Here is a 72,089-nt window from a genome sequence, read left to right as displayed (position 1 = left end):
ACTGCTTCATGGTTGATTCTTCACTTGGTATCTTTTAATGGACTCATATTTCTGCATAATAGGGTAATCTGGAAAGATGACCTTATGTGGGAAAGCTAATTCTTAAACCTCGATGTTATTTACTTTTTTCTTATACTTGTTTGAGCCCTTCTAAAATTTGATGATGATGACTAGTTAATTGTGAACTTTACAAGTACGATCAATTGCTAGAATGTGAAACAAAATGTTCTCCAAAACTTATAGAGATGTAAATCCACTATTGAGATGTAAACTCTCGGAATTTACAAAACAATTATGTTCCAAACTTCCAGAGGCCACTATTGAGAAAGCATGTAGCTGGGCGGATGTCTGCTGCAAGGAGAAGAGTTTTGATGATAATCAGTCGTCACTTGGAGAGATGTCAAGTTATGTTGAAGGTCCAGCTTCTCTGAATGATGCCCTAAGCAAGGGGCTCAGTCCTAGTTCTGATTGGTCTGCCAAGGTTGCTGCTTTTACTTATCTCCGGTCATTGTTGCAACAAGGCCCAAAAGGTATTCAGGAAGTGATTCAAAACTTCGAGAAGGTAAGGAAACTGTTTTTCCAGCACTTGGATGATCTCCACCCATAAAGTTGCACAGGTTGCCCTCTCAACCCTTGTTGATATTATTCCATCATACCGAAAGCCTATTGAGAGTTACATGGAAAGGATCTTTTCCCATGTTTTCTCACGGTTAATTGATCTAAAGTAGTTGGTTAGGCAGCCTTTAATATTCATATACTAATAAATAAATCCAATTAATAACAGAGAGAGAAAATTCGGTTCTAGATTATGCATTGCTTCAATATTTCTCAACAATAAACACTTTCCTGGGAATCCAATACCTTTACATGTAATTATTTTTTTGTCTCAATCTACAAATTAGTTCACTTAACATTGAAGGTATATCCAAAATTGTTAACCCTTCACTCACTATATAAACTTAAATATGTAACCTCTTGTTTTCACATTGATTCAGTTTTCAAGTTGTTTGCTAACATTAAGTGAGCAACAACATTGCCTCTTTAAGGCATAGGCATAGATACTCTTTGTTTTTTCTCCATTGGTGAACAATTTGAGTAAATCGATTTTTAATTTCTTGTAGTTTAGGTAATTAAGTTTGGTGTTGTCTTACATTGGGTTTGGTGTTATCTTACATTGGGTTTTTGCTCTTGTTACTCAATAACTTGTTTTAATCTCAGGAAATCAGTGGCACCAACTTTAGCTTTAGGCGATCAAGCATCGGACAAGGATAACTGGGACAATGGATGACTAGCACACAAGTTACAACTACTTACTGAAATTGTTCTTAGGAACAGGGACTTCCTCATTCTTATGGGGTTAAAGCTCAAGGTGTTGACAACAACAAGGATGCAATCGGCCTCGTTGCCTCTGGTACCAAATTCAGTCTCATGATATGATTCTTCTTGTCTTAAATAGCTTTGAGGTAACCTTACATATAAAAGACAAGTGTTTCATGTTTTGTGTAGAATCAACATGTGTGATCATTTGGTTTTTATTATTATTGATGAACAGGCAACAAGGCTGATTCATGAAATAGGGGTGCATTGTTAGATGCTGGGGGTCACAGCTTGCTCGGAAGAAAGTGGAAGGTAGGCATTTTTGGCGGCTAGTGTTGATGTGTTCATTGAGATCGAAACCTTTGGATCCTAAGCATATGGTTCCCATCTTGAAAGAACTCGATGAGTGGTGAGTGAAGATCCATTTTGGAACGCAAAAATAAGGACTTTCCTATTGTTGTAGTAGTTGGCTATCAACTTTGATACATCTTCTTCGTTGTTTTTCATGTTATTAGCTTTGGACAATAACAATGTTTTTTAGTAGGCTATAGCCTATTTGTCGGGTATGATCCTATGGTAATGCACCGGTAATGGCATGAATAAGATTGTTCTATTTTATTAAAGTCTTTCATTTTATCCCAAATATCTCTCCATTTAGCCCAAGTAAATGTTTATATATATATATATATATATATATATATTTTAAGATTCAACTCAGATTTTTTCTGTTTTAAGCATGGAATGCCATGAAATGAAAGTCTAGCATTGAATTTTTTATATTAAATTTATCCAACCCGATAAAAATGGTTACAAATTTTTAAAAAAGATATTTTGGAAGATTATTCCAGAACATAAAAGTAAGAGAATATCCATTAATCACATTGTTACGTCTTGCTAGGACCCTGCAAGCAATCACAGCCCAAACAACTCCTCGCGGTAGCTCTCATCAACTAACTATTTGCCTAATAAATGGATTCACTCATTAGTTGTCTTACAAAGTTAGGTTGAACCATTTAAGATGCAAGTGAGACCACTTAAAGTTATCATAACGCCAACCTACCTAGCATGGAAGCATTTAGTTATTGGCTTCTGACCTTTGACCCATTAATATCAAATCACCGTATGACACTTCAAAACAAGAGATGATTTGTATATACGGTTAGTAGCTCAAGAAGAGGTGGAACACAACCTTCTTCCCTCACCAGACTCAGGTTCCCATTTCTCCCTCTTTATATCTCCAATCACCATATACACGACCCTAGGAGTGAATCAACCATCTTCACCACTTTCTCATCTTTATATCAACATATATTAAAGTCATGAAAAATAAAATAGAGTTATTATATTATTTAATATGCTACCTTTTATAATTTATTTATAAAAATAATAATTAAATTATTATAACCATATTAAATGAGCAATATTTAATTAATGTTAGTAGAAGAAGATTAGAGATTAAGAGATATTGTTCTATTCAGAGTTAAGGAAATGAGTTTGTCCGTCAGTATTTGATCTTGTGAGCACTCTGAATATCTAAAATTAGAGACTTCTTTAGTTCTTTTATAGTTCCAACTTTTGTTGCTTCTCTTTTGGTAGTATTTTTAAATCTTTAATTTACATTAGGTTTTGTTTGTCCTAATCTATCTTTATTTTAAAATCAATTATTAAAATAGAAATTATACAAAGAGATATAAAATGTGTAAATTTAAAGTAGTTTTATATCGGTGTAAGTGGATCTCTCCTTAATGAGAAATTTAATTTTTAAAGTCAATTTGACATTTATTATTATTATTAGCTAAATTTAACCATTAACTTTTTAAAGGAATAATTTGATCGTCAATCTTTCCAAAATAGTCAATTTGTATTTTTTTTACAAAAATAAAGATTAAAACATTAAATTTTTAAACACGACAACCCCATAGCAATTTACATGTACTTCATGCTAACTTTTTGAATTTTTATGATTTATTTTAAAAAAAATAGTGCCATGTTAACATGAAGTACATGTAGTTTGACACGCTAATATTGTTAAAATATTATTTTTTAGTCAACATTTTGTTTAAAAAAAGTAATTTGATTGTTTTGAAAGATTAATAGCTAAATTTAGCTCAAAAAGGAATAAAGGCCCAATTAACAAAAATTGTAAACATTAAAGGATTAATGTAGTTTTAAATATGCCAAAGGTCCTGTACAATTTTGAAATGTAAAATTTAATCCCTATACTTTAGTTTTGAGATATTGAGCCCTTGTACTTTTTTTTATTTAGAAATCTTAATTTCTCCGTCTAATTTTGCCGTTAAAGTTAATGGTGTCGAATGTAAAATAACTTTTTAGCCCTTAATATTTACAAATTTTTTCAATTTGGTCATTAAGTAAAAAAAGTAATTTTTTTCATATTTTAAATAAAAACATAAAAAATTATATTTTTTACAAATTAAAACATTATGAAAAAATAAAACTCCTTTGTCGAAACCATCTTTTGAAAAACAACAATGTTTTAGGTTGTCGAGTTTTTAAAAAATTAAAATTGGGAGTCGCCACCAATCTTTATTAGGGTGTGATTGGATCACCTAAAAAAACGGCTTTGGTCTCACGAGTTTTAGAAAACGGATCCGGAGTCGATTACGTATGAGGAAGGATTAGCACCTCGTAACGCCCAAAATTGGTACCTAGTTAATTAATTAGTGTCTTAAGGTCGAGAATTTGAAAAAAGCGTAATCTTTAGCAAAACTTAAAAGGCTACATATTAAGACCCTTATTATTTCAGAGAAAGAAGATACCACACCCAATGCGTTAGAGCACAGCATTCTAATTTTCCCCCAAAAATGAATTGGGCCAAAATACTTGTACAATAAAACTTTAAAGGAACATCCACTTATCCAAGATTTAAGAAATCACACCCAATACGTTAGGGCACGATTCCTTTAGAATCCCAAACTCGAAATATTTCCTTTACTTTAAAGAACATCCGCTTATCCAAGATTTAAGAAATCACACCCAATACGTTAGGGCACGATTCCTTTAGAATCCCAAACTAGGAATATTTCCTTTACAATTTTTAAAAATCTTCATTTCGAGAAATCAATGCGTCACATCCAATACGTTAGGACACAACGTGTTGAATTCCCAATAATGAGCTCTTATTTTGATTAAAAGAATATCCATTTTAAAAAAGTTTGATTTTTAAAAAAAATCGAGTAAAAAATGTAATGTTGTGCTAGATTAGATATATAATGCAATAATAAATACTACGAAAGCATAGAAATAATGCAAATATATGAACAAATAAATAAAATAATGGCTGCAAAATATCAAATAAATGGACATGATAAAAACATGTAAACCTAAATTAATAGACAGATGATTGAAATAAACAAAAATATACATGTACCCATGAAAATATATAAGTTTAAAATAATTAAAATAATATCAAAATTAATAAAACATGTGTCTAAAAGTATACAAAAAATATATTAGTTTTAAGGTATAAATACATACAAAATAAACATATTTGTATATATACATATAATAATAACAATAATTTTATAAAAAAATTATTAGAAATACTTATTTTAAGAAAATATGGAAAAAGGACTAAATTGGGTAGCAAGTAAAAAGCAGGTGAATCCCAAATAAATAAAGTCTGGAGGACCAAATTGAACGTCGAATTACATAGAAGAATTTGGAAGGGCAATTTTCCCTTCTCCTCTAAAACGGTGTCATTCAAGAAGGATTAAATTGAAATTAAAATAAATTAAAGAGTGAATTTAAAAAAATAAAAAAACCTAATTATAAAGACATTTAAAGGCGGAGGGGCTAAATAAAAAAATAAATAAAATTCACAGTGGTATCACCTTCTCCCTTTTTTAAAATCGTAAATAAGTAAAAAAAATAATCGAAAGAAAAAAATAGTAAGCCACCTTTAAAAAACTGCCAATCGTTCTTTTTTATTCCTCCTCCTCTTTTCTCCCCCTCTTTTTTTTTACAATGAAGGGAGAGGCCTCTATTTATAGTTGAGCCTCCCCAAATCCAACGGTACAGATCAATTACATCAACGGCTGAGATTAAATGGTATCTACAAATTAAATCTCTAAGATTACAAAATCATATATTCTAAGATTGCATATCATATCTAAGATTATATATCATATCTAAGATTGCATATCATATCTAAGATTGCATATATATATATAAGATTGCATATCCTCAAAAATTATGTTTCCATATGTGAGCCCGGGCTAAAATTGGGTATTACAACTGCCCCTCTTTGCTCGTTGTCGTGTAACAGGAACGGAACAAAGACTTTAAAAATGTCCAATTTTGGCCGGTCTTGCTGGAACATGAAACTCTTCTTCTTCAAGTAGCCTCATTCCTTCCTACTGCATCTTCAGAAGTATAGGAGCTAGTGCTTCAATCTATTCCATTGCAACTGCAGGGAGATAAGACTTACAATCTTCAACCTATTCCACTGCTGACCGGGAGATAGGATTATCGACTTCAATGTACTCCATTGTGTGACAGGAGGTAAAATCCACCATCTTTGATCTACTCCACTCTCGCTTAGGAGATAAGATCTCAAACCTTCAATCTATTCCACTGTTGCCTAGGGAAGTAGAATTACTAGCTTCAACGTACTCCACTGTAACCACAGGGAGGTAAAATCTGCCATCTTCGATCTGCTCCACTACTTCTTAGGGAGATAAGATCTGAAATCTTCAATCTATTCCATTGTTGCGGAGAAGTAGAATTATCGGCTTCAATGTACTCCACTATAACCACGGGAGGTAAAATCGCCATCTTGATCGCTCCACTCTCGCTTAGGGAGATAAGATCTGAAATCTTCAATCTATTCCACTGTTGTCCAGGGAAGTAGAATTACTGGCTTTAATGTAATCCACTATAACCACAGGGAGGTAAAATCCGCCATCTTCAATCTGCTCCACTACTGCTTAGGGAGCTAAGATCAGTTTTAACCCACTCCACTGCAACTTTAGGGAGATAGGATTATTGGCTTTAATCTGCTCCACTGCAACTTCAGAGAGATAAGATTCGCCATCTTGGGTCTGCCTCACTGCAACTTCAGAAGGATAAGACTTGTTTACTTAGTCTGCTCCACTGCAACTTCAGGGAGATAAGACCAGATGTGATCTGCTTTCTGCAACTTTAGAGAGATAAGATCGGCTTTAATCCGCTCCACTGCAACTTTAGGGAGATAGGATCATTGGCTTTAATCTGCTCCACTGCAACTTCAGGGAGATAAGATTTGCCATCTTCAATTTGTTTAACTGCAATGTCGAGGACGAGATTCGCCGTCGTAGCTTCAATCTGATCCACTGCACTGCCAAAGAAATAAGATTCGCCATTGCGGCTTCAACCTTTTTAATTGCAATGTTAGGGAAACAAGATTTACCGTCGTAGCTTCAATCTGTTCCACTATACTGCCAGAGAAGTAAGATTTACCGTCGTGGTTTCAATCTACTTCACTGTGATTCCAAAGAGATAGGATTTGCTGCCCACAGCTTTAATCTGCTCCGCCTCAGCTAATCCAAGCCTTATCGCCAGAGAGATAAGATTCACCATCGTGGCTTCAATCTGCTCCGCTACAATGCCAGGGAAATAAGATTCGCCGTTGTGGCTTCAATCTTTTTCATTGCAACGTCAAGGCGATAAGAGTGATGTCTTCGATCTGCTTCACTACCAGTACAGGAAGGCAAGATCTATTATTTTCAACTCGCTCCACCGCAACCTGTGGAGGCAAGGCTTTGTGATTTCACCGATCATTTTCTAGGAACATGACCGTATAATGAACCTAATTATGCCTAATGATTAGGATGACATGATCAAAATGAATCAAATGCTCCTAACTAGACATGTGTGAATTTTGCATGAATGTAAAATTTATTTTTTCGAGAACGATCCCTTTTAGGTTGTCATTACTCGAAGTTTATTAAGGCTTTGTGACTGACGTGCTACAACGCCTTCTTGCTTCACTGGCTTTTCTGAAGAAACATTTAGCCAGGCTGCCCCCCACTGTGAACCTTCAAGTTTAATCCATTGGGATGCAAAATTTGTACCCTCTTTCTTCTACTGTGACCCAAGGGTAAAAATATCTGGCCTTTTCTCAATCCTCTGCTATCACAATTCGAAGATACAGAATGCGAAACTCTTTGTTTTCCTACACCATTCCTAGGGTGTCATATCAAATGATCACGCACAAATGAAGGATTCTCTTCTCCAAGGAAACCCCTTCTTATTGTTTGATGATTTAAACTTTGTCACCCACCTGACATCCTGTCATTTTGTTTGATCAATGTTTTTGACCACAAAATCTAAAGAGATAGTCTTCATTTAGACTCTTCCTTCTCAGATTTCCAACATTTAAACTTGGTGCGTTCTAAACAATAGTCATGTTTCAGGCTCCTGTATTATTTAGAAACTTCTAGAGTAATATGCAAAACTTCCTTCGTGAAAGTTTTATTAGTCTATTAATCATTATTCTAATGCAACATGCTTGCAAAAAGGGTATAACAATGGATGAGAATACAATTGGTTCTGAGCATAGCTCGAAAGGAATAAATTATCAAAAATAGTAAACAAGGATAGCAAAGAAATTGATTGGGAATGTGTATCTTGGAAAAGAATGAAGTATTCCAAGAATAACAAATTCAGTATGAATATTGGGTGCCCCAGATATCGCAGCTTGAACTTCTCTGTACAAACTTTTTAAAGATCCTTCTAAGTTTGACATGTGTTTAGGAGATCCACAGTACTCTGCCAATGCCCCAAGATGTTGCCTACCTTTTCCTGATAATTCAGGTATAACAAGATCACCACATGCCCCATCTGGTCAAAATTTGAACTGCTCTGATTACCTCTTGCCCCATTCTAATCAATATTTGAGCCGCCCTTTTCAGGTTTTCAACTCAAATCCCCTTTGGTCTCAAGGCGCCCTTTGCGGGTTTTCACCTTGGCCTCTCCATTTTCTTTCTTCTTTTCTTTTTTCTTTTTGAAATAATTTTGATTGAATCTGAACTCATAGGATTAGGCACGTCCTTGTTATCCCTTCTGATCAAAATCAACACTTTTTCAGATAAGGCCTTCAACATAAAGCCCTTCCCATCTTGGATAAAATTCTTTTTGTATGGGAAAGATCACCTTCAATACCAGGTCCCTCTCAAGGAGTTCTCTAGGGCGAACCTTTTTTTGTAAGCTCGCATCATTTTCTTTTGGCGCATTTGACCATGATGGATAACTTTGAACATTCCTCTTTAATTAGATCTAAAAACTCAGAGTGACAGAATCTTATCTTCAATAGGCAAAACCACGATGGGCCCAAGAAAAAGTCATTGCCCCAGCAGAGTAGTTTTTTTTTTGCCATCTTTTCTTTGGGCAATATGGCATTAATCGTGAACAGACTGTAAACTTTTGATATTGTGCTATTGTTCAAATTTAGTACATTGTCAGATATGATCCTTTTGGCGTTCCATATGATTCTTCAAGAATTGACATACGAAACAGCTTCCACACATTTAGTAAAGTAATTGACGATCACAAAGATGAATTGATGACCATCAGACTCTTTTGGCGAGATCGACCAAATGACCTCCATGCCCCACATAAGGAGAAGTCATGTACCCTGATAATTCTTTGTAGGGTGAGATCCATTTTCCGACTTGTTCTACCATCCTTAATAGGTCCAGAAATAGGCTACCATCTATGACATCTTGAAAGTTATGAGATCCCTCTAAACACATGTCTCGCTCAGAAGGAGATTACGAGTCGATGAGACGTCACTCATGTCATTGATATCTGAGGACCCATAGTAATTGCAAAAGAATATACAAAAGAATGTGTGAATTTACGAATGATTATTTATACAATATAATTATGAACGAAAGAATGATGTGGAAGAAAATCCAAAAGAATGAAAGAATAATTACTCGCAAAGAATGAAAAAATATTGGCTTCGAATGCAAAGATGTATGTTATTAGAATAATGATGTTCAGACATTAGCCTATTTCACAAAGGAATTCCTATCGTTTTTAGGCTAAAAGCAACAAGAATGTTCTGAACATTACTCTGAACAAGCTCTAAAGACTACAGAGATTTCTTCCGCAATCCAATTACTTAGAACACTCCCAAATTTTATAAGGGCAGACATCTAACAAGGTCCCTTTTCAATTGTGTCTCCGTATGTGAACACTTCTCAACACCTCTTCATATATTGCATCCATACCATTATCAATCATGATTGGGTAGCGAATTTCCTGCATTAGATGAGTCATCCAACTTGACAATACCCATGTTGATGAATTTTTCAACTAGCTTTTTGAAGGCAATGCAATTCTCTATTGAGTGCCCCGTAATTCCCGCATGATAATCGCATTGTACACCTGTGTCGTACCATTTGGGATACGGGGGCTGTGGAGGTTTCACATATAAAGGAGCAACAACATGCGCATTGAATAAGCTTTGATACAGCTCCTTGTACGACATTGAAATTGGCGTGAACTGGAGCTTTTCAGTACCTGGCTTCACATATGATTCTTGCTTTAAAGGAACCTGATGGCTGGTGGTTTCTGTCTTTAATCGGCCCACAGCGATTGGTCTTGAGTGACCCTTGTTATATCTGCCTTCATTTTTCCCCTTATTCCCTTTCTTCCTTGAGGCTTTTATAGTATCTGGGTGCTCTACATTCACCTGTTTTATTTCTGATGAATTGTCCAGAGCAACAGGATCGGATTTTGAGCTTGTCAGGCGATATACTCTGTCGATATACCAGTCAGATATTGTCGGGATCTGATAGTAAAGAGTGCCTCTTGTGGATATGCGTCTGGTTGGGCCTGGACACTTATCAAGGTAAAATCTGGAGAATATATAGGGTCATCATTATCATCCCCAAAGTGAGCCATTGGGCTTTTCCCTTTACCCAATAACTGGGTTAGCTGGCTCATATTTATTTGGAATTCTAGCATCTGATTCCTCATTTCTTGTTGCAATTCAGTCAATTGCTCTTGCATCTGTATTTGCATTTGCTTTATTCTCTCCAATCTTTGGTCCATGCCTCCTGACTTTGCTCGGGTACTATAACGGTATTCGGTTGATTGGTTGGTTTCCAGATTAACTGAGGAATGATGTAAATTAATTAGAATATTTTAATGTTTTTAAATGCATATGAAGTAATGCAATGCATGAATGCAAAAAGACGTCAATTTTGATTCAATTCCATATAAGAAAACCTTACTAGAAAGCAAATTTCTTTACATAAAGCGAATTACAAATAAGACTTTGCCCTAGTACCCAGAACTCTGATCTTCCTAAGTAACAAAACTAATTCTTGCCCTCGATCCGATTCTAATTCATACTTCATACTCAGCATGTCAGCATGTACTGCTAAAATCTGTACGTAATCAGCTACTTCTCGAATCTAGACCACAGCTTCCTTCATAAGATGATCTCTGCTCCTAACTTGACTCTGAAAGTGGTGGAGCAGTTCATTATTACTACTTTCGTTTGCGTTCAAGTGCTTGATCTGGATCTCACAATTTTGCAGCACTGTTTCTAGCTCTTCCAAGGAATGCACTTGCTGTCCCTCTTTTGCTTAACTCGTGCAGCGACCCACTACTCACTCATCCCTATTATACCTATCAGCTTCTTTGAAAAGGTTAGCATATTTACCGCTCTCGAGTAAACTCTATCCACTTGAAACTTTGAACATCGGAGTAAAGCCACATATTTTTCTATCATAGGTACCAAATCGATATTCCCAAACGTGAAGCAACTGTAAGCAGGATTCCAAAATTGGGCGAGGGCTCGAAACAAATGTTTGTCTACCTTCACATCAAGCAAATAAGGCAAGTCCCCATAATTGTCGTAAAATAACTGCCTAGCCTCATTATTCCATTGATTCCAAATTTCTTTCAACTCCTGCAAATTGTTTTGAGTTACACTGATGCGAGTAAAATCCCATAATTCCGATACATACCCATCGGCCAGGCTATCACCCTTTTCTTGCTGCGTTGTTTCAGACCAAGTTCGGACAGCCGCATTATCCTCCACTTTATCAAGAAACCCTTTTTCCATGTCAAGCTTTCTATCTAGCAACCAAATCTGAACTAACGCCTTTTATGATGAAATGAAATGCCATGTCATGCAAACAAAATAAAACACAAAAGGTCAGTGTCATATAATAATATAAAATATAATCAAGAAACAGTAAAACACCTAATCGGATGTCTACTAGGGTTCAGTATAGTTCTACCTAGGGTGGATTCCTAAGGTTCATTATATGAAGTTTGGCTTCTAGGGTAAAGGTACCCGAACTAGCAGATTCCTCCATCCTCACCCATTATAGGCTCATATGGATCGAGTTTGGTTCAGGGGAATACATTTCCCTATAGCTGCACGGAGATGAAAATCTCACGAAGACATAGGTACGAATGTATCCCGGAAGCAGTCCACTACCCTATACGGAGGTGAAAACCTCACGAAGGCATAGCTTCTCACTTCCACTTAAAAGGGTAAAAGTGTTGAACTCATGAAATGTATAATGCAAACAATATTTAAGTAATAAGATAATGAATGCGAAAGGATGTTATGATTTTTAAAAAAAAATATTTTTCTCGACCGTAAGACAAAAATTAATCAACTTTGTGGCTCGACTCTCTTCTTTTTTTAAAAAAATTTCCTCAGCGGAGTCGCCAAGCTGTCGAAACCATCTTTTGAAAAACAAAAATGTTTTAGGTTGTCGAGTTTTTAAAAAATTAAAATTGGGAGTCGCCACCAATCTTTATTAGGGTGTGATTGGATCACCTAAAAAAATGGCTTTGGTCTACGAGTTTTAGAAAAACGGATCCGGGAGTCAGTTACGTATGAGGAAGGATTAGCACCCTCGTAACGCCCAAAATTGGTACCTAGTTAATTAATTAGTGTCTTAAGGTCGAGAATTTGGAAAAAGCGTAATCTTTAGCAAAACTTAAAAGGCTACATATTAAGACCCTTATTATTTCAGAGAAAGAAGATACCACACCCAATGCGTTAGAGCACAGCATTCTAATTTTCCCCCAAAAATGAATTGGGCCAAAATACTTGTACAATAAAACTTTAAAGGAACATCCACTTATCCAAGATTTAAGAAATCACACCCAATACTTTAGGGCACGATTCCTTTAGAATCCCAAACTCGAAATATTTCCTTTACTTTAAAAGAACATCCGCTTATCCAAGATTTAAGAAATCACACCCAATACGTTAGAGCACGATTCCTTTAGAATCCCAAACTCGGAATATTTCTTTTACAATTTTTAAAAATCTTCATTTCGAGAAATCAATGCGTCACATCCAATACGTTAGGACATAACGTGTTGAATTCCCAATAATGAGCTCTTATTTTGATTAAAAGAATATCCATTTTAAAAAAGTATGATTTTTTAAAAAAAAATCGAGTAAAAAATGTAATGTTGTGCTAGATTAGATATATAATGCAATAATAAATACTACGATAGCATAGAAATAATGCAAATATATGAACAAATAAATAAAATAATGGCCGCAAAATATCAAATAAATGGACATGATAAAAACATGTAAACCTAAATTAATAGACAGATGATTGAAATAAACAAAAAATATACATGTACCCATGAAAATATATAAGTTTAAAATAATTAAAATAATATCAAAATTAATAAAACATGTGTCTAAAAGTATACAAAAAATATATTAGTTTTAAGGTATAAATACATACAAAAGAAACATATTTGTATATATACATATAATAATAACAATAATTTTATAAAAAATTATTAGAAATACTTATTTTAAGAAAATATGGAAAAAGGACTAAATTGGGTAGCAAGTAAAAACAGGGTGAATCATAAATAAATAAAGTCGGAGGACCAAATTGAACGCTTCGAATTACATAGAGGTTTGGAAGGGCAATTTTCCTTCTCCTCTAAAACGGTGTCGTTCAAGAAGGGTTAAATTGAAATTAAAATAAATTAAAGAGTGAATTTAAAAAATAAAAAACCTAATTATAAAGACATTTAAAGGCGGAGGGCTAAATAAAAAATAAATAAAATTCACAGTGGTATCACCTTCTCCTTTTTAAAATCGTAAATAAGTAAAAAAATAATCGAAAGAAAAAATAGTAAGCCACCTTTAAAAAGCGCCAATCGTTCTTTTTATTCCTCCTCCTCTTTCTCCCCTCTTTTTTTACAATGAAGGAGAGGCCTCTATTTATAGTTGAGCCTCCCAAATCCAATCTGCAGATCAATTACATCAACGGTGAGATTAAAGGGTATCTACAAATTAAATCTCTAAGATTACAAAATCATATATTCTAAGATTGCATATCATATCTAAGATTATATATCATATCTAAGATTGCATATCATATCTAAGATTGCATATAATATCTAAGATTGCATATCCTCAAAAATTATGTTTCCATATGTGAGCCCGGGCTAAAATTGGGTATTACATCCTTAAAATTCAAAAAATAAAAAATAAAATGATTTTAAAAATATAAAAAAATTCAAAGATTCATTGTTATCTAAATTGGACTAGACCAGCCAATCGGATTGGGAACCGATTGGGGTATTGGTCCGACGCGAGGTAAAAAACCGATTGGCCCATTAACCAATACGAACTGATTGAACCAAAATAAAAAATTGGTTGATCCGATAGTTGAATTGATTTCGAACTAGTCTGACCAACTGGTTCCCAGAACGTCTAGTTCAAAACAAATAAATTATTAAAAAATCAAAAATAAAAATTATAAAAATCTACCCAGCCGTTAGTTCAACTGGTTTTATAATTTCGTTCAACCAATTTGTATCAGTTCATGGGTTAAGCAGCTTTTTTTACCTCTCATCAGATCGATATATCAGTTGGTTCTTGATCCAATCAGTCTAGTCTGAATTAGATAACATTGAATTTTAGATTTTTTTATATTTAAAAAGTGTTTTTATTTTTAGTTTTGAATTTTGGTGAGTTTTATTTTATTTTTAAATATGTTTTTCCTAAAATCAGAATTTTAAATTTTTTTGCTTTTTAAAAGATGGATGTACTCTTCAAGGGTATGAACCAAATTGACAAAAAAAATTGTAAATATTGAGAGCTAAAAAAGTTTAAAAATTTTAAAGATGGAGAAGAGAAAATCTAGTTCTAGATTACGCAGTACTTTTACATATTTCAACAATAAACACTTTCCTTTTACATCTAATTGTTTTTTTCTCTCAATCTGCAAATTAGTTCGCTGAACATGGAAGGTAAATCCAAAATTACTAACCCTTCACTCACTATATAAACTTGAATATGCAGCCTCTTGTTTTCACATCAATTCAGTTTTGAAGTTGTTTAAACAACAACATTGCCTCTTTAAGGCATAGGCATAGACACTCTCCTTTTTTCTCCATTGGTGAACAATTTGAGCAAAGCAGTTTTTAGTTTATTGTAGTTTAAGTAATTAAGTTTGGTCTTGTTTTACATTGGTTTTTTGCTCTTGTTATTCAATAACATTTTTTAATATCAGGAAATCAATGGCAACGACTTTACCTTCAAGCGATCAAGCACCGGGCCAGGATAACTGGGACAATGGAGGACTAGAACACAAGCGACAACTACTTACTGAAATTGTTTTGAGGAACATGATGATAACTCTTGTAGTTGATGGCATCATGACGCGTCGGGTTTTGGTGCAGGGGCTTCTTCGTTCTTATGGGGTTCAAACTTTAGGTGTCGACAACGGCAGAGATGCAGTTGACCTCATTGCATTCGGTGTCAAATTCGATCTCATCATCATCGAAAAAATTCTTCCTGTCCTGAATGACCTTGATGTAACCTTACTTATAAAAAAAAAAAAAAAACAAGTGTTTCATATTTTGTGTAGAATCAACATGTGTGATAATCTATTTTATTATTATTATTAATGGGCAAGTAACAAGGCAGATTCGTGAAATAGGGGTGCGTTGTAAGATGCTGGGGGTCACAGCTTGCTCGGGAGAAAATGAAAGGCAGGCATTTCTGGCAGCTGGTGTTGATGTGTTCATTGAGAAACCTTTGGATCCTGAGCATCTGGTTCCCATCCTGAGGGAACTCGACTGGCAGTGAGTGAAGATCCATTTTGGAACACAAAACTGAGGACTTTCCTATTGTAGTTGTTGTTGGCTTCCAGCTTTGATATTTCTTTCTCGTTGTTTTTCATGTTATTAGCTTTGAACAATAATGATGTTTTTAGTTTGGTGATGTTTTTTAATAGGCTTTAGGTTGCTTGTCTAGTTTGGTCCTTTGATAATGTATTGGTAATGCCATGAATAAGATTGTCCTCTTTTATTAAAGCCTTTCATTTTACTCCAAATATCTCTCCATTTACCCCATGTTTTTGTTTACTTATATATTATACATAACTGTAAATAAATCTTCATTCAACTCAGATTTTTTTCTGTTTTAAGCTTGAAATGTCATCAAATGAAAGGTCCAAGTATTGAATTTCCTATATTAGTTGATTCAATCCGATAAAAATTGTTAATAATTTTAAAAAGAATTTTCAAAAGATTATTCTGAAATATAAAAGTGAGAAAAAAAAAGACTTCCTTCTCTTTTTTTGTATGAGATCTTTTAGTATCTCATAATCACATTGTTACGCCTTGCTAGAATCCTCCGAGCAATCACAGACTAGGTAACTCCTCACAATGGCTCTTCTCAACTGACTACTTGCCAAAGAGATAGTCCATTCATTGGTTGTATTATAGAATTAGGTTGGACCATCTAAGATTCAAGCGGGATCACGAGTCATCATAGCACCAACCTACCACGCTTGGAAGTGTTTGGTTACTAATTTTTTATTTTTGACTCACTAATATCAAATTGCCACATGGCACCTTAAAACAAAATATGCTTTGTATATAAGGTTAGCAACTCGAGAAGTGGAGGATACAACCTTCTTCTCTCACCAAACTCAGATTCCCTCTTATCTCTATCTTTATATCTCCAATCACCATACACACGACTCTATCCTAAATAGGGTGAATTTACCATGTTAACCACCTTCTCATTCTTTTGTGAACATAAATTAAATTTTGATATTAAATGGAAGCCAACACTATCCCAAGTGTACTACAAGTAATAACACAATATAATTTCTAAAATTTTACATTATGGTTAAATCCCCAAAAAAAAATTACAGATTTTAAATGAATTTCTACCTTGTGATTTCCTAAACATTTTCTTTTGAATGAATGATTTCATAAACGAAAACAAGTATACTTAAATTCCTTTATCTTGATTTTTTTCTTATTCTTCTCTATTATTTAATTGTGATTATTTTAAAACAAAAACTTACTTATTTCGACAAAAGATTCATAAGATTAAGTAATTCAGTTCAATATAAAATGTCCCAAGTGTACTGTATGTTGCTGTAGCGATTTATTGCTTTTTCTTTTTCATCTAGGATTGTATTATTTGTGATTCAAAATAACTGAGAGCTTATAATAGAGTCTTTAATGGGAAGTGAAGAAGCTAAAGATCCATTGAAAGGGGTTGATTGGAAAGCAATTGGTAGTGAGTTGCAGAAGGACCCCACTGCCAGTAATAAACCTGTTATAAAGAAACGACTTCCTAAGAAGATTAGACAAATTCCGGACTGTTATTTCCTTCCTCGAATGCCCACGCCTTCCACTATTGCCTTCTATGGAGCCTACGTTGCGGGTGGAATCGGTGCTGGGATGCTGCTGGAAGTCTGGATAAACAACAAGATTAAAGGTGTCAGATCAAGGATGAGGCTTGCTAGTCTGACAAGGAATACTGCGCAGCAACAAAGGTATATGACTCACTACAAAAATTCTAAATTTCCTAATATCCTTTTTCATTGTTAATAAGCAAATTGCTTTGTTTAATTGTTTGTGGCAGAATTGGTATTGCCTTTCAAAGACAGAAGCAGAGAGTGAGGCTTTTGAGTTTGCAAAAAAGTCTGGGCTTGATGTTGTTACTGTTTGTCGTACTGTCATATTGGGGCCACTTCTGCAGTGCACCATCAATGCTAGTAGCAAGGTTCTCTTTAAACTTTGAAAAGCTGGTCTCAAGTCCTACTTATCCTTCTGCACTAGTACTCCAACCTGAGAGCTAGGTGCTTGGCTTTGTGCAACGGGTTTGCATGAGCTCAATGTCAATGATACTTCTTGTGGTTTTAGATTCAAGCAATTCATGACCTCGAAATTTCTTCTACTGAAATTATTTGATATTCTAGATTGGTACTCTGCTACTTCTTCAGGCATAGATTCATTAAGCCCTTGTGGCCTTGCAATTTATAAAATAGTATCTTTGAGCTTAATTGACTTGGCTTATCAGATTTTAATCTTAAACTTGTGGTAGTGGATTGGAGTCCATTGTTGCTAGAGCCAGGATATTATTCTACTTTTCTTGTCTTCCAACCATGGTCTTTCAGTAGAAGTTACGAGGAAAATATGGTTTAAAGTGAAAGACATGATAGCTTTTCTTGTGGCATTCTTTTCTATTATGAATCTGTTTGGTTTACACCATTGCAATGCGTTGATGTGCAGAGGGATACTACTCTCTGGAAAACAAAATTCGAAAGATAGTTGATGTGCGCGATGTAGATGGGGCACTGCTTCTGGTGTATGAGAAGCAAGAGGCTGAAGGAAGGTACATATGCACAGCTCACACGATCAAGGCACGTGATCTTGTTGATAAGTTGAGAAGTATGTTTCCTCAATACAATTATCCTAAAAGGTACGTCTCTTGCTGCAGCGGAATATGTAGCATCTTCTAGTCTAACCCTTTAGGAATTTGTATGTTACTTCATCATCATTATTATACATGGCTTGGGATTTTTCATGTATGATTTTCTTCTTTGTGATCCTCAATCACTTGTGCAATGGTAGCTTTAATGAGGGAGGGGAGGAAGATACGATTAGTTCAGAGAAATTACAAAGGCAGGGGTGGAGTTATCGGCCATTGGAAGAAACTCTTGTGGATTAATATATAAAACAGCCTTTTGGTTGTGATTTTAATTTCTGTTCGCTATGTGCTCTAGTTTCCTCCTGGTCGCATGAAAGTCCCTACTTGTTGTGTTCAACAGTTTCAAAACAATAATGTCATACAACTTGCATTTCTTTCATGCTAAACATAGCGACTAAACAGAGAGATGTTTGCATGTTTATGAATAGAACTATTCTTATTTTTGAAAGGTTGGGTAATGTTTTGTGAATGAACAAAAACCATAAAATCCTCACATTCTATCAATTGTGGTTTAGACCAGTGTGCAGCTTTTGGTTTGATATCGTATTCTTGGAATTGAATTGGTGTTTTGCTTACTGAAATGAAGGAACCAGGGATATTGAAACACTTATAATACTAATTTATCAAAATTTCATGCCTCATGTATTGTTTGATATGCAAATAACCTATATATTACGTCGCAAGGACCAAGGATCTTTACACTCAGAAAGTTCAAAACTATTTTCCAGACAATTTTTTTTCATATAATATTCTTGGGTTAAAATGCAAATTCATAACCGTCCTATTGGTGAGTATTGAAATTTGCCACTTTATTTTGTTTTGATTAATATTTATCATTATATTTTAAGAATATGATTAAATTTGCCACATAATTATTATATGATTGAATTTTATCACTAAACTTTGAATTTTATTGAATTCTACTCCTAATCTTGATTTTAATAAAATTTTACCAATTAATATTGATTTTGATGATTTGAAAATAAAATTTAACAAGAAAATATTATTTCAAATATTTTATTTTCATAGTTAACAATAAATTAATAAAATATTAAAAGATAATACATCAACATAGAATTTTTATTTAATAAAAGAAAGACTTGAAAATTAAGAATAAAAAGATTAAGTTTACTTTTTGTAAATATGTTTTTATTAATTGTTGATACTATATTAATTTATTATTTTTAATTATTAAATTATAATATTTTTTTATTAAAGTCGTCTTCAAAATATTTTAAATTAAAATTGAATAGTAAAATTCAATCAAAATCAAATTTTAATGGAAAAATTTTATCACACAAAAGTAAAGTGGAAAATTTCAAGATAAAGTGAAAATATAGTGGTAAATTTATCTTTAGTTCAAAAATATAATAGTAAATATCAATCAAAATATAGTATAGTGAAAATTTTCAAATTTAACCTAAAGCGTAGTGGCAAATTTACACATTACCCAATATTTTTTAATTACAAAATCATAAAAAGTAATTAATTTCAAATTTATTTAATATAATTATAGACAAGAAATTTTCGGACCAATTATAAAGCATCACATGTCAAGCCAAAATTACTGTGGATCAAAGTCAAAATTACCATGGTAAAAATGATGACATCATATAGGTGTCATAATTATTTTTCTAATTAATTTAAATTAATTAAGAGGTAAGTATTAAAATTATATATTAACACTAATTAAAAATAAAATAATTAAGTGATAATATTAAATTATTATTTTATCTCTAATTAATTAAATAATAAATAAAATAGTTTGAATTATTGTAGAACAATCAAATGAAGTAGATAAGTTTTAAAGGAACTCTTGTATTTGTGTAATTGACACCATTTAAAAAAGATCATCCCAAGTCATTGTAAACATACACAAATTCAAGAAGCTCAAAAAATCTCTATAGAATTCTTTGAAGAAGCTAAAGAACTCAAACAAATTTGAAAATATGGTGTCATTGCCTCGAGACATAAGGTCAATAACTCGAGACATGGTCTCATTGTCTCGAAACATGAAACTTCAAACCTAAAATTCGAAAACATAGTGAGGCATGTCTCGAAATTTGTAACCTAACTTCGTCTTTGACCCCAAATTGTTGTATGTGGACCCATTTAAGTTCATTTATGTTCGTTTAACACTTGTATGATGTTTTAAATGTACGTGACACGCTTTCCTTATTTTTAGCTTTAGTGGTCGATTTTAATGTTTCTTTGAGTTGCTTTGGCAACAAATGTCACATCTTGCAATTGATCGACTTCCAAGTTGGGTATAGGATGTTACAATTCAATCTAGATATCACGGACAAATGGGTAAACTACATAGTCACATTACCACAAAAAAGGTTATGTCATACTACGACTTCCTGCAACTTGAATAGCAATGATGCATTGCTAGATCTCATTCACTATTTATAACATTAGAACTATTTAAATATTATTGTCAATGTTACATGATTTTACATGATCACACCCTATGATTGAAACAATTGGAATACGAAAAAAATAAAAATGTTTAACATGTCTCACAAGTTAAATTAATTATAAATATATTCATATTAATTTATCAGGTTTAAAAATTAAACACAATATTGTGCATATTTGACGTGCATATATATATATATATATATATACATGCATGGAGAGTCCACTTAAAATGATGTGAACTTTGTTTCACATATTTTAAATGGCTAACATCTCCTTTACCCTATTTATTAAATAGGGTATTTAATGAATTTCGATTGAGGAAATTATTTTGGAATTAAAATAAAATGATATAAGATCACGTTGGATATGAATTTCTCAAATTCCGCTACGTGACTTATGTTATTCGGAATCAATTTTAAATAAAAGAATCAATTATTCTCTTCTTTTATTATCTTCGCCCTAAAATATTTTGCTGACACACAAAGGTTTTTCAAGATTCCATAAAAGGTTTAAGAGAATATTTTGATCATGTCTCACAGGATGGATATGGTAGAGACTAGAGCAAAAAGTTGCAATTATTGTTCAACTTTTTGCATCAAGAGCTTCCAACCGGACTTGATTTCATCTACTCAGATTGATTGAAGGTATATTTTTTTCACAAATCATTTATCTCGCACATGAATTCATGATACAAGTTTGTTGAAAATTATTGTTTGCTGCGTTGTTGGTGTCTTAGCTGCCAATAATTTCTATTTATACTATATATAAAGTATATAATTGAATTAGTGTCATGAGTCAAGTAAATTAAAAAATTTAACTTTAGAATAACAACCTAAAAAACTAAGTTCAAGTCCTTTAATTTAAGAGAAACTACAAAATTTATATAACTAGTAACATTATAAGAGTTGCTACTTGTTACCTTAGTAGGGCAATTTTCAACTTTATTGGTAAGAGTTTTTTACCTTACAGGTGAAGTTTTTTTTTTCAAAATTTTGAAGTATTAAATATTTTTTATATTATGATATATAATATATTATTTATATAATAAGATATAAAGATATAAAATATACAATAGTCATGTATATAAATATAATTTTATAACATATAATAAATACACACTAAATTACGTTACATACGATATAAATAAATAAAAATATGTAAAAATATATTTGTTTATATATATAAAAAAACTAATGAGACTTGGGTTGAAATGGTAGGTTTTAAAAATTTTGATGTCTTAAGTTTAAATCTTATCATTTAGATTTAAATTGTTTTCCTTTATAGATTTTATATAGAAAGTCTTAAACTGCGAGTTGATAACTATTTTTTTTCTCATCCTCCGACAACTTTTTTTTGTCACAAATGATACTTAAACTATTTTTTCTCAACTTGGTACTCTAATAATTAAATCGTTAAATTTATTTTAAAAACATGCAAAAGATAAAAATACCCTTATAATATTTTTTAAATGAATGATTTTAAGCCTAATATTCATAACTAAATTAACTAAAACGAAAATTTTAAAATTAATAATGATTGACATCAAAATTAAAAATATTTATAACTTATACCATTTCAAAATTATTTGAACCCATTTAAGTTGTCTAAATGAAAACTAATTTGATTCTAAATAGTACGAACTTAAAGAAACTTATATCAAAATGGCTTGAGTTTGAGATAACATCTCTACTATATTTAAGAGGTTTATTGAGATGCTATCAGCTTGCAACCAAGTCCCACCTCTGTTGAACAATTATCCAAACTCCTTCATTTGATAAAATAATAAATATTATTGTAAGGATATTTTTGTCATTTCAAATCATGTGAAATTTAATGTAACACCCCAAAATCTGACCCAAAAGTTCTAACCGAAATCCGAAGGTCACATTGGCGACCGAAGTGGCTCTAAACAAAATAGTGTTCGTAATTTTAAATTTCTTTTTGGACATTATTTTCATCTTATGTTTAACAAAATCTGATTGAAGTTAAATTTTTGTGTCGCAGTCAATAATTTAGTTAAGATTAAAATAAAACTAAATTGATAATTATTATTTGGGTTGCAAATAATTCAAGTTTTTCTAATAGTTAACTGAAATGTCAAAATCAATGTAATAGCGAAAAATCCATCATTTATTTTTTAATAGAAACCATAAAATATCTCTTGAAAATCGAGTGATTTTTTTAAAGAAGATAGCTAATTGATCAGCTAAAATCCAAGCATGGAACCACAAATTTAGTTCAAAAAAAACCCCAAAGTTTTACGAAAATCCCCAAATCAAAATTCATACTACAATCCATAAAATTTACTTACAATCCGAATAAAATCAGTTTATTAAAACTTATGAAAGACTTTATTAATTCAAACCAAAATGTGTCGTTTTCGAGACCTCCAGTTTGCCGAGTCCAACACCTAAGCTCACGGATTACCTGAAAGGGAAAACTAAGGGTATACTGGACCCTTTCCAACCTTGACACACTATTATTTGGGTTATGGTGGATCCATCCAACCGAACACACCTCAATGTGGTCGTATGCCACTTTTATTACTGCGGATAGACCACTAAAATATAGTAATGCAGTGAAACTGCCGATACGAACTTCTCTTCGAAAACAAATCTCAATCCCAAATGCAGATGCAAACCATATCAAAATGCACACGGATTACAGAATCGGCATACTCGGATCTCGTTTCCATATTAAATAACAATATTTGCAAATCAATTTAGTTTAACAGAAATAGAATCAAACTTACTCGTATACAATTTTCAAATTACAGAACAATAATAAACAAATTCCATACATTGCATCCAAACATTTTTGCATATCAGGTTTAGCATATAGCATTACAATCAACTTGAACGAAAATCATGTAAAGATAGTTTAGAGGTTCATGAAGTAAATAATAATGATTTTGCAAATATTTTAAGGATATTAGAGTTTGATTCAAAGTAACATAATTACATAAACATATATCTCCTTTCAAAAATAAAAATGAACTGCTTCTTTTCCACAAAAAAATAGTTAACTAAATTAAAATGGTGAAAATTCAAAAGGCACAAAGAACCCTAAAGTAACACAACATTTACAAATCTAAGCAAATTAAATAATTGATATTTTACCCATATTCCTTTTAATACTTGCAATGTATCCTATAATTATTTTTTTATAACTATTAATTCCAGACCACAGAAGTAATTTATGCGTACCTTTCGCGCTAAAAATTTAAAATACATCTTTATGTTTTGACAAAATTCTAATTACTACAGCTATACATGTTTTCAGATTATTTTCAAGTTTCTACAATAGATCGGGTAGTAAAAAAACAACACATATTTCACGATAGAAAAAGAGAAAACAAAGCCATCATCAAATCGACCCCTAATTACAGTAGTTTCAGAAACACACCTGATTACGCGATTCCTAGCACCTACGAACGATCAAAACACCCTAAAAAACTAAGCCGATTCGAAACTTGTTGAACGAAGAACTAAAGAACACACGAAATCTTTGATGAGCGATAGTGAATGGTAACCGCGTTGAGACAATGCAAAAGTGGCTAAACCTTAACAACATACAAATAAAAAGAATCAAAGAACATTCAAGACCAACGATGAGGAAGTGAAAAGAGAAATAGAATTGCAAGCAGAGAAATAACAATTCAATTTGCTGTTTGCAATTGAATTTCAAAAACCAACCTGAAAAACTAACTTGCGCATGTGGTGCGAAATAAATCGGAAAATAAAATTAAATAATTAAAACCTAATTCTTTATCCTACTTGAACTTTTAAATCTAGTCTGATGTAAAAGAGTTATTTCTAATAAATTAAAAAATATTATCCGAATAAAAAATAACAAAAATATGAAATAGGGAGACGTGAGAGAAACGTGGAGAATTTTTTAGGGATTTCTTTATTTTCAACAAAATAAATAAAATAAAATAATTAGTTAAAATAACTTTTAACAACAACCAATCAAATATATACATACATATATATTAAAATAATTCACACTAATGTTAATAAGGATTTGAACTTGAGACCTAAAGAAAACTAACACTTAATCACTAGGCTCATCATTAACTGTAAAACGTAGAAATTCACTTAAAAGTCCATCTGAATTACTGACCCTAACCAACCAACCTTAATTCTTCTAACCCCAAATTTCGGGGTGTTACAACTAATCTAATATATATGACATATTATCTATACTATTATTTAAACTCCTGACTAAGTTGGTGTCATGAGTCAATTGGTTACCAACTCAGTTAAAAAAATAAGTAATGTTATTTGAGAGTATTTTAGTCTTTTGGTTTTAAAAATCGATAAAATATACATATGGTGGGATTTAAACCCACACCAATTGAGTTAGTAAACTTTTAATTTACTATTCAACTAAAGCTTTATTTTAATAATTTTATACAATTTAGTTTTATTATGACACTTTATTATCTCCATCAGTTGTATATTAATTATGTATTTGATTGAGTTAGTATCACAAGTTAACTCGACATCGACTCAAGACTGATGACAACACTATGATAAATAATTTAACTTTTTTTCATTTGAATAACATGCATATTTCATGTGTTATTATTAATTAATTCCAAACCATACATTTTATTATTTAAAGTATGTTATTTTTAAACACGCATTTGTGTTCTAAATTTGTGGTTTCCACACGCATACACGTGTGACAGGATTTTTAATATTATATTTAAGAGTCTTGCCGAGTTAATGTCAACCTTCAACCGTGTCCCAACTCAGTTGAGGAATTACCTAAAATCAATCATTTTATAAAATAATAAATATTATTGTGAGGATATTTTTTCATTTCAAATCATGTGAAATCTAAAAAATACATTTAACGAGATTTGAACCTAAAACACCATAATTTTTAATGTATGTATTATTTCAACTAAAATTCATTTAATCCTTAAATTATTTTTTATAAATTTATTTGTTACATTAATTTTTCAGCCATCTAATAAACTTATTTAAATCTAGAAACTTAAATTATTTAAATCCAAATTTTAGTCCTTTGTAGCCGAATATTGATGTTAAAACTAAGATACGGTATGGCAAAAGGTACCCTATTCATCAATTTAATCCTTCAATTTCTTTGTATTCTTTTACATGAACATACCCCCACATCTGTAAATGAAACACTCAACTTGGGAAGATATTAGGGATAACAAAAATGGGGGAAGAAATTGAAGCTTGGGTTTAACTGCTAATATATATGCCTTGATTGGGTTGTGAACTGTAATCAACAAAAGTAGTGAAGATAATGCGTGAATACAAGTAGATGAACAGAACAGAACCAGAGGAGAGCAGCAATGCCTGTAATTGAAGTAATCAAGGACAAAAGGGTCTACCAGAGCGAGCCCTGTGACTGGGAATGGTGAAATGCCTTAGCAATCCTTGTTGCTCCCTCAAATATCCTTCACAAAGAAATGCCTTTGAGAACTTATCTTCCACAACTCTGTTCACATCGTGCACAAACACATCCGTCTCCCCTTCTGCTCTGTTCCTAGCTATCAACCCTGCAGTGTAGATAGCATTCATTCTCCCAGGGGCATCATCGTGGAACCCAGTGGGGGCATCAACCATGATCAGATCCCATTCGATCTCATAAATTTCACTCGGAAACCCTTTGAGAGCAAGTTCACAGTCGGAGGATCTAGGGTCACTCACAACTTTGCATTTCTCTTTCATCCCTGTCTCTAGCAGTGCATCTGCTTGGTGAACTTTCGTGTCGTATTCAACATGGTACGATTCCAAACCGGCAAGCTTTTGCTTCACCTGCTCAATCCATGCCTTGTCTTCTTCCAGGAAGACTGTACGCCCACCGTGATTAAGAGCTGCCCACATCAAGCTGTCATGGCCTAAGCCGAAGACCAAGAAGTTGCAGGGTGCTTTCTTCTCTAACACTCTTGCCGACACCGAGATTTCCTTGAAGGTCTGTTGTGGGGTGATGTTGGTTGTTGCGTAGTGGATGAGGGCATTGGCCAGAGACGGCGGGGCTTTGGTGCATGATGGGGTGAGGGGAAGAGACGGGCAGGCTGTTGTTGAGTTTGCAATGTGGGATTCTGAAATGGAGGATGATGGTGATGGTTCTTGTTGTTGCCTGGTAGAAGAGGTAGTGCTAAAAACCAGGAGGAGGAAAAGAAGAAAGAAAGCAGAGATGAGGATGAGCTTGATGTTGGCGGAAGATTGAGCTGGAGACTGAGGTTTGGAGTTGGACCTCATTGTTGCGGCTTCAATATCTTTTCCCGGTTTAATTTACCCAATATATTGCTTCCTAGGGAGAGTAACGCTGCAACGTGATAATAAGATTAATTTCACAAACCAACTCATGATTGTATTTGATGTTGCGTTGTCAACTAATGCATATAGCAATTCGGTATCTTGTCGGCAAATATTATTATAATTACAATTAATATATTCCATTATTACAATAGCAAGCTAATCAACACATCTACCTACTTGTCTTTATAAAATATAACACTCAAATCTCAAACTTTAAGATTAGCGTCAACCCAACTTCAATCCTCAAATCAAAGCATGTTGATATATGAATTATGAATATAATTAATTTTAAATGTCCATATTTAATAAGTTTAAATTTTAATATGCACAGAAAAATAAAATCAATCAATATATTATTTTACCTTTACCTTTATAAATTATATTATTTTAGCTTCTTCATTTAGTTTTTTAGTCATTAAATTTTTATTTTTATTAAATCACTCCGAAATAGATAAAACATAAACGTTTTTACTTTCATTGATGTGAATATACACATGAATTGTCACGCAGATGACACATCAACATTTAATTAATTTTTAAAAATATTTTTAAAATTTTGAAAATTTAAAAACTAGTTAAATGCAAATGTGTCATCAAGAAAGTTAAAAACGTTAACTTTTCATTCATTTTGGGATGATTGATAAAAAAAACCTCAAATTTAAAAGTTAAAAGAAAAAAATTAAATGAAAGATTAAAATGATTTTTTATAAGATTAGAGGATGAAATAAATAATTATGTTAATAAAATAAGAATAGGATGGTTGGTAGGCTGCTAATGTGGGTGCAATAATGAAGTTAATTTTCCTTAATACTTATATGAAAGTTGTAATGTAGTTGGAATCGTTGGTTAATGGTAGCTTAATCTTTTATAGCAAAATACACTGTAGAAAGAATATATGTGCTGGCTTCTGGATATTGTAGTTGAGTCGAAATGTTGTTGCAATTTGTTTTTTGCTCCTTAAGATTCTTTTTTTTAATTAAGGAATTTGTATTTGGTTAAATATGTCATTAGTCCTTGTATTTTTACAAGATTTGAGATTCAGCCTCTATATTTAAAAATTAAAATTCTAATTCTATTGCTTTTTGAATTTGAAAATAGTAGTTCAATCGTTACTGTTTTGATATTTTTGTTAAAATTATCAATTTAATATACAATTTCATATAAAGTTATCCTAATTAATGTCAAGTTGACAATTTTGACTATACATATATATATTAACAAAGTTAATGATCGAATTAGAATTTTAAATTAAAAAATAAGGCAAAAATATAGGATTAGATCTCAAATTTTATCAAAGTACAACAACTAACAACACATTTTAACTTTTACATTTTATTTTTAAAGTTACAAATTAATTAATAACAACCTATGATTACAAATATTAAATTAAAAATTTGAGTAAAACTAAATAATTAACTCAACTCAACTCAACTCAACTCAACTCAATTAACTAACTCATACATAATTTTCATAGAGATGGGACTCGAAATTTTCCAGCAAGTTTCAAAACCAAATTAAAATGTCCAAAATTCTCTCATATAATGCTTCATATTTAGTATAAAAATAAAATACCTAGAGTTCTTATTAGAGTGTTGTGTTATCCCAAAATGGGATAGTTACATATTTAATTCTTATACTTTATCAAATTTTCTAATGTGTATATTTATTGTATTTTTTATTTTTTGGGGGTCATACGGTACCTCTACTTTCAAAAGTTCAAATTTGATAATTATACTTTATTTCTATATACTAATATAGTATTTTTCTTCCAACAGTACTGAATTTTGACAACTTTTGACAGGTGGACCACTCGTATACTACCATGTGGCATTGTTTCACAAGAAAAAGTTTACCTAGTCAAATCAAGAAATTTTGAAATAATTAAACCACTTTTTAAAAACAAAAGGCTTTAATAATACAATTAAGGGTAAACTATCAAAATAATCACTTTTATTTGTCTCAGGTTACATTTTAGTAATTTATATTTGAAATGTTACGTTTTAGTCACTTACGTTATCAGGTTGTAACATTTTAGTCATTGAGCGTTAATTGTCATTAACAGTATAACGATAAGCTGACATGGCATGTTAAACCATCATTTCAAATGAAAATTTTAGGTTAAATTACACAATTGGTCCATATATTTTTTCGTTTTGAGCAATTTAAAAATTTTCTTTTATGGCTTTGAACTTTCTTTTTTTTTCTCATTCTCTTCTCCTTCTCCCTATGTTTTCCTCCCTTCTCAATTTCTTTTAACGTAGTTTTTCTATGTTTTCTATTTGTTAAAACTAGTCTCAATACTTTTTCTTTTTTTAACAATTTATTTTTCCTTTTCTTCACTATAGAAACATAATCTTTGCCCACCAAATAAACCAAATCCTTATTTCTTTCATATGAATGTGCAATTGTTATGCGATTGATTTACGTACATGTTGATATTACACGATTTAAAATGTATACGGTTTGCTATTGAAATATGAAAAGTGTATACAGTTACAGAGATTGAAATGGTATGAAACTGATAATAGACTCAAGTGAAATTGGTAATGGTTTGTATATGAATGACATGCCATTAAGATTTCAGAAAGAAAAATGAGTGTCATGATCAAGGCATATTTGATGGTTTGAGATCCAACATATGTTGCGGATTCTCTGAAGCTAGGGTTAGCAGCATCGAACAAAGCTAGTGTCAGCAACCCTAATCTAAAGCTAGTGTTAGCGGCTCAAATATATCAGCCTATATGAACAAATGGGTGTTGCAATCAGGAATTAATTCGATGGCTTAAGATATATCATATGTTATGGATTCTTTGAAGCTAATCTTAGCAATCCAAATTCGAAGCTAGTATTAGTAGTCAAAATACGTTAGCATATACAAGCAAATCAGTTCCGTGCATTTGAGTTTAATTTACTTTAGCTTTTGTGCGGAAGACGGAAGTGGAAATGGTATTTAAGTGGAAAAATGTTCTGAATAGAATTATACATGTTATAATTGGAATATGATTGAAATAGCATATGTTATATAATAGATTGTTATGTTTTGTATGGTTATATTATTGCTCATCGGGCTAATCGATTAATGCAAAAGGGAAATGACTAAATGATGATATATATTGTTTTTGGAAATGTTTATATGATATAAGAATGATGTAAATGAAATGAAATTGATGAGTTCAATTGAATGACGCTGAACGAGATTGATATGTACAGTATGAAATGTTTATGACTTGGTTATTTGACGTACTCACCTTGTTATTGTGAAATGTGGTAACAAGAAATTATACTTATGTAGCTAATTTGATATGTTAATTGTGTATTGAAGTGAGTTTACTGTTTTAAACTTATGAATTTATTAAGCATACGACATGCTTACTTTGTTTTGTTTTGTTTTTTGTTTCTGTAATGGTCATTTTGCGGAACACGTCGATCAAATCTCTTTAGAGCTCACACTATTCGACTTTTGACTTAGTAGAATTTTAACGTACTGGACTTAGTATGTGGCATGTATATAGGGGATGCATTATATTTATGGTTAATTTGAAAGTTTACAAGTTGAACCACATTTGATTCCTAGTTTTGAAACTTGCATATATTACTTATAAGTGTGTATAAATGGCTAATAATGAACGTGGCTTGCTTGTGCTAATGTGATGAAAATGGCATTAGGGATTTGGTATGAAAGCATGATGGCAATGTTGTAGGTTAAGCTTGAATGGTGAATGACTTGTAATGATTCATGTTACCTTGAATTGTAAGGGTGCCAATGTGGCATATTGGTTAGATGCTTTGGATGATGTTATATGTTATGTTTTGGCTTGGTTTTGAAATGATTTGTGCAGGTTTTAAGTTTGCAAAATGCATGATTTAAGTTTTTTTTTTTGGAATGGTTGGTTTGAACAAGGATCAAAACTGATCTATTTTGTACCACACGGTCGTATGAAAAACACGAGCTAGTGGCACGACTGTGTGCTTTTTGGTAAAAAAGAAACTTTAGGGCCACACAATTTTCGATTATTACACGGCCTGAGCACATGACAGTGTGTCCCTTGTTTTGCAAAAATGCCTTTATCTTTTGAAAATGTTGTAGTTTGATTCTTTTTCGTTCTTGAGTCATCTTTAAAGTTCACGTAAGTTCGTATAAGACTCGAGAAAGGTTTTGCATTGTATTAAATGACTGATTTGATTAAATTTATTGAATTTTGACTGTTAATTGTCCATAACTATTCTTTTTTACTATAGCATTTCGTAACTTGATCCCAACGATGGGGACAAGCAAAAGGTATTACATTTAGTGGTATTAGAGCTACGATTTAGTCAATTCTAGGACTGAACCTAGTGCGTATTGAACTTTGCGCGTATAAAACTGTGATAGTGTGATGCCTTTTGATCAGATTTGACTTTATTTTCTTATAAATATAAAAATGTTGGTTGAATATAATCTTGTCATACCTGATAATATTGATGATAATGTTCTTACTTCCATCCAGGAAGCAAGTTATAATATTTTCGTTCCACAATTGTCTAAACATGATGTGAAAAATATGGTCTTTCAAATGATAAATGTGTGGTTCTCAAAGTTTATGAGAGCAAATCTTGCAGCTTCGCAACCTCCGCCCCCTAACGTGCCTCCTATGACACCCCTTCATCTTTCGTATATAGAAAATGCATGACGACCTTTAATTGATAAGATCAGAAAGTTTATTACGACCTCTAATTGATAAGATCGAAAAGTTTGGGGTTGAAAAAGTCCATGGAAAGACAGAAGATGATCCGACCAATGCTAGATACTGGCTAGAGAATACATAGAGGGTTTTTGATGAAATGGCATGTTTAGTTGATGACTGCTTAAGATGTGCAATATCTTTGTTAAAAGACGAAGCTTATCAGTGGTGGTCTACGTTGATAGTAATTGTACCAAACAAACGAGTGCATTGGGACTTCTTCCGAATTGAATTTTAGAAAAAAAACTATATCAGTAGATTGTATTTAGAAAAGAAAAAGAGTGAGTTTCTGGAGCTGAAACGAGGAAACTAATCAGTAGTTGAATATGAATGGGAATTTGTTTGACTTAGCAAATATGCTCGGGGAATTGTACCGATAGAGATTGAGATGTGCATCCGTTTTGAGTATGGATTGAATGAGGATATTTGAATGTTAGTAGGAGCTCTGTAATTGAAAGAGTTTGTGATTTTATCTGAACGAGCTTAGAAAATGAAATATATATGTAATGACAAGAAACAAGCCGAGTTGGAACTTCGAAACTCCGATAAACAAAGTAGGACAATATCATTTTCGAATCCAACACTGAAAAAGTCAAAAATATGTTAATAACTATATCATTTTTTTGTCAGAATCTTCGAGAGGAGTTATGCGAAGACTAAGTAACTTGAAATCTCATATTACACCAGCATCTAGTGTTGACAGTGTCTGTAATTTGAATAGATTGGTTTGTATTCACTGTGGAAAAAACTCATCGAGATGACTGCCGTTTAAAAAGTAGAGATTGTCTCTTGTGCGATTCCAAGGAACATTGGAAAAGAGATTGTCCGGATCGGGTGAAATGAAACAAACAACAAAGTGCGAACTATATGGTTACTTCTTAGAAAGTTAGATGACCAAGAAACAGTGGTATCATAGAAAGAAATAGCATTGGGACTAAAGATATGGCTATCAGATTTAAAACTTAGGTACTTGTCAAAACTTATGCTATTCAAGCTCGTAAGGAGGCTTCTATTCCAGATGTTATTACTAGTACTATTCTCTATTCGATATTTTTGTAGATACATTAATTGAATTTGAATAATTGCATTTATACAATCACACTGCTTTCATAACTGAAAGAAATACATTGATAAAGTTGGCTGAGTATGATACTAGAGTAACAAACTTGTTAGGTGAGTATGTTATGTAACACCCCTAACTCATTTCAGTCGTTAGATTAGGGTCACAATCATTACTAACGAATCAAACAATTAATTCAATAATAATCAACATATAAATTAACTAATAACATTATAATATGCAGGTGCAGGTCACGACAATCTAATACTTTCATGCTAGATTCTTATACATTCGAATAATAAATTATGCTATGCATTTCTAAACTTAGTCTTCCACTGTCTACACTCTTATCACTATTTATATATTGCTAAAATTAGTCTTCCACTGTCCTCTTATCACTATTTATCCCTTCTGGAATGACAGAATTCGGATACATACAAGACTATTCCAATTATTAGCATCAGAGTATTAGTCCATACTCCATCTACGATTATCTTTTTAATTTATCTACGATGATGTTAGTGGAATGCACTTAATTTAGGTTTGTTAATCCACCCCAATACAGAATAAAAAATTACTCTTACACCCCCTATTTCGAGCTTATGGGACCCTAAAAGTAGTTCAAAAATAAGCAGGCTGTAACACCCCCTTACCCGTGTCAGACTCCCAGACAGTGTACGAGGCATTACAGAACTTTAACAAAATTAATTTTTTTCATATTTTATTTTAAAGCCCCTTTTTACATCTAAACTTGCATTAAAATTTTTCAACACAACATTGAAATTTCATACATGTGGAATTTAATCCATATTAGTCCATATCGATGACTTATACAAAATAAACTATTATATAGTATATACAGAACAATTTATGACACATAACAAAATGACCAAGTCCTCTATACATGCCATAATTCCAAAATAATATTTTTGACTAAAATACCCAAAAGGAAGTTGATAGTGTCACTGGATCTCTGACAACCTCCGATTTTCGAGCTGGCTTGGTAACACTATAAAACAAGGGAAGAGAGAAAGGGATAAGCATATAGCTTAGTAAGTAAGTATGTAATAGTAAATATGTAATTAATAAACAAGTTTCTAGCATATTTCCATAGATAATATAATCATAATCACACATAAATTCATTCTTTATTCAAGTTTCAGCAAGCTATTTATTTGTGTCATAGTCAATAAATTATTTTTATCTAGATCTATGGAACTCCAAATTAAGATATGTAAATTTTTCCTAAAACTAGACTCATATATATTCCTAACATAAAATTTTCAGAATTTTTGGTTTAGCCAATTAGTACAGTTTATTCTTTAAAATTTTCCCTGTTTCACTGCTCGACAGCTCTGACCCCTCTTCACTAAAAATTAGTTATCTCTTTGTACAGAATTCAAATGATGTTTCTGTTTGTTTCTAATGAAAATAGACTCATTGAAAATTTAAGCATGTAAATTAAAAACCATAATTTTTTTTTTACAATTTTTAGTTATTTTCCAAAGTCAGAACAGGGGATTTCAAAATCATTCTGACCGTGTCTAACTAAAATTTCAATATCTCAGAATATATAACTCTTTTGTCTATTCTTTCTCTTTTATATGAAAATAGACTCATTAATATTTAATTATATATCTCATTAAACCACTCACTCAATTCCTATAATTTTTGGTGATTTTTCAAACTAATATCACTGTCACTGCTCAAATATGTTCTGTTTCAATTTCAGTCATTCATATAACACTATAACAATTTATTCAACATTCCATAACAATTTAATTTGTAGGTCCAGTACGAGTCTTTATCACTCCAGTTAATCCTTTGCAATTTATCACATTTCAATCACATATTCATAATTGTTTTCAATTACTCATATCCGGTTGAACATGTCGAAATAATAACGAATATTCGGTGGTTTGCACATAGTACTACACACGTGGTCAAGCTTTTAGATTCACGTAGTAGCCTGCACATAGTACTACACACGTGACCAAGGCCATCCGGTGCACATAGTAGCCTGCACATAGTACTACACATGTGACCATTATCTATCGATACACGTAGTAGCCTGCACTTAGTACTACACACGTTTTCATAGGTACTTTATTCAAGCCTTTCCTATTCTGACGGTCCAACAGGGATTCTCACTTTTCAATATTTTACAATTTATTCGAAATCAAATCAAAATTTCCAATATTTCAGTCCAATACCATAACAAATTTAATAATTCGATTCGAACTACTTCAATTTTTACTCGACAATATATATCCACAATTCAAGCTAATTTTGTTCAATTCAACTATCAATTCTAAATTTCTAATTGTTAAATAACTATTTCATATTCAACCATTTCTCATATATTATAAAAATATTAAAAATAATTATAAACGATGTATTATTTACATACAACTTACCTCGGTGCAAAATGCAGTGATTTTGCAATTTAATCTAAAATCTTTTCCTTTCCCCAGTTGAGATTGATTCCAGGTTCTTCTTAATCTATAATATCAAATTTAGCTTGTTTAATATTCACATTTATCCAAAACAGCCCTCGACTCATTTTTTGGAAAAATTACAATTTTACCCCTAAACTTTTACATATTTCCACTTTTGTCCCAAAGCTCAGGAATTAAACTTCATCTCTTATTCTTATGTTTTATGACATGCTGAACATTTTTCCCTTCTATGGCAACATCAAATTCCCACTCTAACACTTACTTATTAGCATTAGGTATTTTTACCGATTATGTCGTTTTACTCGTTTTCACTTAAAATCGACTAGCAAAAGTTGTTTAACATAATTTTAAACTTCATATTCTACCATAAAACATCAAAATAAACACATTTCACCTATGGGTATTTTTCCAAATATGAACCCTAACATGAATTAATGGTAGAATAAGCTAAACCGAGCTACGAGGACTCCAAAAACGTAAGAAAACATTAAAAATGGGGCTTGGATGCACTTACTATGAGGCTTGGAAGCTTGAAAACCCTAACTATGGCTTCCCCCTGTAAAATTCGGCCTTAGCTTCAAGATGGACAAAAATTGGCTTTTAATTTTGTTTTTAATTCATTTTAATAACTAAATGACCAAAATGCCCTTAATGAAAATCTTTGGAAACATGCCTAACCATGTCCATTTTTGTCTACCAGCTTAACTAATGGTCTAATTACCATATAAGGACCTCCAATTTAAAATTTCATATCAATTTGACACCTCTAACATATAGAACTCAACTTTTGCACTTTTTACAATTTAGTCCTTTTGGCTAAATTGAGTGCCCAAACGTCAAAATTTTCGAACGAAATTTCACGGAATATTTCCGTGAAATTTTATACCATAAAAATATAATGACAGTAAAATTTTTCCTCGTTAGATTTGTGGTCCCGAAACCACTGTTCTGACTAGGCCTAAATCGGGCTATTACACAGGGACTAATTTGAAACAATTTTGGAAGTTTAGGAAATACTTACAAAAATTTTGATTTCAGGGGTCACACACCGGTGTGTCCAGGCCGTGGGCCTCACACAGCTGAGACACAAGCTTGTGTGGCCAGACCGTGTAACTCTTTGACTTGGGTCACACGCCCGTGTGGCCAAGCCGTGTGCACCCAAAAGCACATTAAAACTCACGTTTACCATTTCCTATTTACTTGGGCGCTAAGCAACTCAATTATCAATCATTCAAAACACGATTAAACATTCCCAAAATACACCAAATTCATCACCTAATATGCCTAACCAATGTACCCTCATTGGTACCACATTTTATTTGTTCAAATACATCAACAACACATCAAACATTCAAGATTTTCATTCATATCACACTTACCATATTTGAACTAACTTTCAAACTTCTAAAGTTACCAAATTTGAAGCTAAGCACATACCAAGCATTATGCTAAGCTACCAAACTTTAAACTATCACATACCAAAATATAAACTAGACTAGCATACCAACATAACCTCAACGACAATAATATGCACATTTAACCATCATTTCACTAGCAACTAAGTTAATAACATCTTATAAACGATACCAACAAAAGACTCCCTAGGAACATGCCATTACAAAATGAAATATCACCACACTTGAGCTTGGGATTTGTGATTTGATGCTGAGTCGACAATAATTTGAACAGTACCTAGCCTACGCACGAAAAATAAAACCGCACGCTGAGTAAAACTCAGTGGTATTTCTATAATATGAATAACATAAACTTGATATAAGTATTTTTAAAATGCAAAATGCAATAAGTAAGCTATGTTCACGTGTTTCAATTTAATAGTATAATTTTTACTAATTTTTTATTCACATCTACTAAGATTTTCACATGTTCAAATATATAAGTATATATCAATGACATTTCATTTAACATTTGAATACATCATCTCATGCAATGGAATGATTCATATCTTTGATCAATACTTGAATTCATTCAAGTTTCATATCTCAATTCATTAATTCATATTTCAGTTCTCATCTCATAATCATTTCTCATATTTTCCATGTTACACCCCTAACCCGTATCCATCACCGGATTAAGGTTACGAGGCATTACTGAACAAAACACAGCTCATAACAAGCATTCATTATAATTCATGCTTCGTAAATTAACCCCATCAATACATTTATCCCATTCAAATTTCGAATCTTAATACTCCTGTATTCATATCATTCACTTTTTAAAAAAAATATTATTTAAAACTTATATTATTACAAAACATATATCGAGCATGTCACAAAACATGCATTCCATAAACTGAATGTCAAACATATCACTTCAATACATGCGTATATTAAACTTAATAATTAATATCACATGGCTTATAAACCAAAGTACATTCGGTATAAGCAACTCCACTAAATGGTCAAGCATAGAATTTTTAAACATCAAAGTCATGTGCGCATATGGCCATATCAAATTATATCATTTTAAGCATAAATAATAACTAAAAGATCACCTAATTCTCATGCTAATTATCATGCCTAAAATATATACACATAACCAATTAATTAATTACATAAAAAAATATTTGATTTACCTATCTTTAGCCGAACATGAATGTACGTCATTTACTAATTTTAACCCTATTTATAAGTCAATTATACCTCAATCTATAAGTCTATAATTAGCCGAACCAAATACTAATTTCACAATTCATAGCAAAATCATCACATAGAAATTGAAACCACACCAAACCAATTTATCAAAACTATCAAGTCATATTCATTCCTCACTTCATCAATCTTGCCTAATAGACAATTAACAACAATGGCATAAACTTTACTTAACCAAAATAACAAAAATCATTAACCGAACATATATTCATCCCTTATCTCATTACTAAACTGAATTATAAGACCATCCATCACAAGCATATACCAACATTAGTTAATATATAAGTCATTCGTGACATACTAAATCAAACCATATAATCAAAATACCATTCATGAATTCATGATCATACTTACCAAAACAAACTTTTACCATGACTGAAAATGCTCAAACATAAACATTATTTCAAGCCATTTTCGCATGGCTTTATATATATACAATTTCAAAACCAAGCATAACAAGCTAGACTATACATGCCATATGATATAAATACAAGTTTTATTTCAAGGTACCAAAATAGAAATCGATAGTGCGATGATGTTCCTCAATGATCCCGAGCTCGAGCTAGTTTTCAAAATCTATAAAACAACGAATAAACATAGAAGGTAAGCTTAGAAAGCTTAGTAAGCCATAAGCAAATAAATTAACACAAGAACATTCATAAATCATTTCGAAACAACCAAACCTAACTAACTCCGTACATAATTATAATCCCATTTCTCATAAAGTTCACATGATCACCATAATCATCAACACTTACCTTTTCTGTCAAAATTTGTATAAACTTAATACTTACCTTAATCGTTTAAAATGAACTCATATTCGGTCTTGCCATATCTTTTCCCGTAGAACCATTCAGAATCAAAAGGATACGTGGATAGCTCAAAAAGCTCGTACAATGCCAACGTCCCAGACATGGTCTTACATGTAATCAAATAACGATGCCACTGTCCCAGACAGGGTCTTACACATAATCATATATGATGTCAATGTCCTAGACATGGTCTTACACGTAAATCTCAAATCGATGCCAACGTCCCAGACGTGTTCTTACACAAAATCACATATTAGAAACCTATGGTTCGTATGGGACTTTCAGATGTCATAATTCAATCATATCAAGCTCGTACAGAATTCTCCCATGCATAAAATAATTTGGCATTCACACATATATTCATTAAAATTCAATTTAGCATTTATAATATATATATACATTCAATTTAACAACATTTATTTACTTATGAACTTACCTCAGACGAAGACGAACGAACCGGGACGACTATTCGACAACTTTAGATTTCCCTTGATCCAATTCCGATTTTCTCTTTTCTTGATCTAAATTAATACAAATTTGACTTGTTTATTAATATATTCATTCAATTTCATCCATAAACACATTAATGGGTAATTTACACTTTTACCCCTAACATTTCACATTTTTTACAATTTAGTCCCTATTTCTTAAAACATAAAATACACATAATTTCACTAAACTCTAGTATAGCCGAATTTTAATAAGGTTCATAGCAGCCCATTTCTTTCAGTTATTTCACATTTTGACCCTTAAATTTTTGAAATTCACAGTTTAATCCTAATTATGCATTTTTACTAAAAATCACTTAATTTAACTTGACAATCTAATAACATATATTTATTTTTCATCACCAAACAACAAAAACCACAAGCTATCATCAATGGCAAATCATGAATACATCAACAAATTCAAAAATTAGGACATGGGCTAGCTAGAATACGAAGCAACGATCTCGAAAACGTAAAAATCATCAAAAATCAAGCTCAAAACATACCTTAATTAAGCTATGAATGTGTCGATGTGCCGAAACCTAAAATGCTTCCATGGTTATTTCTTTCTTCAACATCCGGCAAGATGAACACCAATATGGCCACTAATGCATGTTTATTTTAATTTAATAAACATTAAAACATTATTTACTATTTTATCCTTAATAACTTAACATAAAAATTCACCTAACCTTGTCCAATATTGTCCACCATATTATTAATGGTATAATTGACATGCAAGTGCTCCATATTTCCATTTTAATTTAATGCCTTTAGCAAATAGACCTCAAATTTTTCACTTTACGCGATTAAATCCTTTTTATCAAATTAAACACACAAACGGATAAATTAAATCACGAAAATTTCACACATACTAATTCACATACTTTAAGCACAAAAAATAATAATAAAATATTTTTCTAACTCGGATTTGTGGTCCCAAAACTACTATCCGACTAGGGTCTAAACCTGGCTGTTACATTCTATTTCAATATTTTCTCATCTCATATTCATTTCCCATCTTTTCCATTTCCCCTATTAACACGACACAGACTCAAACGGATACATGGACCCAATCAATACACCAGTTTGGCACCTAGTGCCTCATCGGATAAATCCAAAGTAATAATTGCCCCCAGCGCTATATAAATGACACCCAGTGTCTCATCGGTTAAACCGAAGCAAATTGGCACCCAGTGCCTCATCGACTCGAAGTCGAAGTAATTCATTAACTCTTCCTATCCTATAGCATGCCATCTATATCCAACTCAGCCCGACATAGTTAATAGGGGTTCATTTCACTTTTCAATACAACCAGTGTCTCAATTTCATGAATATATATAATCACATATAAGCATGTATTCCATTTGATAATAATCACTTTTTTTTTCTCAATACACATATATTCATAATCAATATATTTCATAATATACAAAATCAATCCATTTCATTTCAATTATAAATTTAATTCAATCCCAAAGTACCAAAGTACTCACCTCAAATGCTTACCATATGCAAACAATTATATATACAATAATCTACTATTTAATTCGGATTATAGAAACACAAACTGTGAATTTCTAGTTATTCAACGTCGATTTTATCCTTCCCCTTTTTACTCGAGGATTCCAGTACGATGTTAGCTACAGAATAAAAAAATTAAATCACATTAATATTACACATTTCAACTTCACATTAAATTTCAATTTTCACACTATATTTTGCTTATTCTTCAATTTAGTCCCTAAACCGAGACTAATTTTAACCTTCACAATTAACTTCATATTTTTATACTAATTTCACTCTAGACCACATTTAGCTTCCTTTTTTCCAATTCGTCCCCTTAATTTTTAATTTTTTACAATTTAGTCCCTATTATTTAAAATCAACAATTAATTCCATAATTTAGTCATTTTCCATTTCTAACTTAAAAATCTATCTATTTAATCCCTATTACTTAAACTATTCAATAATGTCAATATCTAAAATCTTGAACAATACCAAAAATTACCATATTGGTCGGGTAGCCCTAAGTACTGGGATTCCAAAAATATAAAAATTACAAGTGTAAGGACTAAATTGCACTAACCAATTTGAGCTTGAACTTCCAAACCCCTAGCTGTGCGTGAGTCTTCTTCTTTTCTTTCTTTCTTTTCTTTTTCTTTCTTTTCTAATTGCATGTAACAAAGAATGAATCTTCTCTTTCTTTTGTTTTTATTATTAACAATTATTATTTCTTATTATATACTATACATTCATTTATACAATTTATTTATTATAACATATATACATATTATATTAACATAATATATAATATATATACATGTCATAAATGTTCATTATGACCATCCACTTTAAATGAAACAAGGGTGTAATTACTTTTTAATCCTTTTAATTTATTTTAATCTATAATTCAACTTTTAACCCTTACGCGATTTAGACCATATATCTTAATAACTCCCAATCTCACTAAATTCACTATACCAGAAATTAATTAGTTACCTAACTAACTTGGTAAATATTTAATTAAATATTTACGAGTTCGATTCTGAAACAGAGTTCAAACTACATTTTTCGACACCCCTAACTACATTTAATATTTAATTAAATATTTACATGTTATCATTATTAACTTATGTAAAAAGTATCCATTGAAAATACGGAATGTGAATTTTCTATTGATCGATGTTATTGTCATTGATAAATTTGATATTATTCTCAATATGATTTGGTTGACTTTTTACGATATGGTAGAAACTATAAACATAAGCAAATTGTATAGTGATATCAAAAGAGTGAATTGATTAATATTAGTGCTAACAGATCTAAATGTTCCACAAATTTAATGTTAATGTTATCTCCACAAAAATGGATCATAGAAGGTCTTGCATTTTAGATACTAGAATACAAATATTAAAAACAAGTTCCAACCATTTTCAAATTCTCTAATGTGTTCCCAGAAGATTTGTCAGAGTTGTCGTCTGAAAGAAAAAGTTGAATTTTTTTTATTGAATTAGCACTGGAAACTACTCCAATATCTATTACACCGTTTAGAATAGCACTGACCACATTGAAAAAAAATGGAAGACTCAATCGCAAGAGTTATCAAACTGAGAATTCATTTAATTGAGTGTGTCATCTTAGGATGCTTCTATTCTAATTGTGAAAAAGAAATATGGAGATTTGAGATTTCATGTTGCTTACAAATAGTTGAACGAAACTACTGTAAATAACATACACATGTTGCTCCAAACTAATGATATACTGATTTACTTGAGAAATGAAATCGAAGATGATCAACATCTGAAAATGGGGTTACAGACTTTACAAGAAAAGTAGTTGTATGCAAGGTTCATCTAATGTGAATTCTGGCTTCTGAAAATAATATTTCTGAAACATGTAATATAGGCTAAAGATATTTGTTTTGAACCGAACAAAAAAGTCATCTGGTGTGATTTGGAAACCATAGAAGAATGTACAAAAGTGCTCAGTTTCCTAAAATTGGCTAGGCATCATAGATAGTTAGTTAAAAGTTTTTCGATGATTGTATTACAATTAATAGAAGCTTAAGTGTTGACTCAGCTCGAATCTGAGAGAGAATTTGCTGTTTTCAGTGATGTTTTGCCCAACGATTTGAGTTGTGTACTGTTGTAGTAAGAATAGTTAATTGCCTATGCTTCTTGATAGTTTAAGCCACACAAAATGAATTGACCTACACATGATCTAAAAGTATTTGTCGTTAAAAAATGCTTATTGACTTTGGAACATGATGATTTTATTCCAGCGGGCTTAAGAGCTAAACTGGTATTTCTTTGAATAATTCTAAAAATTTACAGAAAAATGATTCTAAATTGCTCGTTAAATGAAGACTTGTTTAAAATGATCAAACCTCAGGGTTTATTGTTGATGATAACAAAAATCCATGTTCTTGAAACTATTTTTGTGTACCATAAAATTCAAACTTGAAACGAGATATCTTACGTGAAGACTTTGGCAGTATCTACTCATTCCATATAGTTATATAGTTGCAATGATAGTCAAGTATAAAAAGAGAAGTTTCAGAATATGTGGTGAAATTTCAGACATGTCAACAAGTTAAGTCGAGCATCAAGTTCTGTTGGGTTTGCTATAGCCTGTGGGAATTTCGTATCGAGTTTACCCATGTCACTAAAAAAGAAAGATACAATGTGGATTATAGTTGACAATTTGACCAAGTTAGCGCCCTTCCTTCTTGTCTAAAACGAATACTCATATGAAAAGTTAATTGAATCATAGCATGGCATTCCATCATTAGACTAATGGATAACCAGAACGGATGATTTAGATATTAGAGGATATTGATTAGCACTATTAGCATAATTTGAAAAAGATTCACGATATTTTCCATGTGTCGATATTACGACGATATAGATCTGATTCTTCTCATGTGATATCTTCTGAGATGATGAAGTTACAACCTGCTTTGACTTATAATGAAGAATTGGTAAAAATTTTAGCTCAAGAAGTAAAAGAACTGTGAAACAAGCAGGTATCTTTAGTAAAAGTGTTATGGCATCGACATGGTATAGAAAAGCTGGGGAGCTGAAAGAAACTATAAAATCACAATACCTTAACCTTTCTCATGTAAAATTCCGAGGACGAAATTTCTTAAAGGGGAAGAGTTGTCATAGCTCGTTTTTCAATGGTGTAGGAAACGGTGGTTTAGGAACCCCATTTTTCGATGATCGAGTCCGTAAATATTATTATTTAATATTTACAAGTATAATTTAAAGATATACTAAATTTTGTTCCGACAATTTTGATAATTGGAAAGTTAGTAAACGTACAAGTGTATTGACCTTAAAGTCAATGGTTTTGAAAAATGAGGTATTGGGACCTTTTTTTCCGTAAACCGAGCTTGTAAATATTTTTATTATATTTATGAAGTTATTCTATATGTGAATTAGATTTTTGATAAGTAATTTTTTCGATTTAGTGACTAATTAAGATATAAGGACTAAATTGTAAAAATCATAAAAGTTAATCATTATTGAATTTTATTAGTTAAAAGGGTCTAAAAGTTAATATTAAGGTTTAAAGTGGAAATTTACCATTTTTTGATTATTGTGGACGGTTAGTGCATGTGAATAAAAGAATTAAGTGTTGAAATTTAGATTAGTCAAAAAAATAAAAGATGTTAAAAGTAAAATGAAAACATAAAACAAAAATTAGAAAGTCATTCACCATCTTTTCTTCTCTCCAAGATCAAAATCACCATTGTTAAAAGCTTGAAGAATTCATCCAATTTACTTCCTTTGCATGCTAAGCCAATTGAAGCCCGTTTTTCATAAATTTTATGTTTTTGAAATCATTGTAACTCGATTTGTCTAAATCGTATCTCCGTTTTCAAAACTGCTAAAGTTTCTAAAAGTTACCATTGATGAATTTTGAAGCTTTTGATGTTTAAATTTTATCCTTTAAGCTTAGAAATAGAAAGGGGACTAATTGACTAATTTGTACAGTATAAAAACTAGTTTTGCACTTAAGGACTAAAATGAATAGTTTGTGAAACTGTCATATTTTTTAATGAAAATAGATAGTAGATATCCTTAGAAGGATGAATTTCAAAATTGATTGTAAAACAAAGCTTAAATGTAAAAGTTATGCTTGTTTTGGTTTTATGGACTAAATTGAATAAAATGTAAAACTTGAGGGAATTGTAAAAGTAAAAGTAAATTGTCATATGCATGAAATTGAATGTCATAAGGCATTTAGAACTAATAAATTGAAATGAATTTTCGTTTAGATCAAGATTTGAGTCAACGAACTTAATTAAAAAAAGAAAAATTGCAAATTCGTTCCTAACACCTCGTTTATTATCATTTTGCTAGTGAATTTCATATGAGACTTACGTTATCAATTTATAATATGTTGATATGAATAGATATTGATTATTTTTAAACTACACTATCAGTTTACATTTCACCTAATAATATCATTTATTAATCTTAATATTTTAATTTTGAAATAATATGTTTAAAATATTTATAATATATTCATAAAATTTATAAAGAAAAAATTAATATATTTTAATTTTTACATATAATCATGAGCACAAGTAATAACTAATTTAACTCAATTTTTAATTATTTTAAAAACTTAATTTTAATTAATTAATATTTTTACCCCATGCTCACAATGAAATATTTATGCATGTGAAAAATATGTAAAAGAAAGTTAAACTATTATATTTTATTATCTAATACAAATTATACCTTACATATTTAAAAGAAGGAACAATATTTAGTATAAAAGACTCCACAAAGTTAAAGTGCCTTAAGAGTATGATAAGATATTTATATATATATATATATATATATATATATATATGATAATTTTTAAGGGATAATGACATATTTAACTCCTATACTTTAGCAAAATGTTCAATGTGATATCTAAAGCCTCTAAATGTCCAATGTTCCCCATGTACTGTGTTTCCGTCTTCCAAAAGGTATTTTTTAATATTTAATATTTAATATTATAGTTTTCTAATTTTTTAAAATTTAAATTTAATATTATTATTTTAATTGCCACATGACATTTTTTTATTGGCCAAAACATGCCATGTGGCGCTTTTTCATTGGCCAAAGTTGCCTAAAGGTTTTTTTAACAGCATTACAAAATGGACCAAAAATAAAGAAAATTGATACTTTAGGTACAAAATTGGGATAAAAAAAATTTAGGTACCAAAGTGAGAAAATAAATATACTTAAGGGGCTAAATCGTGAATTAAGCATAAAATATTTAAGGCTTAACTTACAAGTCATACCTATACTATACATTTTTCCCATCTTGGCACCTAAACTATTTTTTGGTCATAGGCAATAAATTTTTTTTTTAAGTTGGTACCTTTGTTATTCAAACTCTTAAGTCTATTTAAAAAAAATGCTTAACCCACAAATTGATATTTAAACTATATTTTTTTCTCATTTTAGTACCTAAATCATGTTTTATCACAAGTGGTACCTAATTATATATTTTCTGTTTAATTAAAAAGAAAAGGTTGGAGTAGTTCGTTTCCGGTCTGGTTTCAGTTTGTTTGCTATTTTAGAACCTTTTGTAGACAATGGACTTGGGCCCTAATCTTATAGAATGAACCAGATTTTGTTTATATAATAAAAATAAACAAATAAAAATATTAAAAATGTGACAAGAAAAAAATATTATTTTCTTTGGATATGTTATTCTTTATTTTTTTTAATGTTTAAATTAATCAAGTCACCAATTTGTTTGATTCTATTAGATAAAATATTAAAAATTCATAGAGATAAAAGAATATTTAAAAATAAAGAAAATAAGTTGAACTGGTCTGATTCTGAAAGCATTAGTATTGATGGATGAAATAACTTTTTCCATCCTTTCAAAGCGGGTCAAACCGACAATAAATTTATGAAAAACAACCATCTTATAGAGTCAGAGAAGTGACTATCGTGTGACGAGTGAAAACAGCTGACTCATCTACATACTTCAAAATTAATACATACGCGGAGTCCAGAATGTTCTTTTAAACCAATATTGTGAGAGAAAATATGGCTCAGGCCACTGGAAAAGTGTGTGTGTGACAGGAGCCGGCGGCTACCTTGGCTCTTGGGTTGTCAAGCATCTTCTCTCCAACAACTACACAGTCCACGGCACCGTTAGACAACCTGGTTCTTGTTACACTACTAACTCATCATCTACTTCTCTCCACACCTTTTTAATTTCATTGCTTTCGCAGGGGATGCCAAATATGCCCATTTGAATCAACTTGAGAGAGCACCCCACAACCTTCAACTCTTCAAGGCTAATGTTCTAGATTACGGTTCTCTTTGTTCCGCCATTGCAGGCTGCACCGGTGTCTTCCATGTTGCCTCCCCCGTTCCCTCCACCATCGTTCCTAATCCCCAGGCATGACAAACCCTACCCTCCATTTCTTCATTAACTAGGTCAAAGGGCCCCGACTTATATCCAGAACTAGAGCTGTCCTTTTTTTCTTTTTCGTTTTTTTGGGGGGGGGGGGGGGAATAATCTTTTCCATTAGTTTTGGGTATTACCAGATCTAGCCTAGCCTAGCCTTTGTCGACCACCCTAAAGCAGAGCACCTACCATGGCAAGGTCCCCTTAGGGGTTAGGTTAGTTAATCCATCTGGCTCTGGACCTAAGAGGAAAATAAGTCAGCTAGATGGAATACGCTTATTGCCCTTACAATATAGTATACACACTTGGAAAGGAACTATTCCTACTTCCTCTTCAACACAGCATCTAAGGGACCTAAACCGGACTCTGTCCTTCGCTACCTTAGTTTCATTTCCTCCTCAATCCACATTCATCACCCAGTAATCTGATATATACATATATATGTATGCATGTATTTACTTCTTTTCTTTTACAGGAGGAAGTGATTGAACCGGCTGTGAAGGGCACACTTAATGTGCTTAAAGCATGTGTTGAATCCAATGTTAAACGAGTTGTTGTTGTGTCTTCTGGGTCTGCTGTTTCCTTGAACCCTAGGTGGCCGGTGGGTCAGATCAAGGATGAGGCTTGCTGGTCTGATAAGGAATGCTGAGTCGGACTTGGGCAAACACAAAATATGTTAATATCATGCTTAATCTCAGCCTGAACCCGACGTGACCCGGCCCATGAACACTTCTATTCTGCACTAAGCGAACCATAAAGCTAGTTGTTTGGCTTTGTGCAACGAGTTTGCATGAGCTCAATGTCAATAATACTTCTTAAGGTTTTAGATTCAAGCAATTCATAACCTCGAAATTTGTTCTACTGAAATTACTTGATATTCTAGATTGTTACTTTGCTACTTATTTAGCTATAGATTTACTGAAATTACTTGATATTCTAGATTGTTACTTTGCTACTTATTTAGCTATAGATTCATTAAGCCCTTGTGGCCTTGCAATTTATAAAATAGTTTCTTGGAGCTTAATTTACTTGGCTTATCATATTTTAATCTTAAATTTGTGGTATTGGATTGGAGTCTGTTGAGGATTAATTCAAAGTAATGGATTGTTTAGTTGATCAAATATTTCAGTAGAATCTTTGCTAGTTCTAGATTTTCAGTTTAATTGAATAAGTTGTTAGCTATTTTTTGTGTTAAGGTAGTTTCTTTGTAATCCTATAAATATAGACATTTATATTTTGTTTTATCAATTCAGTGTTCATCAATAATAGAATAACTTTGATGCATATTGTAATTGCCTTTTTCACGTTTCCTTCTTCAACAAATTTGGCATCGGAGCAAGGTTCAATCTTTTAGGCAATTGAGTGAAAGTTAAGTTTGGGTCCACTGGGTATTTGAGAGAAACATCTTTTTGGATCTTTGAGAAACACAAAAGAAGAGAGTTTGTGTTCTTGGAATGGCATTAGCTGGTTTTTTTTCCTCTCAACCACTCATACCTATTTTCAATGGTGAGAAATATGAGTGGTGGAGCATTAAGGTGAAGACATTGCTCAGATCATAAGAGCTATGGAACTTGGTCGAGTACGGGTTTGCAGACATATTTGAACCTGATGAAAATGAAGAAAAAAGATTGAAAGAAACCAAAAAAACGATGCTAAGACATTGTTCATTATCCAGCAAACGGTTCATGACTCTATTTTCTCACGAATTGCTGCAGCAACCACATCGAATGAAGCAAGGTCAATTTTGCAAAAAGAGTATCAAGGTGATTCAAAGGTTATAGTGGTGAAATTGCAATCACTACAACGTGATTTTGAAACCTTGATGATGAAGAATGTTGAATCAATTGCTGATTTTTTGTCACAAACGAGGACAATAGTCAGCCAATTGCGCTCTTACGACGATCAAATTTTAGACGAGATGATTGTAGCGAAAGTTTTGTGAAGCTTGACGAAAAAATTTGATCATGCTGTGGCTGTTATAGAAGAATTCAAAGATCTGTCAGTTCTCTTCGTTGACGAATTGATAGGGTCTCCTCAATTTCATGAGGCGAGGAGCAAGCATTTCAAGTGAATGAGACATTTCAAGTGAAGGAGACATTCACAAATCAATGTGACAATAACCGTTCAATAAGAAATGATCGAGGAAGAGGAGGATTTCGTGGTGGTCGTGGCCATGGTTATGGCAGAGGCAGAGGCAGAGGAAGGAATGAGGGACAGAGGCAATACAATGAGCAAGGTAACATAAAATATGGCATAAAATGTTATCATTGCAACAGGTATGGGCATATAAAAGTTGATTGCTGGTATAAGGATTAAAAAATTAACTTTGCAGCAGAAAGTGATGAGGAAAACAAGCTTTTTATGGCTTGTATTGATGTTAACCATAAGCCAAGTGATTTGTGGTTTGTGTGTAGTGGTTGTTCGAATCATATGATAGGCACCAAATCCTTGTTCAAGGTGGTTGATGAGTCGCAAAAGATAAAAGTGCAACTTAGGAACAAAAGGGAGATGCAAGTTGAAGGAAAATGCACGATGAAATCTTTTACTAGCCATGGAAAAAGAAAAATTTTGGATAATGTTTAATTTGTTCCTGATTTAGGATACAATTTATTGAGTGTTGGACAACTAATGACTGGTGGATATTCTGTCATATTTGATGATGATGCATGTATCATCGAAAACAAAACGTCAGGCAAACAAGTCCATGTCTGCATGACTTCAAACAAGATGTTTCCGTTGGATGTTTCAAACATGAAGAACTTTGTTCTTGCTGCAAGTGCAAAGGATGACTCGAAGCTATAGCGTTTGAGATATGGTCATCTCAATATTAAAGGCTTGAAATTGCTAAGTGATAAAGGTATGGTTCTTGGACTACCAAAAATTGGCTCTCTTGATTTATTTATGTGAGAGGTGCATTTATGGAGCAGCAAAACAGATCTTGCAGTACATTGCTGGAAGTTTGGAGTATGACATTTGCTACTTAAAAACTTCAATTTTCAGATTGTGTGGGTTCACAGATAGTGATTGGGCAAGTTCTTTAGATGATAGAAGAAGTGTATCAGCAAATGTTTTCACTCTAGGTTCAGAGGTGATCACTTGAAGTTCAGGTATTTTAGAAGTCTACTTAGTGTCTGCAACTTTGAATTAAGAGAGAGTGTTGAGGATTAATTCAAAGTAGTGGGTTGTTTAGTTGACCAAGTATCTCGGTAGAATCTTTGTTAATTCCAGATTTTTAGTTTAATTGAATAAGTTGTTAGCTATTTTTGTGTTAAGGTAGTTTCTTTATAAGCCTATAAATATAGACATTTATGTTTTGTTTTATCAATTCATTGTTCATCAATAATAGAATAACTTTGATGCGTATTGTAATTGTCTCTTTCACATTTTCTTCTTCAAAAGAGTCCATTGTTGCTGGAGCTAGGGCATTATTCTACTTTTCTTGTCTTCCAACCATGGTCTTTCAGCAGAAGTTACGAGGAAAATATGGTTTAAAGTGAAAGACATGATAGCTTTTCTGTGGCATTCTTTTTCTATTATGAATCTGTTTGGTTTACACCATTGCAATGCGTTGATGTGCAGAGGGATACGACACTCTGGAAAACAAACTTCGAAAGATAGTTGATGTGCGCGATGTAGCTCAGGCACTGCTTCTGGTGTATGAGAAGCCAGCGGCTGAAGGAAGGTACATATGCACGGCTCACACGATCAAGGCACGTGATCTTGTTGATAAGTTGAGAAGTATGTTTCCTCAATACAATTATCCTAAAAGGTACGTCTCTTGCTGCAGCAGAATACGTAGCATCTTCTAGTCTAATCCTTTAGGAATTTGTATGTTACTTCATCATTATTATTATATACGGCTTAGGAATTTTCATGTGTGATTTTCTTCTTTGTGATCCTCAATCACTTGTGCAATGGCAGCTTTACTGAGGTAGGGGAGGAAGATATGATTAGTTCAGAGAAATTACAAAGGCTGGGGTGGAGTTATCGGCCATTGGAAGAAACTCTTGTGGATTCCATTGAGAGCTATAAGAAGGCTGGAATCTTGGATTAATATATAAAACAGCCTTTTGGTTGTGATTTTAATTTCTGTTCACTATGTGCTCTAGTTTCGTCCTGGTCGCATGAGAGTCCCCACTTGTTGTGTTCAATATTTTCAAAATAATAATGACATACAACTTTCATTTCTTTCACGCTAAACATTGTGACTATCTAAATAAACAGAGAGCTGTTTACATGTTTATGAATATAACTATTTTTATTTTTGAAAGGTTGAAGAAAACAGTAGATGTTGGGTTGGATAATGTTTTGTGAATGAACAAAAACCATAAAATCTTCACATTCTATCAACTGTGGTTTAGACCAGTGTGCAGCTTTTGGTTTGATAACGTATTCTTGGAATCGAATTGGTGCTTTGCTTACTGAAATGAAGGAAAATATTGAACATTTCTTAGTCGCCAAGATATTGAAACACTAATAATACTAATTTATCAAAATTTCAGATCGTTTAATATGCAAATGACCAATATATTACGTCGTAAGGACTAAGGATCTGCTCATAGCCGGAAAGTTCAAAATTATTTCCCAGATTTTTTTCTTTTCATATAATATTTTGAGTTAAAATGCATTAGTGGGTATTGAAATTTATAACTTTATTTTTTTGATTAATTTTTGTAATTATACTTTAAGCATATGATTAAATTTGCCACTAATAATTATTATGTGATTGAATTTTATTACTAAATTTTGAACTTTATTGAATTTTGCCACTAATCTTGATTTTTAATAAAATTTTACCAATTAATATTGATTTTGATGATTTAAAATAAAATTTCACAAGAAAATTTTATTTCAAATATTTTATTTTAATATTTAATAATAAATTAATAAAATATTAAAAGATAATACATCAACATAGAATTTTTATTTAATAAAAGAAAGACTTGAAAATAAAAAATAAAAAGATTAAGTTTACTTTTTTAAATAACTTTTTTATTAATTGTTGATATTATATTAAATTATTATTTTAAGTATTAAATTATAATATTATTTTTTATTAACGTCGTCTTTAAATATTTTTAAATTTAAATTGAATAATAAAATTCAATCAAAAATTAAATTTTAATGGAAAAATTTTATCAAACAAAAGTAAAGTGGAAATTTCAAGATAAAGTGAAAATATAGCGGTAGGAGTAGTTTGAATGAAATTATACGTGCTACAATTGGAGTATGATTGAAATAGCATATATATTATATGATAGATTGTTGTAACACCCCTAACTCTTATCCGTCAACGAAATAGGGTTACGGAGCATTACCAAACTTTATGAATTAAATACGGACATTTCCCAACCTTTGTTACACATATTAAGAATCAATCATATAACACTCATATTGTCCCTTAAATGGACCCTCGAGGCCCAATATTCACTTTAGAAGTGAATCAAGATTAAACCGGGTACTTAGGAAATTTTTCCCAAAATCTTAAAAATTTCCTTAGAAGTAGGGGACACACGCCTGTGTGGCCGGCCATGTAGCTCACCCGGCCAGAAGACATGCCCCTATTTTAAGTCGTGTGGGCATTTGATATGAGGCACACGGTCATGTCTCAACCGGTGTCCTTATCCGTGTAACTCACTGACTTGGGTCACACGGCCAACCACACGCCCGTGTGTAAAAACCTGAGTATTCTGTTTTGAAATTCAAGGTGCAGGGGACACACGGCCAGACTACACGCCATGTGCCAGGCCGTGTGTCGCACACGGCTGAGACACACTCCCATGTCTCTGCTTGTGTGGACGAAAATAGGCCATTTTAAGGCCACTTTTCTTACCCATTTTGACATTAACCTACACTCAACATTCACATACACCAATATATCCTAACCAAGCAATCAATACAAGCTAAAATATGTTCTCAACATGACATAACATCACAAATATTTCATTTACTTATACCTACCTATTTAACTCATTTAATTGATTTATCAAATTCTACTACTAATTACATACATACGAATATTTAAGATTCACAATCACAATTCAAACTATTTCATTGCCAAACCAACCCTATACATGCCATATAAACCAAAATTTACATTGCAAAAACTACCGGAATAAACTAGATAGTGTAGCTTGATGTGTTGATCTGATCTTCCGATTACACGTTAATCTACAATAACATTAAACAACGCGATTAAGTTTAATGAAGCTTAGTAAGTTCAATAGATTAAAAATTGATCTTACCGAACTTAATATAATATAATAAATTAAATTGTAAATAAATCATACATTTTTCCCTGTCAAATACAATATAATTAATAAACACACTTCCTTCATATCAATATCAATAATAATCTATAAATCTTTCAATTACAACTATGTCTTTAACTCCTTTAACTCTTGCAATTATGTCTTTAACTCCTTTAACTCAACTGGTGTCATACGGTATGGTGTTATCGATATCGGAGTTGTTTCCGGAATTACATCAATTACAAATTCAACTTCACGATCATGTGGTAAACCCGACAACTCCTCAAGAAGCACATCAACAAACTCATTAACAACTGGTAACTGTTCTAGCTTGGATTCAGAATCTCGGGTGTCAAGAATGTAGGCTAAAAATGTCTCATTACCTTTCCGCATTAATTTCTAAGCTGAAAAAGCTGAAATAATTCTAACAATTTCCTTTGGATTCTCAGACTTAACAGTAATCATTTCACCTGTCTGACATTTCAGATCAATCCGTTTTTCTCTACAATTTACTACAGCATCATATTTTGCCAACCAATCCATTAATAACATCAAATTCCCAAAAGGGTAACAACATCAAATCAGTAGGGAATTCACAGCCTTTTACTTTCAGTGGACAATTTCAGCACACTAAATTAACTATCACACCTTAGCCTAATGGATTAGTGACTTGAATATCATAATCAGTAAACTCAACAAACATTTTCTTTTCTATTACTAATACAGTGCAAGTATAAGAATGCGTGGATCCAGGGTCAATCAATGCATACACAATAGCATAAAAAAGATAGAATGTACCAGCTATTATGTCCGGAGCCGTAGCTTCCTTTCTCGCTCGGATAGCATAAGTATGTGCAGGTGCCCTAACCTTTGACTGGGCAGCAGAATCTCATACCCGAACGAGTAGTCCCAACGGCACTGTTTTGACCTGAACATTTACTTCTTTGGGAAGTGGCCATCTGTTTCTCTTTCTACTATTCTTCCTCTCTTTACAATTGAGGGAAATCTCGAATAAAATGATCAGTGGCCCCACATTTATAAAAAAACTCTCACCTTGCCTTTACACTCACCGAAGTGATTTTTTCCACAATATTTACATTTAGGTTTAGGAACATTTTGCACACTACCCACACTAGCCGTAGGTCTAATAGTCATCCAATAATCTTGTTGAGTCGCCTTATTCTTATTTGATCGTTCCGGCATTGGAGTGACTCGACTAAAATCATCTCTAGACTTTTTAGCCAGAATTTTTGGAAATGACTTGGAGGAACTTCTCTTGTAAGATTCTTTATTCCTTCTGTCTCTCTACATTTTTCTGTTATATACCTCTTCTAATTTGTGAGCACGATTTGACAAAACGACAAATTCTCGTATTTCTATGCCCCAATCATCATTCTAATTTCATCATTCAGTCATTCCTCAAACCAAATACACATTTCTTCTTTGATTGGTACAATTTCTAGGGCATATTTGCTGAGGTATACAAATTCCCTCTCGTATTCAGCTACTGACCGATTTCCTTGTTGCAAGTCAAGAAATTCCCTCTTCTTTTTATCCAAATATCTGTTGCCAACATATTTCTTTTTAAATTTACTCTGGAAGAATTCTCAAGTGATTTTCTCTTTCGACACCACGACCACTATAGTCATCCAGCAATTATAAGCTTCTTCTTTTAATATTGCCATAAAACATTTCAGATAATCTTCGGAAGAACAAGCTAATTCCTCAAAAACTCTTATTGTGTTCTAAAGCAAGTACTCAACTTTGACAGGATCATTATCTGACTTACCTCGAAATTATTCGGCCCCACATTTTCTAAGTTTTTCGATCGGAGTACATTTACTGGATTCAATACCGGAGGAGATGGAGGTGCTACTGGAGGCACTTTTAGAACGGTGCAGTAGGGGAAGGAGGTTGTTGAGCCTAATTTATTTCTTGCATAAACTCATTAAACCATTGATTCATAAACCCAAAGAACATATTTTTAAGTTCTTGTTCTTGAACCGGAGAAATTAGGACATTACTACTTGTCCCGTGCTAAGATGTTTGTACTCTACTATTGACTTCATCATGATCAGCATGTTCAGATTTATCTGACATCTTTACAATTTATAAGAAAAATAAAAGTTAGTTCGAATCATACACATCACACTATCACAGATTTATATGGCATGTATTTCTAGACACTTTACACATTACTATCATTCCGAGAATCGACTAAACTGAAGCTCTGATACTAATAAATGTAACACCCTTAACCTTTATCCGTCACTAAAATAGGGTTATAGAGCATCACCAAACTTTACAAATTAAATACTGATATTTCCCAATCTTTGTTACACATATTACGAATCAATCATATAACACTTATATTATCCCTTAGATGGACCTTCGAGGCCAATATTCACTTTAAAAGTGAATCGGAACTAAACCGCGTACTCAAAGAATTTTTCCCAAAATCTCAAAAATTTTCTTAGAAGTAGGGGACACACGCCTATGTGGCCAGCCGTGTGGCTCACAGGCCAGGAGACATGCCCCTGTCATAGGCTGTGTGGGCATTTGATATGAGGCACACGGTCGTGTCCCAGCCCGTGTCCTTACTTATGTAACTCTCTAACTTGGATCACACGGCCAAGCCACACGCCCGTGTGTAAAAACCTGGGTATTCTGTTTTGAAATTCAATGTGCAAGGGACACACGACCAGACTACATGACCATGTGCCAGGCCGAGTGTCATACACGGCTGAGACACATGCCCGTGTGGACAAAAATAGGCCATTTTAAAGCCACTTTTCTCACCTATTTTGACATTAACCTGCACTCAACATTCACGTTCACCAATATATCCCAACCAAGCAATCAATACAAGCTAAAATATGTTCTCAACATGACATAACATCACAAATATTTCATTTACTTATACCTACCTATTTAACTCATTTAATTGATTTATCAAATTTTAATACTAATTACATACATACAAGTATTTAAGATCCACAACCACAATTCAAATTATTTCATTGTCAAACCAACCCTATACATGTCATATAAACCAAAATTTATATTGCAAAAACTACTGGAATAAACTGGATAGTGTAGCTTGATGTGTTGATTCGATCTTCCGACTACACGTTAATTTACAAGAACATTAAACAACACGAGTAAGCTTAATGATCCTTAGTAAGTTCAATAGGTTAAATATTGATCTTACCGAACTTAATATAATAAAAAAATTAAATTGTAAATAAATCATTCATTTTTCCCTGTCAAATACAATATAATTAATAAACACACTTCTTTCATATCAATATCAATAATAATCTATAAATCTTTCAATTCAATCATATAAGTCTCTTACCATTTCTTACTAAATCGAAGAACGACTTACGGATATGAGTACATTGTTCTTTTTGTGCCATGTCCAACTATGGTCTTACACATGCATTGCCATGGCCCTCCATGGTCTTACATTTGTAGTTCCATAACCCAGTTATGGTATTATCATCAGAATGTCATAGCCCAGCTATGGTCTTACGCATGTATCTATACTGCCATGGTCCAACCATAGTCTTATGTTCAAGATGTCATAACCTAGTTATGGTCTTTTCATTAAAATGCCATAGCCCAGCTATGGTCTTACATTTAAGCATATCCATGGTCCAACCATGGTCTTACCTATCAATTCATTCTTTTCCACGAAACGATCGTACTCAATCATGCGTTCTACTCGTTTTAAACATTCAATTCAATTTTCATACTTTTACAATAATCTTAATTTCAATAACCCTGCCATGGTCTTACATTTGTTGTTCCATAACCCAGTTATAGTCTTATCATCAGAATGCCATAGCCCAGCTTTGGTCTTACGCATGTATCTATATTGCCATTGTCCAACCATAATCTTATGTTTAAGGTGTCATAACCTAGTTATGGTCTTTTTATTAAAATGCCATAGCCCAACTATGGTATTACATTTAAACATATCCATGGTCCAACCATGGTCTTACCCATCAATTCATTCTTTTCCACGAAACGATCATACTCAATCCTACGTTCTACTCGTTTTAAACATTCAATTCAATTTTCATACTTTTACAATAATATTAATTTCAATAACAAAATATGAATAAATATATTATACCATTCCTAAATTTACAAATAATCATAAAATTTTAACCATATAAACTTACCTGGGTTGGATTGTAAAATTGGTAGTAGTTCAAAGATTACTCAGCTAATTTCCCTTTTTCTTGTTGATCTACGAGCTCTTGATCTAGAATGTCAAATTTTTCATTCATTAGCATATATTTAAATTTCAATCACTTCACAATTTATATCCTTCAACTTTTGAAATTACACAATTACCCTAACTTTTACAATTTTACAATTTAGTCCCTCACCGATTAACTCATCAAATAAGTTATTTTTTCTCAATTAACACTTTACCTAAATATTATAATCTATTACACAGCCTTTAATAAGTATAATTTAATACCAAACCCTAAGATTTAATCTTTTCACAATTTGGTCCTAAAATTAATTTCTCTGAAATTACTTGATAAAATCTTCATATAACAAAATTAAAACTTCCAATCCATGTTAATTCATCATAAACATTAAGCACTAATCAATGGTAACTTTCAAAATTACCCATAGAATCAAAAACTAATGAATTAGATAGTTAGATCTAATTGTAAAAATTTTAAAAACACAAAATTACAAGAAAAGAGCAAGAATTGAACTCACATGATGCAATAATATGAAAAACCAGCTTAGAGGACCTTAAATGGCATTTTTGGACTGAAAATTAGAAGAAGAATAGCCTAGAAAAGTTTAGAATTGAATTTATTTAAGTTAATTTCACAAAATTTACAATTTTACCCTTTAATCACATTATTTTTGTTTTCTTTTCTGCTTATGCCACCTCATGCATTTATTTTAGGCATAATTTCTCCTTAAGTCCTCCTTTGTTCATTAATTAAGCCATTTAATCACTATTTCTTTAATTAGCAAGTTTTGTATCTTTTTTAATTTAGTCCTTTTTTGTTAATTAACTATCGAAACGTTAAAATTTTCTAACGAAACTTTAACACTACCTTAATGACACTCGTAAATATTTATAAAAATATTTACAGGTTGGTTTATAAAATTGAAGTCTCGATACCTCATTTTCAAAACCAATTAATCTAACAAATATTTCTAAAGCATAATTCACTAATCTATAAGCCTTCCTAAGTTCACAATCAATTGATAAACACTATATAATAAAATTTACAAGCTCAATTATTAAATTTAGTGGTCTCGAACCATTGTTTCCGACAGCACTAAAAATTGAGCTATTACAATTGTTATGTTCTGTATGGTTATATTATTACTCATTGGGTTAATCGGTTAATGCAAAAATGGAAATGACTGGATGATGATATATACTGTTTTTGGAAAATTTTACTTGATATACGAATGATGTAAATGAAATGCAATTGATGAGTTCGATTGAATCACACTGAACGAGATTGATATGTACAGTTTGAATTGTTTGTGACTCAATTATTTGACATATTTACCATGTTATTATGAAATGTGGTAACAGGAAATTATATTTGTGTAGCTAATTTGATATGTTAATTGTGTATTGAGGTGAGTTTACTGTTTTAAACTTATGAATTTACTAAGCATACAGAATGCTTGCTCTGTTTTGATTTTTTATTTCTGTAGTGGTCATTTTGTGAAACACATCAATCAGATCTCCTTGGAGCTCAAACTATCTAACTTCTGACTCGGTAGATTTTTAACGAGCTAGACTCAGTTATGTGGCATGTATATAGGGGATGTATTGTATTTATGGTCAATTAGAAAGTTTACAAGTTGAACCACATTTGATGCCTAGTTTTGAAACTTGCATATATTGTTTATAAATGTGTATAAATGGGTAATGATAAATGTAGCTTGTTTGTGCTAATGTGATGAAAATGGCATTAGGGATTTGGTATGAAAGCATGATGGCAATGTTGTAGGTTAAGCTTGAATGGTATAAGTAGTTGAATGGCTTGTAATGATTCATGTTACCTTGGTTTGTATTGGAGACAATGTGGCATATTAGTTAGATGTTTAGGAGAATGTTATATGTTATGTGTAACGGGCCATTTTTTCCCGAGCCCATCAAAAAATAAACCAAGAAATAAAATAATTATAATAAGTCCAAAAAATTACAAGCCCAAAAAATTTATTACAAGCCCAAAATACAAAAACCTAGCCCAAAAATTACAAGCCCACAACCTAAACTAATTCAGAAACCCTAAGTTTCCCATGTGCGCCGCACCCCTCTCATCCTTGTGCCTCCGTAGCGTGCTCACCGCCTGAGGTCTAACATGCGTCTGTGGCCTTACACCAAAACTGAAAAGAAGCCTTTTCTCTCTCCTCTGTTGACCAAGCACCAAACCTGTAAAAGGATGAAAATACATGCAGGGACACCAGCACAACAGAAGCAGTCGAAAATAGTGAAAATAAAAAAAATCAAATGTATCATTCGGCTATAAAAGCCGTAATCGATGTCATATTTTGACTCAAAGAGAAATATACACAAAGAAAACAAAGATTTTGAAATAGAAAATCAAAAAGTGATTTGTTTTTTTTATATTTTCGAAATAAATAAATAAAAGTAGTAAAACCTTAACGTCGGTTCGTCTCTCACCGCCGTTGAGGATAACCTCCAGCAACCCGAACGTCTTCGAACCCATTAGGGTTTCGACAAGGGCTAGGAACGTAGCGAGACTGGAGGTTCCCTTTGCATTTCTTTTTCTTTTTATTTTATTTTTTTAAAAAAAGCTTGATCTATATCGGGGTTCTATTTTAAAAAAGAATATTTTTAAAAAATAAAGACTAAAAATATTTTATTTTTCAGCCACGGTGGATGCTTGCCGGTGTCCAGGCCAGAAGTGAGGAAGACGAGAGAGAGTTAGAGAGAGTTTTCATTTTTTTTTAAAACAGAAACATAATGAATTTTATTTTATTTTTTGACTTATATAAGCAAAAACAGTGAAGTCGTTTTGGCTAGTGTGCATAAGTCCCAAAACGATATCGTTTTTGCCTTTGACCCGAGATCCGACCCAAGACCCTGGGATCCGTGTGTTTTTGGACGATGGGATATGTACACGTTTAGTCTTTTCACTTTTGGACTCTTTGTCAATCTGGTCCTTATTTTAGCTTTTTTTTCTTTTTTTTAAATTCATCCATTTGATGTTGCTGCTTTTTATTTCGGTCCTCCGACCGTTTGATCTCCTGGGAACTCTGCGTTTAAGGGACAAAGGGACTATTTCCTAATTGGTCCCTGTCCTTCCTTCGCGCATTTGGTTTTAATCCCTTAACCAATTTTATTCTTTAATTTTTTTAATTTTGTTATAATTTTTACTTTAAATTTTGTTTAGATCTCAATTTAGTCCCTTACTTTCAATCTTTTATATTTTATTTTCCTTTGTATTTATTTATTTATTCATATATTTACACATTTATCTATTTATTTCTTTTTATTTTGTGTTATTCCTTTTTCTTACTATCATTATTATTATTATCTTATCTTATTATTATTATTATTATTATCTATTTATGTATTTATTACAAATTGCACCCTTAATTTCATTTACATTTCAATTTAGTCCTTTATCTTCAATATTTTTATAAACTATTTTCCTCTATATTTGTTTATTTTATGTATTTATTTATTTCTTTGTCCTTTTATATTTAAAATTGGTATTTTCCTTTTTCTTTTATGTGCATTTTGTCACCCATTGTTGTTGTTGTTGTTGTTATTATTATTTCATTAATACTATAATGATTAATAATTATTGCTATTATTATTTTCAAATTGTTATTTTTATATTTATTTATTCTAACATTATTAGAGTATTATCATTATTTACTAGCATAGTATTTTCGTTTTATTGATGTATCCACTCGTTATGTCATTTTTTTACTGTTATCTTACATTATGCTAGTATTCGTGTCAAGTGTTACATTTAAACGTATTTGTCCCTTTTTATACCATACCCGAATAAATTAAATTTTTACCATTTTAAGTGTTACGCTAATTTTTTTCCCAAAGCATAAAAAGAAATTTGTAAAATTAAGATAATGTTTCGTATTTGGAGATTCGAAAGGTCATGCCCTAACTTACGGGGTTCGACTTTCTCTTTGAACCAAGATAACCGAACATTCTTTTTAAAATTTAAACACGTGAGCTTTAAATAGTAATTAAATAAAGAGCAAGCTTATTTTTATGGATTCGAGATGTCGTATCCTAACTTACGGGATATCACCTTTTGTTACCTCGAGATAAGAGGGCATTTTTACATACATTTTGATTTATTCAAGTGATTTTAATTAAAAATAACATTATGCAAAGTGGGATCGTATTTTAAATTCTCTTAAAATTTTTAAATTCACGACACTAAGACTTTAATTAATCAACTAGGTACCAATTTTGTGCATTACGAGGGTGCTAATCTTTCCTCATACGTAACCGACTCCCGAACCCATTTCTTGAATTTCATAGACCAAAAATCTTCGTTTTAGTAAATCAAACCGTTTATTAAAGTGATCAATTTACGAGGTGACCCGATCACACCTCATAAAAAAGGATTGATGGCGACTCCCATTTTCATTTTAAATAAAAAGTCGATTTTCAAAAAAAGAGAGGTTTCAATAGCTTGGCGACTCCACTGGGGATAAAAATAAGAGAGTCAAGCCACGAGTTGATTACTTTTGGTATTTTTGTCAAAAAATGATAATTTGGTTTAAATTTATGATCACTTTGTTGCATTTCATGTTTCATTTCTATAGTCCTCATTATTTTGCTAAATAACGATATGTTTCCTTTATTGGTTCAAGTCTTGGTATATTTTCGCACATTGCATTATATAATTGTTTGATTTTTCCCCTCTTAAGTGGGAGTGAGAAACTATTCCTTCGTGAGGTATTCACCTTTGTATAGGATAGTGAATCACTTTCAGGATACATCCGTACCTATGACTTCATGAGATCTTCATCTCTTATAGCCATAGGGAAATCTATTCCCCTGAATTGAACTCAGTCCGTATGAGCCTATAATGGGTGAGGATCGAGGAATCTGCCGCTTTAGGTACCCTTACTTTAGAGCAAAATCGCATATAATGAGCCCTAAAAGCCTACCCTAGGTAGAACCATACCAAACCTTAGTGGTCACCCGAATAAGTGCTCTATTTATTATTTCTTGCTTGCTTTAAATTTTAGCTTTGTATGAAATGTACTAACTTGTTTCGTTTTGTTTTAGTTATGATTGCATTGCATTTACATCATAAAAAAAGGGTGTTGATTCACATTCAGTTGCTAAATAGAGAGCTTGTCATGAAAAAGGGATTTTTTGATAAAGTGGAAAACAATGCGGCCGTCTGAGTATAGTTTGAGAAGACACAACAAGAGAAGGGAAATAGCCAGATGAAGAGACATATGCCAGAATTATGGGATTTCACTCGCATCAGTGTAAATCAAAATAATCTCCAAAAGTTGAAAGAAGCATAGGACCAAGGGGATGATGAAACAAAGCAGCTATACTACTATAACTATGGTGACTTACCTTATCTACTCGATGTCAAAGTGGATAAGCACTTATTTCGAGCTTTGGCCCAGTATTAGAATCACGTCTATGACTACTTTACTTTTGGAAAGGTAGACTTGGTACCCACCGTAGAAGGGTTCACAACTCCGCTCCGTTGTCCAAACATTCAAGTCGACAAAGCTTATTCTAGAGCCGTCAATGTCTCAACTTTCTTAAAGAAGCTATGAGTATCACGGGGATAAGTGAACAATGGGTCGAGGCCCGGATCAAGTAAAAAGGAGATAGTAAAAGCATTCCTTAGAAAAGTTTGCTGGATTTGATCCTAACATCCGGATATAAAGAAAGGGGTCGATGTCTTCACTTTGAATATTAGGGCAATGCCGTAAATGTAAATATCCATTTTATGTAAATATTCATTCATCTGTCTTACATTTCATCATATGTATTAAATTTCACAAAAAGACCTTAATTAATCAAAGTTATGACAGTTACCCTGGAAACCAATAAGAATCTACCAACTGAATATTGTTATGGTACCGTGGCAAAACAAAAACAATAGATCAAAGATTAGAGATATTAGAACAAATTCAGAATGACATGCAGGATCAGTTGTAAGCGCAGCTGCAAGAACAGTTAGCGAAAGTATAGTAAGACATGAGGGATCAAATACAAGAATCCCAACGAAGTATGATAAACTAGTTAACACAGTTATTGGCCGAAGGAATCAAAAAAGAGAAAAGTATTATGGTTAATTCGGGGGATGATAATGAAGACCTTACCTACCCCCTAGGCATTGCCCCGGTAAATGTCTAGGTCGAGCCAAATGCGTACCCACAAAGGGTACCTATTACCATTAAACCTCAACAATATCAAGCCGATACCTTAACACCGGTGAACTACCCAATAGGTTCAAGTTCCAATCCCAGGGATAACCCGACCAGCCCAATTGTTCCTAATTTGGACGACATGGAAGAAATGGATAAAACGAAGGTAGAACTACCAAAACAACTAGAATATTGGTACAGGTGGTTGGAAGAAATATTCAAAGCTATGGAGAACGCTAAATACCATTGCGGGGTTGATGCTAAGGATTTAAGTTTAGTCCCATATCTAGTGCTCCCACCAAAATTCAAGACTCCAGAATTTGAAAAGTATAACGGGACCAATTGTCCTGAAGCCCATATTACAATGTTCTGTTGAAGAATGACGGGAAACGTCAATAATGAACCGAAGGTTGGTCCTTGAACTAATTAAGGAGTTTGATGACATCACCTTCTACTACCTCCCATGAGATAAAAATCAGATGGTTGACGCCCTAGCCACTTTAGCTTCCATGGTCAAAGTGAACAAACAAGAGGATGTAAAACCTATCGAGATTAGTATCTATGAGGCTCTAGCCTATTGTCATAACATCGAGGAAGAAGAAAAGGATTATCACCCTTAGAACCATGATATACTGCGATATGTAAAGATTCGTGAATACCCTGATCAGGCGACCGAGAATGATAAAAAGATACTGAGGAGCTGGCCAATGACTATGTTTTAGATGGGGATATCCTATATAAAAGAAGAAAGTAGGTGCTAATAATATGTGTGGACGCCATTGAGGCTAAGAAAATCTTGGAAGAAGTCCATGAGGGTGTTTGCGGAACGTATGCTAATGGTTTTATAATGGCCAGGCAAATTATAAGATTCAGGTATTATTGGTCCACCATGGAAGGGGATTGCATCAGTTATGCCAAGAAATACCATAAGTGCCAAATTTATGGAAAGGCAACGCTTTCTCTTTGGTTTTTTGGAATGGAGGCAGTTTTACCCATTGAAGTCAAGATTCCTTCTCTCTGAATTTTGGCAGAGTTGAAGTTGGATGAAGCAGAATGGATTCAATCCTGATATGATCAGCTGAATTTAATTAAAATGAAGAGGTTGAAAGCTATTCGTCATGGTCAGATGTACCAGAAATGAATGATGCGAGCTTATGAAAAAAAGGTTCGCCCCAGAGAATTCCATAAGGGGGACCTGGTGTTGAAAAAGATCATTCCCATACAAAAGGACTTCAGAGGAAAGTGGATGCCAAACTAGGAATGACCTTATGTGGTAAAGAAAGCATTATCTGGGGGAGCGCTGATTTTGAATGAGATGCATGGAAAGAACCTGCCTAATCCTGTGAATTTGGATTCAGTTAAGAAATATTTCATTTAAAAAAAGAGAGGCCAAGGTAAAAACTCGTAAAAGGGCACCTTGAGACCAAAAGGGTTTTGAGTTGAAAACCCAGAAAAGGGCAATTCAAATTTTGATCGAAAACGGGGCATGTGGTAGTCTCGTCCTATCTGAATTAACAAGAAAGAAAGATGCTACATCTTGGGGCATCAACAAAGTACTCTAGACCTCCTAAACACATATCGAGTTCAAAAAGGTCCTCGAGAAATTAGTGCAAAGAAGCTCATGCTACAATATCTGGGGCATATATTTTTATCTTACTCATTTTGTATTTTAGCAATGTTTGCTATCTTTGATTAATTTATTCATTTCGAGCTCTGCTCCTAATAAATTTTAATCTTGTCCATTGTTACGATCTTTTTTAAGCAATTTTCATTGAAATAATTATTAATGGACTAATAATATCCATGTAAAAGGATTTCTGCATATTGCTCTGAAAGGTTTTCTAAATAGTACAAAGACCTGAAACATGACTAATAGTCAGAACTGACCAAGTCTAAAAGTTAGAAATATTTGGGAAAGAATAGTCTAAATTGTGATTATTTCTTCGGGTTTTCTATCAAAGATACTACCTGAACAAGAAGGCAATATAATACGTCAATGATAGAACCGTGATGAACAACGAGCAATGTCAACCTAAGCATTAAAAGAGGATCACTCTAGAAAAAATGGCATTCTGTATTCATGCAAATATCATGCATACACATCTAGTTAGAAACATTTTATTCATTCTGATCATGACTTGGCATAAATAGACCCATGAAATAGATTCTACGAGTCATGTTCCCTAGAGAATGGTGTAACAGATTAGATAAACCATAAATTCTATACCCCGGAAGTTGTAGTGGGACAGATTGATGTCTCCCTGACGAATCTTATCTCCCTGAAGTTACAGCGAAAAAGAATAAAGTCACAAATTTTATCTCCCAGAAGTTACAGTAGAGTAGATACAAATCTTATCTCCCTGAAGTTGTAGTGAAGCACATTGAAGATGCGAATCTTATTTTCGTGAAGTTGCAGTGGAATAGATTAAAGCTACAAATCACAAATCCTATACCCCTGAAGTTGCAGTGGGATGGATTGAAGTCATTATGGTGCATCTTATCTCCTTGAAGTTGTAGTGGAGCAGATTGAAGATGTGAATCTTATTTCCCTAAAGTTGCAGTGGAACAGATTAAAGCTACAAGTTACCAATCTTATCTCCTTGAAGTTATAGTGGAGCAGATTGAAGAAGCGAATCTTATTTCTCTGAAGTTGCAATGGAACAAATTAAAGGTACAAGCTACAAATCTTATCTCCCTGAAGTTGTAGTGGATCAGATTGAAGAACTAATCTTATCTCTTTAAAGTTACAGTAAAGCAGATTGAAGCCACAAATCTAATCTCCCTGAAGTTGCAGTGGAGTAGATTGAAGTCACTAATCTTATCTCCCTAAAGTTGTAGTGGAGCAGATTAAATATACGACTCTTATTTCCCTAAAGTTGCAGTGGAACAGATTAAAACTACAAGTTACAAATATTATCTTCCTGAAGTTGCAGTGGAGCAGATTAAAGAAATAATATTATCTCTTTGAAGTTGCAGTAGAGCAGATTGAAGTTACGACTCTTATCTCCCTGAAGTTGCAGTGGAGCAGGTTAAAGTTAGGAATCTTATCTCCCTGAAGTTACAGTGGAGCAGATTGAAGTTACTAATCTTATCTCCTTGAAGTTGTAGTGGAGCAGATTGAAGTGACAATTCTTATACCCCTGAAGTTGCAGTGGGTTAGAACGGGGCTACTTGAAAAAAAGAGACACCAAAGAAGTCAAGATTCGGCAAGACCAGGAAAAACTGGCTCTTTTTAAGGTCTTTGCTCCATTCTCGTTACACGTCAACGAGTACAGAGGGGCAGTTCTAATGGGTCATTTTTGCCCGGGCCCATAAAAAAAACAAGAAATAAAATCATAATAATAAGTCCAAAAAATTACAAGCCCAAAAGAAAATTTATTACAAGCCCAAAATACAAAAACCCTAGCCCAAAAATTACAAGCCCACAACCTAAACTAATTCAGAAACCTAAGTTTCCCATGTGCGCCACACCCCTTTCTTCCTCGTGCCCCCGTAGCGTGCTCACTGCCCAAAGTCTGACATGCATCTGCGGCCTTGCACCAAAACAGCAAAGAAGTCTCTTCTCTCTCTTCCGTTGACCAAGCGCCAAACCTGTAAAAGGATGAAAGGACATGCAAAGACACCAGCACAACAGAAGCAGTCGAAAACAACGAAAATAAAAAAGAAATCAAATGTATCATTCGGCTATAAAAGCCCTAATCGATGTAATATTTTCACTCAAAGAGAAATATACACAAAGAAAACATAGATTTTGAAATAGAAAATCAAAAGGTGATTTATTTTTTTATTTTCTCAAAATAAATAAATAAAAGTAGTAAAACCTTATTGTCGGTTCGTCTTCCACTGCCGTTGAGGATAACCTTTGGCAACTCGAACATCTCAGAACCCATTAGGGTTCCAACGAAAGCTTGGAACGCAGTGAGACCGGAGGTTCCCTTCGCATTTCTTTTTCTTTTTGTTTTATTTTAAAAAAGATGCTCGATCTAGATCGGGGTTCTTTTTTAAAAAAGAATTTTTTTTAAAAAAATGACTAAAAACATTTTATTTTTCGGTCGCGACAGAGCCACAACGAAGGCTCACCGGTGTCCAGGCCGGAAGTGATGAAGACGAGAGAGAGTAAGAGAGAGTTTTCATTTAAAAAAAATAGAAACATAATGATTTTTTTAACTTATATGAGCAAAGCCAAACGACGTCATTTTGGCCAGTGTTCATAAGTTCCAAAATGACGTCGTTTTGGCCTTTAACCCGAGATCCGACCTAAGACCTTTAGGATCCACTTGTTTTTAGACAATGGGATATTTACGCATTTATTCCTTCCACTTTTAGATTATTGTTCAATTTAGTCCTTATTTTAGCTTTTTTTTCCTTTTTTAAATTTATCCATTTGATTTTTTTTTATTTCGGTCCTCCGACCATTTGATCTCTTGGGAACGCTGCGTTTAAGGGACAATGGGATTATTTCCTAATTGATCCCTATCCTTCCTTCGCACATTTGGTTTTAATCCCTTAACCTGTTTTATTGTTTAATTTGTTTATTTTATTATGATTTTACTTTAAATTTTGTTTAGATCTCGATTTAGTCCCTTACTTTCAATCTTTTATATTTTATTTTCCTTTGTATTTATTTATTTATTCATATATTTACTCGTTTATCTATTTATTTCTTTTTATTTTGTGTTATTCCTTTTTCTTACTATCATTATTATTATTTTATCTATTATTATTATCCATTTATGTATTTTATTACAAATTGCACCCTTAATTTCATTTACATTTCAATTTAGTCCTTTATCTTCAATACTTTTATAAACTATTTTCCTCTATATTTGTTTATTATGTATTTATTTATTTATTTCCTTGTCCTTTTATATTTAAAATTGGCATTGCCCTTTTTCTTTTATGTGCATATTTTGTCACCTCGTTATTATTATTATTTATGTTAATACTATAATGATTAATAATTATTGCTATTATTATTTTCAAATTGTTATTTTTATATTTATTTATTCTATCATCATTATAGAGTATTATCATTATTTACTAGCATAGTATTTTCGTTTTATTGATGTATCCACTCGTTATGTCATCTTTTTTACCCGTTATCTTACATTATACTAGTATTTGTGCTAAGTGTTACATTTAAACATATTTGTCCCTTTTTATACCATACTCGAATAAATTAAATTTATACCATTTTAAGTGTTATGCTAATTTTTTTGCCCAAAGCATAAAAAGAAATTTGTAAAATTAAGATAATGCTTCATATTTGGAGATTCGAAAGGTCATGCCCTAACTTACGGGGTTCGACTTTCTCTTTGAACCAAGATAATCGAACATTCCTTTTAAATTTTAAACACGTGAGATTTAAATAGTAATTAAAATAAAAAGCAAGCTTATTTTTGAGGTTTCGAGATGTCGTATCCTAACTTACGGGATATGACCATTTGTTATCTCGAGATAAGAGGGCCTTTTTACATACGTTTTGATTTATTCAAGTGATTTTAATTAAAAATAAGATTATGCAAAGTGGGATTGTATTTTAAATTTTCTACAAAATTTTAAATTCACAGCACTAAGACTTTAATTAATCAACTAGGTACCAATTTTAGGCGTTACGAGGGTGCTAATCCTTCCTTGTGCTAACCGACTCTCGAACCCGTTTCCTAAATTTCATAGACTAAAAATCTTCGTTTTAGTAAATCAAACCATTTATTAAAGCGATCAATTTACGATGTTACCCAATCACATCTCATAAAAAGGATTGGTGGCGACTCCCATTTTCATTTTAAATAAAAAGTCAGTTTTCAAAAAAGAAGAGGTTTTGACATTATGTTTTGGCATGATTTTTGTAGGTTTTAAGTTTGCAGAATGCATGCTTTAAGGTTTTGGAACGGTTGGTTTGAACAAGTATCAAAAGTGACCTACTTTGCACCACACGCGTGACAAACATGACCTGGTGACACGGCCATGTGTTTTTTGGTAAAAAGGAAATTTTAGGGCCACATTGTTTTCGATTGTTACACATCTTGGGCACATGGCCATGTGTCTCATGTTTTGTAAAAATGTTTTTATCTTTTGAAAATGTTGTAGTTTAATCCTTGTTTGTTTTCGAGTCATCTTTAGAGATCACGTAATCTCGTGTAAGACTCAGAAAAGGTTTGCATTATATTAAATGATTGATTTGATTAAAGTTATTGAATTTTGACTATTAATTGCCCGTAACTATTTTGTTTTGTAATGTAGCATTCCGTAACTTGACCACGGTGATAAGGACGGGCAAGGGTGTTACAATGGAGGTTTCAAAAACGTAAGCTACCAAACTTCTTTGGCACATAGAATTTATCCCAGGATACCTAATAAAGATTTCGACAATTATTTCCATTCAACCTCACCAAAAAGGATTCGTTATTTTTTCTAACACCCTTAATTTTAGGGTTAGAAGTTTTATGGTACGTGTTTAGGGTCATTGCGTAGCTCGACCAATTATCCGTGTTTCTACGTTTTAGTGCCAGAATGGGCTTGCTAGTCTGGTGGTTGGTTGTGTGTTAGTGTACCTTTGGGTTCTGGGTTTGAATCCTCATGTACATTTTGAGGAGTTGTTTTATTTTTGTTTTAAAAGTTTAAATATTTATTTTTATTTGTTTTAATTATTTTTACATTTTATTTTTTTATTTGAGAAAAGGAAAGAGGTTTTCACGTTCTTTTCTCATTGGGACATTTCTCTTTTTCTTCCTCATTCAATTTTTAGATTTCTCAAGTTTAGGGTTTTGATCTTAAAACTTATTTTGGGGTCTTCATTTTAGGCATTCAAAACTGCGTACTGAGGTGTGTGTTTGAAACCCTTCTATTCCTTTAACATAGTACTACTTGGGTTCTATAATTTTTGACAAATTCTGTGTATTTCCACAAATTGTTTGATACAGGTATTGTTTTGGGTTGGGATGGCATTGAATTATAGAACAATCTGCAATTTCTGGTATACTTTTGAGTTTAGGCAACTGGGGGAAATGGTTTGGCGATGAATTGCATGGGTTGCAGCCAATTTCAGTGTAGTTTTGTAACCACACGGGCGTGTGCCCCATATGGGTGGATCACACGGTCGTGTGCATTTAAGAATTAGGGTTTTTGGCCAAATTTTAGTGTCACAGAACCTGGCTACACGGTTGTGTGGCTAATTTTAGGGATTTTAGTTAATTTTTCATATAGGCGTGTGTTCTAGACACATGGCTGTGTGAGACTTCTACACGGCCGTGTCTGCCCTACACTTTATTTTAGCACAAATAGACAGAGAGTTATATAGGCTGTCCACACGGCCATGTTTCTGGGTCACATAGACGTCTGTCATAGTCACACGGCCGTGTGCCTCCTCTTACACGAGCATGTGCTTCTTCAGACTGGCGTGTGCCTCCTTCACATGGGTATGTTGATCCCCACACGGCCTAGGCTCTTCCATATGGCCGTGTGGCCCTATTTTGCCAATTTTCATACTGTTTCATTTTTCTATCTGATTGTGTTTCTATGTGTTTTGACTCTTGGCTAGGTCTTAATAAGGGAGGTCAGAACTCTGTTTCGGCTTGGACTTGTGTGTTATTCGCAATCGTAGCTCTAGTTAAAAGATTCGTTTAAGTGTTAATAGATGTTAAGTCATAAGTGATTCTGAATCTGGGCAACTGAATGTGTGCATTTCTGGTTTTGTATTCTGTTTTTGTATATATATTTACAAATGGTGTTTATTCTACATTTGCATCATTCTTTTTGGGTTTGGTTACGAAGAGAAGGGAGTCTGATCTATTCTGGGTAGTCCTAACTGCGACTTATCAGTATTACGGTTTACCGCATTGTACTTTGCATATGTCAACTCAGCTACATATTATCACTTAAGTGGCTTGGTCCGCATACGTGGTGTGTTGGGTTGGATGGGCCTTTCGAGGTCCTATGTGGTGCACAAGGTTGGTTGGGCTTGATTACCTCATATGTGGTGTACAGGGTGGTCGGAGAGGTGTTTGGCTGGATGGGTGGGTTTTTATTACTTGTTGCATCCATACGCATCTGATTAAATATCTAAGTATATATATGTATTGACTATGTGAGTACTAAAGTATCAATGATGTGGTAACATTAAGATGACTGTTATGTTGATTTAGTTTGGATCATCGGTTAAGTTTCCATTTAGGATACTGTTTTCCAGAATATTAGTCGTGTCAATCTGTTTTCCACCTTTTAGTATATGTTCGGGCTCACGCTAAGCTCGTGTAGCTCACCCCCTAAGTTTTCTCTTTTTAGGTACTCATATTTTCTATAGCTAGACTTGGCATACCGAAGGTCTCAGACAATAACGTTTAAAAACAAGTTAATAAGTCTTCTTTTTCAGTTCCTATTTTGATAAACTGTTTTGAACTGTAAGACTATATAAGAAATGTGGTTTAAGTTAAATTTTGAATTTTCATAAACTTTAATCTTGGACTATTTTTGT

At 32.5% G+C, this 72,089-nt stretch overlaps 2 protein-coding genes and 1 pseudogene across 3 annotated transcripts; 2 read left to right on the top strand and 1 right to left on the bottom strand.

Moving 5' to 3' along the window:
* The first annotated feature begins 16,796 nt into the window (after positions 1 to 16,796).
* LOC105770368 (uncharacterized) lies at positions 16,797 to 18,580 on the top strand. 2 transcript variants are annotated; one of them, XR_008196365.1, is made up of 4 exons: positions 16,797 to 17,138; positions 17,228 to 17,368; positions 17,878 to 18,067; positions 18,220 to 18,580. XR_008196365.1 is itself a non-coding variant. In XM_052631729.1 (3 exons), exons 1-3 carry the CDS (start codon positions 16,822 to 16,824, stop codon positions 17,918 to 17,920), a joined length of 501 nt encoding a protein of 166 aa, XP_052487689.1. In that variant the 5' UTR covers positions 16,797 to 16,821; the 3' UTR covers positions 17,921 to 18,580. The 2 variants fall into 2 exon arrangements, 1 of the variants encoding a protein (XP_052487689.1); XM_052631729.1 differs by having other exon boundaries at positions 17,878 to 18,580.
* A 6,995-nt stretch (positions 18,581 to 25,575) lies between these two features.
* On the bottom strand, positions 25,576 to 26,846 carry LOC105770366 (glucuronoxylan 4-O-methyltransferase 3). The gene has a single exon (XM_012591534.2). It carries the CDS (start codon positions 26,746 to 26,748, stop codon positions 25,855 to 25,857), a length of 894 nt encoding a protein of 297 aa, XP_012446988.1. The 5' UTR covers positions 26,749 to 26,846; the 3' UTR covers positions 25,576 to 25,854.
* A 19,611-nt stretch (positions 26,847 to 46,457) lies between these two features.
* LOC105766901 (cinnamoyl-CoA reductase 1-like) lies at positions 46,458 to 51,222 on the top strand (annotated as a pseudogene).
* The last annotated feature ends 20,867 nt before the right edge of the window (positions 51,223 to 72,089 follow it).

This window comes from Gossypium raimondii, chromosome 5 (assembly GCF_025698545.1).
Source record: "Gossypium raimondii isolate GPD5lz chromosome 5, ASM2569854v1, whole genome shotgun sequence".
Classification (NCBI taxonomy): Eukaryota; Viridiplantae; Streptophyta; class Magnoliopsida; order Malvales; family Malvaceae; genus Gossypium; species Gossypium raimondii.
Note: the sequence above shows the minus strand (reverse complement) of the source record. Positions and strands in the feature narration are given on the sequence as shown.

What these genes read in the sequence shown, in the direction of transcription:
- LOC105770368 (XM_052631729.1), top strand. Translation starts at nt 16,822, where the DNA reads ATGGGAAGTGAAGAAGCTAAAGATCCATTGAAAGGGGTTGATTGGAAA. An exon ending in AATACTGCGCAGCAACAAAG is followed by an intron (nt 17,139 to 17,227) that starts GTATATGACTCA and finishes TGTTTGTGGCAG; the next exon opens with AATTGGTATTGCCTTTCAAA. An exon ending in CCATCAATGCTAGTAGCAAG is followed by an intron (nt 17,369 to 17,877) that starts GTTCTCTTTAAA and finishes GTTGATGTGCAG; the next exon opens with AGGGATACTACTCTCTGGAA.
- LOC105770366 (XM_012591534.2), bottom strand. Translation starts at nt 26,748, where the DNA reads ATGAGGTCCAACTCCAAACCTCAGTCTCCAGCTCAATCTTCCGCCAAC.